This window comes from Vombatus ursinus, unplaced genomic scaffold (genome assembly GCF_900497805.2).
Source record: "Vombatus ursinus unplaced genomic scaffold, bare-nosed wombat genome assembly UNPS02014820.1, whole genome shotgun sequence".
NCBI classification, from domain to species: domain Eukaryota; kingdom Metazoa; phylum Chordata; class Mammalia; order Diprotodontia; family Vombatidae; genus Vombatus; species Vombatus ursinus.
In genome coordinates this window covers 26964352-27036440 of record NW_020954598.1, presented here as the reverse complement: position 1 = coordinate 27036440, position 72089 = coordinate 26964352, and the positions used below count along the sequence as shown (strand labels likewise).

Here is a 72089-nt window from a genome sequence, read left to right as displayed (position 1 = left end):
TGGTGCAGCGCTAACCCCAGACATCCCCTTCCGGTATCTGATCCTACAATCATTCACTGGTAGGCGGGCTGAGGAGGAGGGGCTAGGAAGGTATATAGGGGCGGTAGGGGTCGGAGCTCGCTCTCTTGCTCCTGCTCTCTTGCTCCTGCTCTGGCCTTCCTGCTTGGCTTTGCTGTGATGGCCTCTGAATAAAGCTCAAGTGTTGGCACCTCCTGATCGGCTCGTCTCTGTGTGTTTATCCGGGTGGGCACCGAAGACTGGTAAGTAGTATGACTCTGGCAGCCTGCTCCTTATAGGAGGAGAGTGCACGGCGCGGCCAGCACAAGTGGCGCCCAACGTGGGGAGGAGGAAATAGGCCAGGGGCCCCGCGGATCAGCTGGTCTGGTCGTGGGAAGAGAGACGAGACCCGTAGCCAATAGGGTGAAGGAAGGAAGATGGGACAGATGTTTGTTAAGGTCCCGGATCGGGAGGTGCTAGGGAAAGAAGTATATAAAAGAGTGAAAGAAGCGGAAATCAGTAGTGAGGGAGAATCAGGGAGTGAGGCAGAGGACACTGGAAACAGGGATTGGGAGAATAAGCAAAAGAAAAGAAAGCAAGGCCAGGCAGGAGGGCAGGAGCAGGAGAGTAGGAGCAAGAGAGCAGGAAACCATAGCAAGGAAAGCTACGCGGAGGGGTGGCCCCCTCCCCCAGACTTCCCTTTTGAGGAGAACGGCCCGTCCGCTCCTCTGGCTCCCTCTTATGGGGCCATGGGGGACCCCCCAACCAGGCTAGGACAAATGCTCCAGAAGGCAGTGGCAGAAGGAGATATGGACACCAAGGCATGGCTAGATGCCTGCCCGGTGTTTGAATCCGACGGAGGGAGGACCTGGGCCCCTTTTGAATGGAAGAAATTTAAGGAGTTAAAAGAGGCACTAAGTACAGTGTATGCAGCTGTCTCCCAATGTGCTCAACGGGCTTTTAGTAGGATTCAGGCTTTGGGGAAACAAAGGCCCTCCATGACCAAGATTGAACAAGGTCCTGATAAATGGCCCACCTGCAGGCGGCCGTTTCAAAAGGACTATCAGAACTGCTGAAAACAAAAGAGACTAAATTGTGCTATCTATGCGGCAAAGCCGGTCAGTTCAAGGCGCAATGCCGCCAGAAACCTGGTGGAGCCCGCCCCAAGGTAATTTGTTACAATTGTAACAAATCCGGCCATTATGCTAAGGAATGCCGCAAGAGGAAGCCGGGAAACGGGGCAAGGGGCCCCTCGACAAGCTTACCAGATGGAAGCCCAACCCCCTCAGAATGCGCCCTCGGGGCTGCATCAGGAATATCTCCGACTTCTACCCTGTGGTTCGGACTTCCCCTTTACAGCAAAGGAAATTTCCAAATAGACCCCGGAGATACAACCATAGTGCCAGTGACTGGGCTTAATTCTACCCTCCAAGCAGCCCTCGTGGTGGGCCTTTCACTATATACCCCCGATATTGTCCACACCACAGTTATTGCTCACCAACCCCAGCAACAGATTATAGTAACTAACCCACATGACTCGGCAGCTTACATAGACAAAGGGGAGGTAGTGGCTCAAGCCCTCCCCCTGTTGGATGGCCACAATAATGATATTAATTGGGTACAACATATAGAACACAGTAAGCCATGGGCAACTATCCAAATTAAGGGGCAATCCTTCAAGGGATTATTAGACACAGGTGTGAGGGACTGTCTGATGTTGGCAGCTGCCAGTCGGGTACTGTGGCATGGGTAAGGTAAGATCTGGGTATTTTGGAAGTCGAGGCAGGGACTGTGGTAGGCAGAGTCGTGTGTACTGGGATGGGCTGGATTCGGAGAAGCCATGAGGCAATTGGGCAATGCTATGAGATAAGCTGGGTGCAAGGAAGTAGCCGAGCCTGAACTCCTGAGGCAAGGGGCGGTGCCACGTGGGAGTGGGATGGCAGAGGACTGAGTTCCCTCTGCTTAGTCCCCTCCCTATATGCAACGTCATCCCCAGATGCCTCTTGTGACCTTCCTGACCTTGTGCAGCACTGACCCAGTCCCCTCCTGAGTCTGACTTCCTAGGTCACGTACTCTTGTCTATGCGTCAATCCCAGATGCCTCCTTCCTGTATCCAATCCTGGCCTCCTACGTCACTCCCTCCCCCTTGGTGTGCTAAACTCAGACAGCCCCTTCCGGTATCTGACCCTACAATCATTGGCTAGTAGCGGGCTGGGGAGGAGGGGCTAAGTAGGTACTTAGGAACAAGCGTGGTCAGAACACACGTGCGCTCCCCTGGCTCCTGCCTGTTGCTCTGGCCTTGCTGCTTGGGCTTGCTATGATGGTTTGCTGTGTTGGCCTCTGAATAAAACTCTGGTGTTGGTGCCTTCCGATGGCTTGTCTCTGTGTGGTGATCCGGCTGAGGACCGAAGACCCGGGAATGGGTAAGACTCTGGCGGTGCTCTTCTCTTAGGAGAAGTGGGTACTGGCGCACGACTGGCAGAGGGTCAGCGTGCGGCCCGTATAACAGGAGCTGATCGTTCTGTCATCTCACAACTATTTTGGCCCCCATCTTGGCCAGTCCAAACGGATGCCACAACGATCAATGGGGTCAGAGGGGCGCAACAAGCATGGGTATCAGCAGAGGATCTGCCCTGGCAATTCGCGGATAATCAAGGGACCATCCGACCCCTAGTGGTTGCTGGTTTGAGATACAATTTATGGGGAAGGGATATTTTGAAGGCTTGTGGAGCATCTGTTTATATACCACCCCCACAGGATTTTTAATTGGGGCCGTTGGGCAACAAGAGAAATTTTCTTGTATCAGACCCACTCCTCTAACATGGAGATCTAATAACCCAGTCTGGGTACCCCAATGGCCCCTCCCTGCAGAGAAAGCCCAGGCTTTACGTGATATAGTGCAGCACCAGTTACAGGTGGGGCACATTGAGCCCACGTCCAGCCCCTGGAACAGCCCAGTGTTTGTAATAAAAAAGATATCAGGGAAATTTCGAATGTTAATAGATCTCAGGGCGCTTAACACCACCCTAGAGCCCATGGGAACCCTACAGCCTGGCCTCCCCTCCCCTAATTTAGTGCCTTCTGGATGGCCTGTGACAGTCATAGACATCCAAGATTGTTTTTTCTCTATCCCATTATCTCCAGAAGATAGAAAGAGATTTGCCTTTACCATACCCACTACCAATAATGCAGGACCAGATTTAAGATATCAGTGGAAGGTCCTGCCCCAAGGAATGTGCTGCAGTCCCACCTTATGCCAGGCTTATGTGGGGAGAGTGCTGGACCCTATCAGGGACAAATGGCCTAAAGCCTCAATACTTCATTATATGGATGATATTTTATTAGCCACTAGCACTGATGAGACACTAGCAAGATTGGTAAAAGAAACCGTCTCTGCTCTTGCTCATTATAGTTTGGTGGTGGCCCCTGACAAAGTCCAACAAAATTACCCACTCACATACCTTGGCCTTCGCATGGAGGCTGTTTCTATTAGCAATCAAATTCCTGAACTAGGACTTGATAAGATAACCACCTTGAATCACTTCCAAAAGTTAGTGGGACAGATCCAATGGCTCAGGACCCGCACACCCATTCCTCCTGGTATAATGCAGCCTTTATATGATATATTAAAAGGAAATTCAGATTTGAACTCCCCTCGGGCATGGACTCCTGCTGCTAAGGCAGCAGTGTCCCAAATATTCTCACTTGCTGCCCAGGCCCAGACCGCCAGATGGGACCCCAAAGGTACAATAGAGGTCTCCTTGGTCAATCAACAGAGCCTTTTTTGTGTTATACACCAAGGTCCCAAATTATTAGAATTTGTATATGCAAAAAAGGCTCACAAGGTACTGCCAAATTATTATGAGATGTTAGGGGAACTAGCGTTAGCTGCCGTACAAAGGGCTGTCCACTTGTCTGGGCAGCGACCTTTACTCGCTTTTGAACCTGGAGAGCGAGAAGCCATTATGCAAACCTATTGGTCTTGGGCACATTGTTCCCAATGGGCCGAGGTGAGTCCCCATTCCTCCTGCCTGCTCCTCCCCATGCTAGAGCAAATAACCTTAGTACCCCCCTAAAGAAAGGTTATGGGAGAACCTGTTCAAGGCCCAAATATTTTCACTGATGCTACAAAAAAACCAAAAGGCCTCTATTTATCATGAGGCCTCCAAGGAAATAACAGTATTAGAAACCCCCTATGACTCTACCCAGAAAAATGAGCTGTCATCCTCCATGCTTGCTCCATGTTTATTCTCATCAGTCCACCTCAGGAGGCATTTTTGAGGGCAATGATGTAGCGGATCATGCTTTACAGTGCTCCCTACTGCCAGTCCTCACCCCTCCTGAACAAGCCCATGATTTTTTACACCTACCCGTGAGCTCCCTGAGACGCCTGTATGGTTTAACTCGTGAACAGGCTCGACAAATTGTGAGGCGATGTGTGCACTGTGTTCCTTTTCTCCCCCCTCCACCCAGAAAGGGGATTAACCCACGCAGTCTTTTTCCCAATGACTTGTGGCAAATGGATGTTACTCACCTTGGCCGTGTCGCTATCCATGTCTGCAATGATATCTTTTCCAAATTTATGGTGGCCACTGTATCCAGTAAGGAGAACACCCCATCAGTTATTAAGCATCTGTACCATTGCTTCGCCTCTGTGGGGATCCCTCATGTCATTAAAACTGACAACGGGCCTGCCTATTTATCTATACAAATGACTGCCTTCTTTACATCCTTTGGCATTAAGCATGTTACAGGGATCCCCTATAACCCCACAGGTCAGGCTATTGTTGAGCGAGCCCATCGTACCTTGAAAGCCACCCTTATTAAACAAAAAAGGGGAGTAGGAGGTCGGGGCTCTGGGCAGTGGCCTACCCAAGCAGACATGGATAAAGCTTTATATACATACAATTTTCTCTGTCTAGATAGAGACACGGGCCTATCCCCCAGCATGCTACAGCTAATAACACCACCTACTTGCAATTCAACTGGCCCCTTAAAAACAGCACTACATGCACCATCCCTTAACCAGAAAATCCTCTGGAAGGACGATGAGGGAAACTGGCAAGGCCCATCTGTAGTGTTGTGGAGAGGATCGGGGTATTTATGTCTTACAGATCCTGATGGCCAGAGCCGCTGGGTACCAGAAAGAAGAACAAAACGAGTTGAAGAAGCCCCAGGAGAGACAACAAGTATGGGAGAAGAAACACAGTCAACAGAAAATTCAGAGAGAGCAGAAAGAAAAGACAGTTAGGATGACTAAACTAAGTAAACTGTTTTCACTTTTTGCGCGATCGGGACTTTGCCATGGGTTGCGTCAGCTCCAGTGCCCTGGGCACCCCTGTCCAAGGCCACACTGCAGCAACAGGAGGAGGCGGGAGTGGAGAGATGGATCCTGGTAGAAGGTGCTCAAAGACAAATCCTGACATGGGAAGAGGCTACTCCTGAGATCATCTTACAGGGCAGCTGGACCCTGAACTCCACATTGTCATCCATCTTCGAGGAGTTCCAGATACAGGACTTATATAGCGGACAGCAATTGCTTGCCTCACAAATAGAGGAGCTGGCCAATAAATTCGCCCACGCCCTCCAAGTGCAGGCTGATATTGATCAGCAGCTGGAGGAGCAGATTCAAAAAATAGCATTGGCTACCCAGGACATTGGGAATGAACTTATGTGGCTGGAATTGAAACAGCAGTTGCCATGCGATGGCCGATATCGATCCATTTGTGTAACACCCTTAAACCATAAGGCCACTTGCGACGCCCTTTCACAAAGCATAAATGACACTCTCCCTTTCTTTTCTATTTGGTGTAATGATACACGTACCCTTTCCCAGATCCTACAAATCTTTGCTCTGTACTCCAGGCTTTGCGGGTGTTAATTAGACTGGCACGGAACATATCTGACACTTGGCACCAGCACGAGACTGATGATATTGTTCATCACCTTAGAGATTGGATTAAGCATACCTCTTTCCCCATCCCCTCCCTTATAACCCATTGGGCATTTATAGCTCTTTTTGCATTTATACTGTTATTGTTACTACCCACTATATTAGGGTGTTTCCTTAGGATTTTTAGAGGTTCATTAGAGGCACTCAAAACCGAGGCCCTAATCTTGAGACCCCGTCTCCGCCCCCTTGATTAAACAAAAAGGGAGAATTTTGAGGGATTGACTGATGTTGGCTACGTGCCACATGGGGGTTGTGGCAAGATGGGGCAGGGACAAGATATTAGGAAGTAACCAGAGCTAACTCTCCTGAGGCAGGGGGCTGTACCATGTGGAGTTGTGGTGAACTGGGATAGGAACAGGATACAGGAAGTAGCCGGAGCATGTGCTCCTGAGGCAGGGGGCTGTGCCACATGGGAGCGGGACGGCAGAGAACGAGCTCCCTTTGTCTAGTCCTCTCCCTAGGTGCAGCGCTAACCCCAGACGTCTCCTTCCGGTATCCGGGCCTAGCTTCCTTTGTCACGACCTCTCCCTTTGTGCAGCGCTAACCCCAGACATCCCCTTCCGGTATCTGATCCTACAACCAGTCACTAGTGGGCGGGCTGAGGAGGAGGGGCTAGGAAGGTGTATAAGGGGCGGTAGGGGTCGGAGCTCGCTCTCTTGCTCCTGCTCTCTTGCTCCTGCTCTTGCTTTCCTGCTTGGCCTTGCTGTGATGGCCTCTGAATAAAGTTCGAGTGCTTGCACCTCCTGATCGGTTCGTCTCTATGTTTATCCGGGTGGGCTCCGAAGACTGGTAAGTAGTATGACTCTGGCAGCCTGCTCCTTATAGGAGGAGAGTGCACGGCGTGGCCGGCACACACCACCTACATTCTATCTCTCTCACATGGAAGCATGGCCCACTTGGGTACATCACCCCAATAACTGCCTTTATTTAACTTAGAGACTCTCCCAGTAAATGTGAATTCTTTCAGGAAACTAGAACCCACATGTCTTTAATCCATTATTTCTGGTGGCACCCCAACATTCTTGAGGTGCACCCTGAACCCATCATTAGGACTGTGTTCAAATCCTCCTATCACTTATTTCATACGGAGGATCTTGGGCAAGTGTGGGCTCTAAAATTGTTTAATCTGCAAGAAAAACCACTGAGGCAGAGCTCCAATCCAGTAGCACTTTATTAAAGGGTCCATCATCCCCTCTAATGAAGTGAGCCTCACATCTTTTTCATAATCTGAGATGCCCCCTGGTTGCCATGACCTCATTTTTATAGGGCTTGATACCCAGACACTCAAGAAGGCAAGGTAAAATACAAAATCCCATTGGTTATAGACCTTGTTTTTAGGGGCCAAAAATGATGTATCAGCTCACAAATGGTGTATCAGCAGGAGGGTCACAGGTTGGGCAAAGCTTGGAATATTTCTGTTGACTAAGTGGATATAAGATAGGCAAGACAATAGCTGGACCGGATCTAAAACTGTATTATAAAGCAGCAATCATCAAAACTACTTGGTACTGGCTAAGAAATAGAGTGGTGGATCAGTGAAATTGATTAGGTACACAAGACACAGTCAACGACTATAGTAATCTACTGTTTGATAAACTCAAAGACTCCAGCTTCTTGGATAAGAACTCAGTATTTGACAAAAACTGCTGGGAAAACTGGAAAAAAGTAGGGCAGAAACTAGGCATAGACCAGCATCTTACACCATATACCAAGATAAGTTCAAAATAGGTACAGGATTTAAACATAAAGAGTGAAACTATAAGCAAATTTGGAGAGCAAGGAATAGTTTGCCTGTCAGATCTATGGAGAAGAGAAGAATTAGTGACCAAACAAGAGAAAAAGTACGTTACAAAATGCAAAATGGATGATTTTGATTACATTAAAGTGAAAAGTTTTTGCACAAAGCCAATGCAACCAAGATTAGAAGGGAAACAGAAAGCTGAGAAACAATTTTTACAGCCAATGTCTCTGACAAAGGGCTCATTTCTAAAATACATAGAGAACTGAGTCAAATTTATAAGAATACAAGTCATTCTGCAATTGATAAATGGCCAAAGGATATGAACAGACAGTTTTCAGATAAAAAAATTAAAGCTGTCTATAATCATTTAAAAATGCTCTTAATCACTATTGATTAGAGAAATGCAAATCAAAACAATTCTGAGGTACCACATCACACTTATCAGATTGGCTAACATGACAAAACAGGAAAATGATAAATGTTGGAGACAATGTAGGAAAATTAGAACACTAATGCATTGTTGGTAGAGTTGTGAAATGATCCAGCCATTCTGGAGAGCAATTTGGAACTATGCCCAAAGGGCTATAAAACTGTGTGTACCCTTTGACCCAGCAATAGCACTTCTTAGGGCTGTATTCCAAAGAGATCATAAAAAGGGAAAAAAGAGCGACGTGTACAAAAATATAGCAGCTCTTTTTGTGGTGGCCAAGAATTGGAAATTGAGGGGATGCCCATCAATTGGGAAATGGCTGAACAAGTTGTGGTATATGTATGTAATGGAATTTTATTGTCCCATAAGAAAAGGTGAGCAGAGAGATTTCAGAAACACCTGGAAAGACTTGCACGAACTGCTGCTGAGAGAAGTGAGCATAACCAGGAGAATATAATACATAGTAACAGCCACATTGTGTGATTCTACTTTGTTAGATTTAACTCTTCTCAGCAATACAAGGATCTAAAAAAATTCCAAAAGACTCATGCTATCCACATCCAGGGAAAGAACTATGAAGTCTGAATGCAGATCAAAGCACACTATTATCTCTTTTTTGTTTTTTGTTTTTTCTTTCTTTGTTTTTTACCTTCTGCTCTGATTCTTCTTTCACGACCTGACTAATGTGATTGTACATGTATAGCCTAAGTCAGATTGCATGCTTTCTTAGGGAGGGGGGAAAGTTTAGAACTCAAAATCTCATAAAAGTGAATGTTGAAAACTAAAAATTAATTAATTAAAAAAAAAAGATGGACAAGGCAAGAGTCATCTCCAGTGATTAAGATGGTCCAGTTCTCATGTTGAGCAAAAGAAGGTGGTCCAGAGGTACAAAAACAAATTGGGGAACTTTCCATACCACACTAAGGTTTCCCACCCACGATGTACTTAATCATCAGCATTCTGGTGGTTAGGTAAATAAACTTCATAACTAGTAGTTGACAGCTCTGGGGCCTAATATACGGAACTTATAATCATTATTGCTATGGAATCGTTATCAAACTGATTAATACTGATTGGAATAAAATTGGGGTCTAACTGATCACCTATCACACAAGTCATATAATCTCTGGACCTCCATTTCCTTTTTTTAAAAATGAGGTAGTTAAGCTAGATGACCTCTAAAGTACCTTCCATCACTAAATCTATCATTCTTACACAGAGTAAATTTAAGAGTGAGAGAGAGTACTGGAAAGACTCGTATGGGCTGATGCAAAGTGAAATGTACTGGGTACAAAGTAACAATATTGTAAGATGATCAGCTGTGAATGACTTAGCTATTCTCAGTAATACAATTATCTGAGACAACTCTGAAGGACTTAAGATGAAAAATGCTATCCATCCTCAGAGAAAGAACTGATGGTGTCTGAATACAGATTGAAGCATACTTTTTTATTTTTCTTGAGTTTTTTTTGTCTATGTTTTCTTTATATGTTTTCCATGACTACACATGTGCAACCTATATTGAATTGCTTGCCTTCTCAATGAGGAGGTGGGTAGGGAGGGAGAGAATTTGGCACTTCAAGTTTTAAAAATGAATGTTAAAAATTGTTTTTTCATGTAACTGGGTAAAAATAAAATACTAAATAAAAGCTTAAAAAAAATAAAGTCCTCTATGTGTAGATGCCATCTGAGACACTCTGGGCATACACTATAAGACCTCACTTTATATTATGACTACTGCTACTAGTACATCACATTTCTCTTTCTTTTTTTTTTTTTTTTTTTTTGGCTAGGCAATGGGGTTAAGTGACTTGCTCAGGGTCACACAGCTAGTAAGTGTTATGTGTCTGAGGCCAGATTTGAACTCAGGTCCTCCTGAATCCAGGGCCGGTGCTCTATCCATTGCGCCACCTAGCTGCCCCTATATCACATTTCTCTAGCATAGTAATGTTTGCCAAGCATTTCCTTACAACAACCCTGTTCAGTAGGTAAGTAAGAGGAACATAAATATCCTCTTTTTATACATGGAGAAATTGAGGCTCAGAAAAGCGCATTTAGCTTGAGGCATAGTCAATAAGCTCTGTTACAGTACTACTTGTGTGACGTTGGTCATATCCCATCACCATTCTGGTTCTGTTTCTTCATCTATTAAATAAAAAGCTTGGATTACTAGATGTCAGGATCCAAAGCTTCCCCTCTCTTTTTACTATTAGAAAGCACCCTGTTTTCCAGAGCTGAGGCCCAGCAATCAAGCTGTACCCTGAGCTTGGCATAACAACAATCCTTTACACTCACCTTCTGGATGAACACTGCTGTAACTAAATCACAGAAATGATGGTTCCTGAGCTTGGGCAAGCACCAACAGACCTAGACATGAATTCCTGCTGTGTCTGGACTTTTTGTCACTAGGCAACCTTGCCTCACTGTTGTGTTACGCTTTACCACTGTCGCTACACTACACTGATTCTTTGTCTAGGCTCAAATATATAAATCAAGGTTTAGCCCTACTGCTTTGGGTCTCCCATAGGAGATCCTGAAACATGTCTAATTATTCTCCCTCAAAGGAGCAAAGAAAGTTGTTTTTGTATAACCTCTGTGAGCTCTTTGGTATCTTTGGAGTTAACAGTGGTTGCAAAACCTTCATGACTCTTTGGTTATTTATTACCAGAGTTGACATCAATGATGCCTAAGGTCCCTTCCAGGTTTAAATCTATAATCCTGTGATCAAGAGGTAAAGTTACTCGCCTAGGGTCATATAGCTAGTATATGATGTGAATTCAGGTCTCCTGACTCTAAGTGCAATGAATTTCTTAATGTAGCTATGAACAGAAGTAGATAATGAATGGAATAGCACATTTTGACACGATTATAAGAAAAAAAAACCTCTAAAAATAAATGTTGTCCCAAAGTGCAATGAATGAGCTGTACAGAGGGCTGTGGATCATCGGATATTTGAAAGGGTAGACTAGCTAGGGAGACTGTGCTGTTATTATCATATTTTCCAGCAAAGGCAGCTTATTAGCCCTATGAACTTGTCTCCATGGGAGGCGAGAACTGAGTGTGAAAAGAGAATGTATAAATGAAAAGGCATTTATTTAGTATTTATTATGTGTCAGGCACTGGGGAGAAAGGGACAGGAAGAGACAGAGAGGAAGAGGGGGAGATGGAGAGAGAGAGTCAGTCTAGTAAGGAAAGACAACAGATGGAGGGGAGTGGAGAAGGGAGGTTGTAAAGGGGCCGTTGGTAGATGATGGGGCCAGGCTGGCTGGCAGGACTGTACATGAAACTGAAGTAGGGTCCCAGTCCCCATCCCCGCCCCCAGTCTCTTTCAACAGAGAATTGGGAGCGCAGCACCCGGAACTCCCTCTTGCCCCAGTCTTCAGACACGTGAGAATGAACCATCAAGTCGGACTCTTCCCCAGACTTCCTAGAGAGCACTCTGCTGGTGGATTAGCAACCGGAAGTCCGTGTTCACGTGCTTCCGGTGCGGCCATGGTTCTTTCTGGGGCTCTCGGAGCTCCCCCTCCCTCTCTCTTGGTGAGTCTCGAGCTGGGCTCCGAGGACCGGAAGAGGAGGGGCGGGGCCAGGGATGGGCGGGATGGCCTCCACGCGGGCGTCTCTCGGCCGCTTGGGCTAGGAGACAGAGAGCAAGGGGAGGGCGCCCCGGGGGCTGCTGGGAGGAGCCATTTCTCCCCACCCCCGCCCTCTCTGTACACTCCTCCGGGAATCGCGTAAACAGAGTCCATCAGAGTTCGGAGTGGGAGGTGCCGCTGACATGGACCTTCGGGGTTGTATAGGAGTTAAAGCCCGCACTGACAGGGCCGGAGAGGACGGAGGCCCATGGCGGGACGGGGGCGCCTTGCCGGGGTTTGGAATCAGAGCCAGTGGTGGCCGGTCGGGTTTGGGGAGGAGGAGAGGTAGTGAAGGGAAAAACGGGTCCTTGAATGCCGGGGTCGAGAGGACGTACTTTGTGGATCAAGGGGCGGTTAAGGGTCGGGGTAGGCCTGGAAGGGTGCAGGGGAAGTGACCTGTGAGAGACTGAAGCGTCCAAGGAAGAAGCTCGGCCAGGTGTCCTCTCCCCCCCTGTTTAGGGCCATACTGCCATTGAAGAGAACAGAGAATGAGGAACTGACCAAGGTCCTGGTGATGAATGGAAGAGCAAGAACCGTTTTGATATTGGAGACGTGGGCTGGAGTAATGTGGACGAGTGGGCTGGAACAGGATGAAGTATAAAGTAGGATTTATTCCAGAAAAGGGGAAAGTAACATAGAAACAGGGATACACACACACACACACACACACACACACACACACACACACAGAGGTATCATGAAAGAACAGGACAAGGAATGAGGAAACCTCAGGTTGACTTTTTGTTCTGACATTAACTTTCTGAGAACTTTTATTCTAACATTAACCATGGGCAAGTAACTTCATTTCTCTGAGTTTTAATTTCCTCATCTGTAAAATGATGGGGTTGGACTAGATGATGTCCAAAGTCTCTGGTAGCTCTAATGTCCTAGGATATTACATTACATATAGAATGGAACACAGTAAAAAAAAAAAAAATGCCCCCAGCTAGAGTAGGTATCGAGAAGGAGAGGAAAATAATGATTGAATAAGTAGTAGCATGAATCCAGCTTGTTGCAGTCTTTGAAATCTGAGAGTTTGGACTTGATAACTGCAGGTAAGAAGACTCATTGACACTTCCCCCACAAAAGGAGGGAAATTACAAAATTGCTTTATTCTGGGTAAAAAGGAGCAATAAGAGACTAGAGACAAGGAAGCCAAATGGTAATTTTTTGCAGTAACCAAGTATGTCCTGGTAGTGCAAATATAAAAGGATAGAGGATCCCACAAGTTGAGGATCTAACAACACAGTAATCCAGGAATTAGATATTAAGAGCCTGGATGCCTAGCACTCAGACTTTGCCAGTAGCAGAGCACATACCCTGGATAGCTGCTGGGGAGGAACTTAGATTTCTTGTAAAAATCAAGAATCTCAGGGCTGGAAGGTCTATCATCTAGTCCTAACCCTGCCAAAATCACACATTTCTACAGTGTTCCTGAGAAGAGGTAATATGGTAGGACTGGATAAAGATGGTGAAATATTGGGTTAGAATACCTGGCACATAGTAGGTACTTAATAAATTCATTTTGACTGATTCTGGGGGAAAAAAAATACTGTGTTAGAAATAACTAGCTCTGTGACCCTGGGCAAGTCACTTAATCCTTTGAGTCCCACTTTCCTCATTTACAAAGGGAGAATAATACTGCTTTCACTACCTGCCTCAGAAGGTTGTAAGGAAGATGTTTTGTAAACCATAAAGTACTTTAAAAATGGGAGCTATTGTTTCAGAAGCTTTTCTATCAGAGAAGAGCCCTGACTTTTATTACCATAGATACTTGTTTTCACAGCAGACTACTATGTTAACAGTATTCTTTCGTGTCTCAGTAGATGACACATCCTTCCCAAGCCACTTTGCTGGGGAGAAGCCAGCTGATGTGAGGACATCAGCTCCTAAGTAAGGACAGTAATTACTGAAGTTTCAGCCCTGATTTCTAAAGTCTTGGATGCCCAAGAGCAGGAGGAGAACCAGTCTTGGAGACGGAGATCCAACCTTTGAGGGAATATCCCTACTATTAGTGAGATCTTCCATCAATGACTTTGAGAGTTTCAATATCAGGAGACTTATTATGGGACTCATGAGACCTGGAAACATCTTTAAGAGCTCTATCAAAGGTGGCTGAGATATGACAAGCACAAAAAAGAAGAGGTCCTGGGTTGGCTGATGCTGGAGCAGTTCCTGACCATTCTGCCAGGAGAGATTCAGACCTGGGTGAAAGTGTTATTGTCCACACATTACGGAGGAAACTGGCTTGTCAGATGATTTCCAGAGACAACTTGATGGATCGACAGAAGGTGAAATTGGAGAAGAAAACTATTGATTACTTTGGGAAGTACTCATCACCTGCTGATTACCCATCTCAGCCAAATATACGATGACTTTGAATGTGAAGCAACCTTCCTTCCTTTTCAAACTTCAAAGCTCCAGGGCTCCTTCAGTGTGGGTGCTTCCTCTGCTGACAAAGATCTCAGTCTTCCCCACTTAACTGATGGCATCTTGCAGTATTCTGATTATCTCTTGTAAAGCCTTCCTAAGCTAGATGGATCCTTAACAACCCAGCCACTTTCCAGCCTTTTAAACAAAGTGCCCACTCTTTGACAGATCATTGTGTGAGACACTGAGGGAAATAGAATCAGGTTGGATCCAGTGCCTGCCCTTATGGATCTCACACAGTGCATGGTGCACAACTCTAAGACAAAATAACCAATGAAATGCATTCAAGAGGTTCACAGTAGGGTTTTTTTAAATTAATTTTGAACTTAAATACATAAAGATGAAAAAAACCATTTCCACTTACGCAATACAACATAAAAAGAGGATTCATTATAAAACCATGAATTTACATTTCAGACTTTACTTTTTTTGAAAAACTACATAATAAGTACTACAAATTGTTTTCAAAGCTACTCTGCTTTCTATGCTTCTTTCTAAAATTTCTTTTATTCTCTGCTGTGTACTTTTTATATTTTTTCCCTCCTTCCTCACCCCACCCTAGAGATGGCTACCATTAGACACAAGTATGTGTGTGTGTGTATACATATATGTATATATGTATATATAACCATAATATACATACTTCTATTTATCATTTCTTTCTCTGGAGGCAGATAGCATCTTCCTTCATATGTCTTTTGTAGTTGATTTGAGTATTTATAATACTCAAAATGATTTAGTCACCCACAATTCTTTCAATAATATTGCTCTTACTGTTTACAGTGTTCTCTTGGCTCTGCTCATTTCATTCTTCATTATTTTATGCAAGTCTATGTTCTTCTAAAATCCACAAGCTTATCATTTCTCATAGCACAGTAGTATTCCATCATGATCATGAACCACATCTCATTTAGCTATTCCCCAATTGACGAGCATCCCCCAGATTTCCTGTTCTTTACCATTACAAATAGAAGTACTATCAATACTTTAGAACATATAGGTTCTTTTTCCCTACTCATCTTGAGAAAACAAACCTACTATTGGTGTTGCTGGGTTTGGGCATAATTCCATATTGCTCTCCAAAATGGTTGAATTAGTTCACAGTTCCACCAATAGTGAATTAGTGTCCCAGCTTTTCCACATCCTCTCCAACAATTGTTGCTTTCCCCCTTCTATCATTTTAGCCAATCTGATAGATATAAAATGATATCTCAAGGTTTTAATTTGCATTTTTCTAATCAATAATAATTTAGAGGGGTTTTTTTTGTTATATTTTGTTTTTTGGTGAGGCAGTCAGGGTTAAGTGACTTGCCCAGAGTCACAGCTAGTAAGTGTTATGTGTCTGAGGCCAGGTCCTTCTGACTCTCAGACTGGAGCTCTATCCACTGTACTACCTAGCTGCCCCAATTTGGAGCATTTTTATGTGATTATAAATTCTTTTGATTTCTTCATTGAAAAGCTGCCTTTTTATATCCTTTGACTATTTTATTAATTGGGGAATGACTCGTATTCTTAAAGATTTGACAAAATTCTTTAAATATTTGAGATATGAGACCTTTATCTCAGAAACTGTCTATAAACTTTTCCCCAATTTTCTGCTTTCCTTCTGCTCTTGGCAACACTGGTTTTATTTGTACAAAACCTTTTTATGTAACCAAAATTATCTATTTTACACCTAACTTTGCTATCTCTTGTTTGTTCATAAATTATTTGACTATCTATAAATCTGAGAGGCAATATGTCCTGTGTTCTTCTAATTTTCTTGTAATATATCCTTTTATATCAATACAGTTGTGTTTATTGAGGTCAGGGCAAGGGAAAGACTGCTGCTGACAAATCGTCAGCAAAGGTTTCCTAGAGTAGATGGCATTTGAGGGGGACATTAGAAGCTGGTTCAGGATTAAACAAGTGGCGAGGGGGAGGAAAGACGTTCCAGATACTGGTAACAAACAACACCCTTAAATAGTCCTGGTCTTGAAGTTTGTACTTTTTGGTAGAAGCTGCTTGAATTTTTGCTTTGCTTGCAGAACCTTTGAGCATCTAGGGTTACCTTTGGGTCCATTGAAAGCCAGAAAAACTTTAGTGGTGGAACTTACCGAAGCAGGCAGATCTTTTGAAGTGGGCAAAGAGTACTTAACTTCATGTATCCCTTTGATCTTTGGCCCCTTGTAATTTTGTTTATTCAACAAACGTTTTAGAGACACATACTACATAGAGGCACTTGAATTGATGCTTGGAATTAAAAGGAACAAAATGAAATAATCCCTTGTCTTGCAGAAGCTGATATTTTCCTGGGGGGTGGGGGGTGGTATACATAAATATGTATAATACAAGGTAGGAAAGGAGGTGGGGGAGATTATGAGACAGGAAAATTTGAGGGAGAGTACACTAAAAATGGTGGGTAGGGGGTGATCAGGAAACTTCATGGGAAAAGTGAGACCTGAGCTAGGTCTTGAAGGAAGAGAAAGATTCTGAAGGGCAAAGACAGAGGTAATAATACATGCCAGGCATTGTGTACAGCTTATGTGAGTGCGTGGAAATGAGAGTTGGCATGCCTAATGGGGAGCTAGGAAGGAAGTAGTCTTATTTGGCTGAAACATGGATTGCATATGTGAGAGTAATATGCAATAAGGGTACAAAAGGAGGTAGGGGCCAGATGGTGGATGTTCTTGAGTACTATACGAAGGCACAAAAATCCAGTGAAGAGAGGAATGCTTGAAAAGCAGAATTGGCCAAGTGGATGTGCAAAAATTCACAAAGCAGGGAAGATCATGGACATGATTGTAAGTAGTAGGGTGGGTGCCAGTACTAATAAAACTGAGGTAGAAGAAATTATTGCTAGGACAAGTTCCTAGAAGAGCCTAGTGGGGAGCGATTAAGGCCATGAAGTATTGATAGCTTAAGTCATCTCCTGAATTGGATAATAATAGCATTTATATGGTACTTTAAAGTTTGCAAAGTGCTTTACAATTATCTCATTTTATCTTCACAAAAACCCTAGGAGCTAGGTATTATTATCTACATTTTATAGATGAGGAAACTGAGGCAGACAGGTTAAGTGACTTACCCAAGGTCACATGAGTCAAATATCCTCCCTACCCATCCCTATTCTCCATGGTGTCTCTTCTGAGGTTTAGAGAATAGTTTTCACTAAGATTTGCTTACACTCATCCCATATATTTACATTTCCCATTCCCTTCCCAGGTACAGAAAGTGCTTTTGGCAGTGACAGCCATCCTGGAAACAGTAGAAGAAGCACTTTCTACAGTATCCCTGAGAGGCTGCTCATCAGCTGAAATCTTCCTGGATCCTTGTAATTGTGGGGCTGTGCCTTGGCAAAGCTGTAGTCTATGTGGTACTCTCTGCACCCCTTCCCTGGGCTTTCATTCCCAGACCTCAACTTCACATTTACCTTAGAATCGCACGATACAGAACTTGAAGAAGCCTTGGAGATCATCTCTTCAGCCATCTCATTTCTCCTTTTGTCCTACTGAGTATCTTCTTTTCCATCTGCTCTTCCCATTGGAAGTCACTGGAACTCTGCTCCATTTCTGTACACATTTGGGTGATTTCCTATTCTTTCTGTCCCTTCCTGCAGCTTTCCACTGTCTTTGTCTTAAGTTATTGGGAACATTGCCATAAACATAGGGAATAATTGGGAGACAATTTTGACAAGAGATGGCAATATGGTGGAATGGAAAGAGAGTTGGATTTGGAATCAATGAACCTGATTTTGGATCCTGGCTCAGCCACTTAATACACATGTGACCACGGGCAATTCAATCACTTTAGGTCTCAGTTTCTTCATTTGTAAAATGAGAGAGCTGGACTAGATGACGTCTGTGGTCCTTTCCAACTCTAAATTTATGATACTAAGAATCCTAATTTCATAAGTCAATTTGGTAGTAGGGAGGACCGTTTTCTAGATACTTAGGAATCCACTCTGTGTAAGGAAGACAGTGATCCTCATTTGGGAATTTCAGGTCAGGATTTCCTTACGTTTCTTTCTCCTTCAGCTCTTCCTACTCCCTAGATTCCTATCTTTCCCAAAGAGAAGATCCAAGAAGACCAGGAGAAGGTGGTCATGCCTCTGATGGCCAAGGTCTTGGTGAGTTATGGCTCCCTCTGACCTTCCTAAGGTCCTGTTCCTTGCTCCTAAGTGTGACTGTAGCATATTTCCTCATCTTGAGGTTTCTCAGTCTAATAACAGCCCACTCCATTGTGTGATCCGCATACTAGATATCATCTTTCACATAGGGTGCTTTCTTGATTTCTCCATATAGACAACCCCACCCTCATGATGTTGCTTTTGTACCTCATACAGAAACTGATAGATCGGGTTGTCCCTAGGATAGCAAGAACATGTTTCAGGAGTTGGTGATGTTTGAGGATGTGGCTGTGTACTTCACCCAGAAGGAATGGGCAGATCTGGCCCCAGCTCAGAGGGCTCTATACAGGGACATGATGTTGGAGAATTAGGGGAACCTAGCTTCCCTGGGTAAGGCCTCTCTGCCCCTTTAACTTGGGAACTATATACTGGGGTATCTTTGCTTCAGTCTCTTTAGTACCTGTAGAAACATCTGTGTGTTGGCTTGGGAGTCATAAGGTTAGGGTATGATTGAGTGTGTGTCATGTGGAAGAGAGATTAGACTTGTTCTACTTGTCCTCAAAGGGCAGAATTATGCAGTAAGGGAAAGTTACAGAAAAGCAGATTTCAGCAAGTCATGTGGAAACAATTTCCCAATTATAATTCTCTCTAAAAATGGAATGGGCTGCCACCAGAGATATTGGCTTCCTCATTAACCAGAGCTCTTCAGCCAAAGGATGGATGACTATTTGTCAGAGATGTCATAGAGCTGACACCTGTTTTGGTGTAATTTGAACTTGATGTCCTATGAGACTCCTTCCAGGTTTAAAGTTATGTATGTTATTTAGGTGCATGTCAGAAGGGCTTTTCAGTATAGCTCGTAAGTGAACAATACCAGTAAAGTTGGAAATAGCTCTTCACGTGTGACTGAAGCCTTTCAAATTCTATCGAAAAAATAAACCTTCATCTTAAAAGCATGTGCTGAAGTTTAGTAACAAAAATAGCCCAGGCATTTCCCTGCAGAAAGAATTGTTTCTAGTATTTAGAAAAATGTATCAATATGCAGAGACAGGAAATGAGAACGAGAAAAGACTCAATCAAATAAGATACCGTGTTTTTATTTGGTGAACATATTTTGTATTTTTATAATGCTATAAGGAATTTGGTTGATTTAGAAAAACATGGAAAGATGCTATCCACCTTCAGAGAAACAGATGACAAGTGGAAATAAACATGTTACATATATGTATGAGTATATATATGTATATATGCATGTTTATAGATATCTCTGTATATGTGTGTGTGTGTATATATGTATACGTATATATTTATTTATATATATGTATATATCGCCTTGCTTAATTGTAGCCTTGTACCCTTGTTTGGGTGGGGAGGAGGAAGGGGAAAAAAATAAAATAAAAAGTACACAGCAGAAAGCAAAACAAAATCTACAAGGAAGCAAAGAAAAGTTGGACAGCTATGAGAACAATGTATAGTATTTATTATATCAGTTTTCCTGAAATGGAAATTTATTGTTTTATCTTGAATCCTCTCTTATGTTCTGCTGTGTACATGGCAATGTGTTTTTCTTATTTTGTATTTAAGTTTAAAATAAATTTTAAAACTTACAAAAAAAAAGTTAGTTGAAACAATAAATAATTTAGCAAAGTAAAGAAAAAGAGAGAGAGAGAAAATGAAGGAAGCCATTCTTTTATTTTTTCAACCTCTAGGATTTAGGCAGCATTGCCCAAATACCCCTGACCCTCATGACAAAAGAAATGAAATTCACTTTCTCTTCTTCTTGTTTCCTCTCAGAAATGTATTTGTTGAAAACTGGGGGTAGGAACTGTATTTTTAAGAAAACTGCCATTGCTAGGGAGTAGCAGAATAACCACAAAACAAAATCTTCTCCTTTCTCCTAGTTACCATTCCTAATTCCTTGGTCATGCTTGTTTATTCCTTCCAAGCAGGGACTTCTTTTTTCCTGGACAATATTTGATCCTTTCCCACAATCCTTAATTCTCCTTTTCATTCACCTTAGTATGCTTCCTTCATTTCCACTTTTCATTTTAATTGTCCCACAGTGCTTTTATGTATTTATATAGTTATAGATATATAGATATACACACATGCATATCTATGTATGTATATATCCATGTGTATACATACATATATATACTCAGTATATACTAAGTATGTGTATATATGTATATGTGTATACACACACACACACACACACTCCTCAATTAATCTGGCCTTTCTCCTTTCTTTGAACATATGTCTTCGCACTGTCCTTTATCTTTCCTTCTTTTGATTTCACATTCTGCAAAGTAAAAAAGCTTCAAAATGGCACTTTCCCCACTGCAATAGGCAGTCTTTTCACAGTTTACCATAATTATTAAGCTGTTCTCTAGATTTTGATTAAACTCCCTAATTAAAACTGGAAAAAGGTGACATTTGTATTTTTAATTTTACTTATCAGGATTCAAGACTACAATTGTGAATGATGAAAGAACTCAAAAGCAGGAAATTTCTGAAGAAGTAAAATTCCAGGAAATAACAGCTAAAGGACTCCAAAGAAATATTTTGCTGGTACCTGAATTAGGAATAATCTGTGAGTGGGAGAAAAGATTAAAAGAGCAACAAAGAAATGAACAATGGAAGAAAGCAAGAAAAGAAGAGCGAGATTTCATACATTGCATAGTTAAGGATAAGAAGACTCCAGAGAAGAAAGGGGTCAAAAATGTGAGGAGATTGAGGAAGGCTTTAATTTCATTTCTAATCCTGCTATAAATCAAAGAATTTCTAGATGCCAGAGAGACTATGAGTGTGAAGCATGTGGAACACAGTTCAACCAGAGTCTTCATCTTCTCAGTCATAAGAAAATTCACAGTAGCAAGCGTCCATAAAAGTGTAATGATTGTGGGGCACTCTTCAGTTACTGGCCCCCCCTGCTGGTACATGAGAGAATGCATACTGGGGAGAAACCCTGTGAGTGTAGTGAGTGTGACAAAGCCTTCACTAATAAGAGCAACCTTGTTGATCATCAGAGGATTCACACTGCAGAAAAACTGTATGAATGTGACGATTGTGGGAAGACTTTATTTTTGAGGAAAAGTTTCATTGAGCATCAGAAGGTCCACAACTGGGAGAAAGCATATAAATGTAATGAGTGTGATAAGATCTTTAGTTACAGATCAAAACTTCTGGTACATCAGAGAATCCACACTGGAGAGCAACCCTATGAATGTGATGATTGTGATAAAGCCTTCACTAGTAAGAGAAACCTTCTTGATCATCAAACAATCCATATTGGGGAAAAACCCTATCAGTGTAATGAGTGTGGAAAATTTTTCAAACATAGCTCAGTTCTTATTTGCCATCAGAGGATCCATACAGGGGAAAAGCCTTTTGAATGTAAGGAATGTAACAAAGCCTTTGCTACTAAAAGCAGCCTTGTTGATCATCATAGAATCCACACTGGGGGAGAACCCTATGAATGCTATGATTGTGGGAAATCGTTCATTTTGAAGAAGAGTTTTATTGGCCACCAGAGACTCCATAATAGGGAGAAATCTTATAAATGTAATGAGTGTGAAAAGGCATTCAGTTACAAATCTAGTCTTTTGATATATCAGTGAATTCACACTGGGGAGAAGCCCTATGAATGTAATGAATGTGACAAAATCTTTGCTAATAAGAGCAACTTCATTGATCATCAAAGAATCCACACTGGGGTAAATCCTTACAAATGTAGTAACTGTGGGGTAATGTACATTTTGAGGAAAAGTTTCATTAGACATCAGAGACTACACAATACAGAGAAATCTTATAAATGTAATGAGTGTGAGAAAATATTTAGTTACAGATCCAAACTTCTTGTACGTCAGCGAATTCACACTGGAGAGAGAGCTTTTAAATGTAATAATTGTGACAAAGCCTTTACTCATAAGAACAACCTCGCTGATCACCAGAAAATCCACACTGGGGAGAAACCCTTTAAATGTAATGAGTGTGGGAAGACTTTCAAATGTAGTTCAATTCTTACTTGTCATCAGAGGATCCACACTGGGGAGAAACCCTTTAAATGCAATGAATGTGAAAAAACTTTCAAACGCAACTCAGATCTTACTTGCCATCAGAGGATTCACACTGGAGAGAAACCCTTTAAATGTAGAGAGTGTGGGAAAACATTCAAACGCAGCTCAGATCTTACTTGCTATCAGAGGATCCATACTGGAGAGAAACCTTATATGTGTAATGTGTGTGGAAAAGCCTTTGCTACTAAACCAAATCTTACTGGCCATCAGAGAATTCATACTGCAACAAAACCGTATGAATGTATTAAGTGTGGAAAGGCCTTTAAATATAGCCAAAACCTTGCTGCACATCAGAAAATTCACACAAGGGAGAAAACTTTAAAATATTATGAATAAAGAATACATTCTATTCAGTTCTCAGGTCTCTCCCCTCTCTTATCTGTTCCCCCCCCAATTTTTTTAAATTTAACTTTCATAAGAACAAATGTTCAAACCTGTGACCCAAAATAGAAAAAAAGTGATATGTGTAAATATAAACATCGGTTATTTGTCTGTTCTTAGAGAAAAGTGAGTATATTGACATAACAAAGTTGTAGTAATATCATCCTGCTACTATTTAGATTTAAAATTTTTTCCAAATTTTTTTCAACTAAAAAAGCATTTATTTGCTTTCTCTGCTTCCCTTTCCTTTTGCAAAAAGAAAAAAAATACAAGCCTTGTAAGAAGTAAATGTATTCAAGCAAAACACATTCCCACATTGATATGTAATAAATGTCTCATTCTCCATCTGAAGCCTGTTACCTCTTCATCAGTGATCTGGAATTGTAATTGGTTGTTGGCATTGAACAAGGTTCTTAAGTCTTTCAAAGTTACTTTACAATGTGTTTACAATGTTGTTGTATAAATTGTTCTAGTTCTGCTCATGTGACTTTGTATCAGTTCATATAAGTTCCCAAGTTACTCTGAAACTTACCCTTGTGTCATTTCTTACGGCACTATGATGTTTCACTACATTTGTATAACAAAGTTTGTTTAACCTTAGCCCAATTGATGTCTCTCCCCCATTTATCAATTGGAGAATGGCTTTTATTCTTATAAGTTGTAATCAAGGCCAACATGACAAAACAGGAAAATGATAAATGTTGGAGAAGATGTGGGAAAATTGGAACACTAATGCATTGTTGGAGGAGTTGTGAAATGATCCAACCATTTTGGAGAGCAATTTGGAACTATGCCCAAAGGGATATAAAAATGTGCATATAAGCATGCTGCAAAGATTATTTCCAGTTAACTAGCTCCATTCTTTCCTTAAACTTAATTGATGAAATCCACCTCTTCCTACTATCTTCCCCTTCTTCCTGCCCCCAATTGGAAGAGAAAAAAAAACAAAACCCTTGTAGCAAATATATAGCCTCACACTACATACATCCTGATTCCTTCACCTCTTGGGAGGTAGGTAGCATGTTTCATCATGAGTCATCTGGAATCTTGGTTGGTCATTGTGTTGATAAAAGTTTCCTGCCCTCTCTTTAGGCAGCTAGTTGGCACAGTGGATCATACTGGGCCTGGAGACAGGAAGACCCGAGTTCAAATGTGACTTTAGACATCCACCAGCTATGTGACACTGGGCAAATCATTCAGACACTGCCTCAGTTTTCCCATATACAAAATGGGGACAACAATATCATTGATGTCCCAGGGCCATTGTGAAGATAAAATGAATCATTTGTAAAATTACTTGCAAAGTCCAATATGCTACACCAGTTCTAGCCTTTATTATTTTTAAAATCATTATTAATAAAGAAGAGGATGGTGGAAAAAAATGGAAAGCGCTGAGTACCACTGCCCTAGATTTAAGGCATTTGGCTTCTCCACTGCACTTTTTTGCCTCACCTAGAGCCCAGTGACAGGTTTTTATCTTTTTTTTTCTTTCCTTTTAAAACTCTATGATCTAACCTCAATGGTTAGAATTTGCTTTGCTTCAGACTAATCCCTCTCTTAATCTATTATCTCTTATTACCCTTTCTTCTGTATTTCCTTAAATATATTTAGGGTAATATATTTTTATACCTGTCTCTTTGTGTTCTTTTCTACTTTGACCAGTTATGATGGAAATAAAATGTGTCACTTGCTCTCCCTACTGTTTCCTTAGGCTTCCACTTGTGCATGCAAATTATAAGCTAATTTTCCTTGCTCTTCTTTGACTCTCCCTTGCCTCTCTCCAACCATAGTATTCTATCTCTCTCTTTTTTAAATATCAAAACATAACAAAACCATTCCCAGGTTCTCTGTCTTACTAGACTCCCTCTATGAGCCCTGATGATAGGATTCTTCAGAGACAAATATATCGTCTCTCCATATTAGAATTTAAACAGCTCATCCTTGTTTAGTCCCTTATGATTGCTTGTTTATGTTTCCCTTGATTCCTGGGTTTGTATTTCAGAGTTTCACAGCTTTGATGTTTTTATCAGGAATATTTGGAAATTTTTTTATGTCCATTTTTTCTCTTGTAGGATTAGACTTTTTCTGAGTAAGTAAAAGCCTATATCTTTTGCTTTCTGGAATATTTCAATCCCACCTTGTCTTTGTAGTGGTGGTTGCTAAATCTTGTGTAATCCTGATTATGGCTCCTTGGTGCTTGAATTCTTCCTTTCTGACTGTTTGCAGTATTTTGTGGTTTGTTTGTTTGTTTTTTTGTTTTACTTGGAAGCTTTAGATTTTGGCTATAATGTTCCTGGCAGTTTTTATTTTGGAGTTTCTTTCTGGAGATGACTGTTGAGTTCTTTCCGTTTCCTATACATTGTACATGATGTTCTGTTCTATGTTTTTATACTAATATACATAAATATATATATATATATGCTAACAGGATTTTTGTGAATATACATATATATGTTGTTAACAGGATTTTTACTGAGCCGGTCTTTAACTTGAGAATGCTCGGAGCCACACAATGCAGGCCTAAAGATGGGAATGCCAGTAATCAAGCAGTTTAATTAATCAGTTTCAGAGTGAGTAATGTTCCCTTTGCTAAGTAAAAGCACAGGTTATATACTTAAATCACAACTGGGGAAGGAGGAGGGAAGGTGGATCGCAAACAATTGTTTGCATAAGTCCCACAATACAACAATTCTGGAGTCAAGTCTTTGGGGGTTGTGACCACTTCCCCTAAAGTACAGAACCAATCTTTGATTCCATTCATTTAAGGTCCTGTGATTGTGAGCATTGTCAGAGTTTTTTTGATTTTTGATTTTTTGATTAATCAGTTTAAGCTGCATTGTAAGCTGACTCCCAAGCAGCTCCTGAGAAAACTAAAATATTAGTATATTCATTACACATATCATATTGATTATTATAAAAATTTTAAGTTCCCTTCTCAATGTATACACACATATACTTAGTTTGATTTCTTTTTAAAATTAAATTATATAATGGTTTATCAATTTGGTCTTTTAAAAACAGCTGTTTTATTACTTTTTTTTGGCTTTCAATTGCTTAGTCTACCACTGATTTTTAAAAAATGTTTTAAAAAGTGATGCTCTCTTAAATTTTTTTTTGTATCCCTGTCACTTCCCATTGACTTTTCCATCTCCCTCCATAGAACCCTCTCTTGTAACAAATAAGTACAGTCAAGGGAAACATGTCTGAAATATGTGCCTCGTTCCTGCACTTATTGTCTACCATCCTTGTGTTGAAGGGCAAGAGGCTTAGTTCACCATCACTTCCTCTGAAGTAATGATTCATCATTGCATTTCTCGGAATTCTGAAGTCTTTCATTGTTGATTTCTTTCACATCATTGTAGTCACTGTGTAGTAAATTTGTGTAGTAAAGTTCTCTTGATCTTGATTACTTCCTCTGCCTCTTACGAGTCTTTATTATTTTTTTTTTGCTTTTAAGTGACTTGCCCAAGGTCACACAGCTAGTAAGTGTCAAGTATCTGAGGCCAGATTTGAATTCAGGTACTCCTGACTCCAAGGCTGGAGCTCTATCCACTGCACCACCTAGTTGCCCCCCTCTTGCAAATCTTTTCAGATTTCTTTGTTCCCTTTTATGTGTCACTTCTTAGAGTGCAATATGGCACAATCAAGAGAGGAATTTGCACAGTCACCACAATAATATAAGGAGAAACAACTTACCGTTCTTAGCATAGGTGGTGTTTGTTTTCATTTGCAGAGGTATGAACTAGAGTTGCACAATGGAACATATACTTTCATATGGTCAATGTGTTGATTTTTTTTTTTTTTTGCTTGACTACATTTGTTTCATTTGTTACAAGGGATAGTTTGTATGAAGGGCATGAGTGTGTGGGTAGTAACAGGGTGCAAGGGAAAAAAAAACCAGTAAAACCTTAAAAAATACATAGAAAAGAAGGACTAGTTTAGAAGGGGACACAAGCAGGGCATTGTTACCATTGTGTTGAATTTGTTTTTTATAAAACAAACAATTTCATAGTTTCATATACAAATCTTTTTTGTGTACTGAAAAGTTAATGTTGATTATCTAACGTTCATAATAATTAAAAAGTGGATCAATGAACTAAGCATGCATTTTGAAACTAAAAAATCAACAAGTTAACCTCAACATGTACCCAAAAGAACTCCTGACAATTGGAGGTTACAGATAAAATGGAAAGTTGAAAGTTTAATTGACAAAACAGTTGTTTTTTTCTTTAAAAAATAGATAAAACATTAGCTTATGATTTTTTTAAAAGAGGAAAATTAAGTTGCCAAAATAAAAAATTAGCAAGGTGAATTCAGAATAGGGAGAAAATAATTATCAGAAATTACACAATTACATGACAGCCAAACTGAAAATTTAAAAGAAATGGATGCTTAGCTGCTAAAATACAAAATACCAAATTAGTAAAACAAGCAATAGAACTATTACCTCCATCTCAGAAAAATCAAGCAATCCATAATGAAGTACTAGAAACACACACACACACACACACACACACACACACACACACACACACACACCCGATGGATTTATAAGATAATTCAATCAAATTATCTTATAATCGAGCAATGAATATCTGACCCATCAAGGCACTCAAGATTTCTTTTATGACCTTAGGACTAGCTTCTTGGAGTCTCTGCCAGCACAATTAAAAGCTTTGTATGGTCCTATCAAATTGCAAGGACTTTAAACATGGATCCTGTGATGACCTCTAGGTTTCTTGTCCAAGCACTACTAGTCTACCTAAGTTCTGAGAAACTCATCACAAAAAATTCCCCTCAGATCAATGATCATGTCCAACCCTCAAAAACCATCTACTAAGTTGCAAAGGGCTTGTAGTTTGAGTTTTAAGGAGTATCCACACTGACAGAACTAGGGATTCTCAAAGAATAAACATTTTCTAACTTGTACGACAGTTGAATGTGAACTCCCTGAAAGCAGAGACTAGTGTCTCACTTGTGTATTTACGTCCCCTCCCACCCTGCATAGTGCGTGCCACAGCATAGGCACTTATTAATACTTAATTGATAATGTATATGCATGACTCCTTCAGCTAGTCAGTAAACTCGCTGAGAACATAAACTGTCATATTCACTCCTTTATCCCTTCTTTAGCACTGTGCCTTTTTCAAAGTCGTGACTTTATACTTTAATTGTTTGAAATTCAAAAGAAATTCAATGAAATTGAAATGTTTGTTGAATTGAACCAAAGAGAAAGGGAATGGAAAGAGAAAATGAATTTTTGATAATAGAAAAAAAAATTAAACTTAAAAAAGGCATTAAAAACCTAACCAGTTCATATCGTAGATGAACTAAAAGCCTTAGTCTTGAGCCTGTGTTTATGACACTATCGACAACAGCAAAAGAGGAGGAGCTGGGTCCGAATGGGAGCAAGGGGAAAGGAGCCATTCTTAAATTAGAGACATGCAAACACTTGTCTTGTTATAGGTGGGCACAGTCAAGTTTGGACTATTTATGAGAAAAGGGACGACTCTCTCACTTTTGGTGAAAACCGTTTTTATAACTTGGCTTTAAAAGGTTTGGTTTAGCATCTGGTCCTATCCCCTCGTATGTCAAAGACGAGGAAACTGAGGTTCGGGGGAGAGAGCCGTAGCTTAGAAAGGGGCAGGTAGGTCCAAACCCCGATCCTCTGACGCGCGGCCATCCCTAGGCTGCTTCCCCCTTGGGTTGCCCCTTTCCTTCCTTCCCGTTTCCCACCCAAAAAGCAAACGAGACGCCGACACCTCCAGGGCTCCTAGAGCGCAGCCGGAAGCTGCTGTAGAGCCAGGCGATGACCGGCACCTACTTCCGGTCAGCCATTGTTCTTTTTATCCTTCCGTGAATGGCGGAGGTCTTCGTCTTCTGCCCTGCCCTTTCCTCTCCCTCCCCGTCGGGACCCTGGAGGTCGCTCAGTCGCTGTTCCCTGTAAGTGTGGGCCCGGGTCTCAGGGAACGGGGCAGGCTACAGTGAAGGGGAGTCTTCGGCCTGTGCGGCTTCCATCCTGGCCTTCAGGGGGCGGGTCGAACCACTCCCTCCTCCTACCGCCCCCTCCCCCACTGGAGTGGGGTGGGGAGGAACTGAAGGAGGGCGGGGGAGGAGCCACCGCAGGGGCTGCTGGGAGGAGCCACGCTCTAGCTCCTGCCCCACCCCCGCCCCTCTCCCTCTCCCTCTTTGGGGACCCTAGGTGGAGGCTGCCTTGGGCTGGGTGCGGAGGGGTCGACTTTCCCCGTTCTCACGTGTTCACCCCCGGGGACCCCAGAAACCGACGTTGCCCTTCCCGCTGCCTCCGGCCCTTTGTGCGGATCGGAGGGGATCTGTGTAGTGTGTTTTGTAAGGCTTGAAGTCGATTTTACGTAGACGTCAGCTGTCATCATTGTTAACCTGGCCAAAGTAGCTTTACAGAAGTCAATCAGAGACGGGCAAAAAACTGCATTCAAGGAGCTCACGGTCTAACGTAAGAGACAAAATGCGGACAACTGCACAAACGAGCATTATATACGGGATGAATTGGAGATAATCAGCAGAGGGAAGGAGATTAGGATGGGATTTTGGCTGGGACTTTAGGGAAACCAGTGTGGAGATGAGCAGGAAGAATAGGGGAACAGCCATTGAAAACGCCTGGAGATTCTCAGTGAATGGGGGAGGAGCAGGAGAGAGGGAGAGAATTCAGAACTCAAATTTTCCCCGAAATGAATGTTAAAAATAAATAAATAATGAATTTATTTTGAAAAGAAAATGCCTGGAGTCTGGAGTTGACTTGGAACAGCAAGGAGACCAGTGTCACTAGAGGCAGAGTACTTGGAAAGGAGTGGGGTAGAAGAAGACTGGAAAGGTTAGGAGGGGGCCAGGTTGTGAAGGACTTTGAATGCCAAACAGGATTTTATATTTGATTCTGGAGTTGATAGGAAGCCACTGGAGTTTTTTGAGCACAAGGGTGACATGAGCAGGTTATCATCCTTTTAATATCGGCCCCTCCTTTTCTTGACTTCTCTGTTTCAATTCCTGGTATCTCCAGCCTCCTTACACTTTGGGAAGATTAATTTGACAACTGAGTGGAGGATGGATTGGAGTGGGGAGAGATTTGAAGCATTTTCTAAAGTTTGTACTAGAGAGGACCGTTTAATAGATTTCTTGGGCTGTAGAGCCAGAAGGATGTGTTTCTGAGATCACCAAGCTTTAACCCTCTGTGGCAGTGTGCAAGCTAAAGCAATTTTTAAATAATTAAAAACAAACAAAAAAAGACAAACGTGACAGAGTATGGGATCTGGACAACTCCCCCCTTGGATTTTCCCACCAATTTCAGGAGCCCAGCCTCAGATCCTTGGCAGTTTGTCTGAGGCATCAGACTCATCCCAGTATAATCCTTTCAGCTATCCTTTCATTGTGGCCCCTGACCCCAGCCCAACCCTTCATTCTGTTACCTTTGACCCAGTTCCTGAATTTTTCCGTATATTTCAGTCACTGGTGCCTCCACCCAAGACATCTAGCCTACCCCAACCTATCTTGCTTACTTAATTAGCTTACTTGACACTTCTTATTCCCATCTAAATCTTCCCACAATCTTTTTCCCTATAAAAATATCAGTCTTGTCCCTATCAAATTCAAAGAATCACTGGGAATCTCTCCCACTTCAACCTGTGTTTTAAAAAACTTACTACTTGGACTAAAAGAAGGCTTGAGTGGTTGAATTCTTTCAAGGCAGACTCGAGCCCTTTACCCTTGCATTTCAGGGCTCCCAAGAGTCTTACACCTCAACAAATGCATCAGATAAATAACATTTTCTAGTAAGATCAAACTGACAAGGAAGATAAATTGAGAGAAAGGTTTTGAATTTTAATACTGGGTATTTTTGGGTTCCCTGAACCTGGATTCCCCAAATATTTCAGACTGCCTAAGGGAACTCAATTCAGTAGATATTTGTTGAGTGCTACTACTACATGCAAGTAACTGATAGGCTGTGATGAATAAGAAGAGGAAGAGGAGATGACAGGTCTCTGCTTCAAAGAACTTAAATTTCAAAAACAGAAACAAAAAACAAAAACAATACTTGGGGCAGCTAGGTGGCGAAGTGGATAGAGCTCCAGCCTTAGAATCAGGAGGATCTGAGTTCAAATCTGGCCTCAGACACTTGACACTTACTAGCTGTGTGACCCTGGGCAAGTCACTTAACCACCCCCCCCCACCCATTGTCTCACCAAAAAGCAAAAAAACAAAAACAAAGAACTTAAATTTTCTGGGGGACTTATACTTTGTACACAAATAAATGTATAAGGACAGAATATAATAACTATAGGAAACTATAAGGTATAATGAAAATCTAAAAGTAGTAGAGATAATTTTCTGTTGTGGTGAACCTGAGAAATCCTGAGGGAAGAAGTAGCATTTGAGTTTCAATTTGTTTTAATATTTTTAAAATTTATTTACTTTTAGTTTTCAACATTCACTTCCACAAGATTTTGAGTTCCAGATTTTCTCCCCATCTCATTCCTCCCTCCACCCCAAGATGGCATGTATTCTGTATACCCTTCCTCTAATCTACCCTCCCTTCTATCTTCAGCTTCAGTTTGAAGAGTAGTGCTGGGCTTGGCTTGTGGGGGCCTGGGAATGGAGTGAAAAATATTTAGTTAACTCTTATTCTGTGCTAAGCACTAGAAATACAAATAGAAAATTGAGACAGTCCTTACTCTGGAGGACCTTACATTCTAATTCCAGGGGACAGCACCTCAAGGATGCCCAAACTTTCTGTTCAGTTCCTGGCAGATGGAATAGCCAGATGGTACTTATGTTCTGAGATAAAGGATCAGGGCCGTAACTGGGGAAGAGAGTTGGGAATAAGTAGTAAAGGACATGTCAAGAAAATAGACCTTTGAGCAAAGGCAGGGAGGTGAGAATATACATGGTGTACTCAGGTTAATGTCAAATTATGAAGGGCCTTGACTGCCAGACAAGGAATTTGATCTTTTATATTGCAGGTAGTATGGAGTCATGGAAGGTTTTTGAGCAGGGGATCAAATTAATCAGAGCAGATTGGACTTTTTGGAAGAATGTTGAGATTGACAGGTTGAATGTTAGAATGCTAAAGTCTTGGCAGAGGTAAATTCAACAGGAATTGTTAACTGATTGGATGTGGAAGATGAGAATAATTAGTTTAAGATGTGTGAAGTTTGTAGTGATTGGGAGGATAGAGATACTAGTAACTGAAACAGAGAAGTCAAGAGCAAGAGGAGTTGATTTTCAAAGGATGATCTAGATTTTTGTTTTGGATGTATTGGTCAGAGAATTTCCCAGGCCAAGGAAGCAGGTAACTGTAGGATGTGAGGGACAGTGTCTTCTAGAACCTTGGTGTGTGAATATCTACTACACATTATTTTTAGAAGCATAGCACTTTAAATCAATAGCATCTTGTTATGGAAGGAGCACAAGATTTAGAAGAACTGAGTTTGAGTCCCGCTTTAACACGTAGCTATGTTAAACTGCTTAACTTCTCAGTTCATTTTCTCATTTTTAAAGTGGGGATCTACTTCACAAAGCCATGAGGAAAGCATTTTTTATGAGCTGTTTAGCACCATGTAAATGTGAAACATGATTTCTGGTATGATATCTTGTATATGTATAGTACTTTACACTTTCACATGCATTTGTTTCATCTTAGCTTCAGGAAATCCCAGGAGATAGCAAGGACTTCTCTCAGTTACTAACTCCATTTTAGAAATGGGGAAACAAAGTCAGAAAAGTCAAGTAATTTATTCAAAATCCTATACCAGATAATCTGGGAATGGAACCTAGCAGGGTTCTTACCATACTATCTTTTGTGGTAACCCATCTGTCTTTAGAAGTGGCCTCTTAAAGTATCATATAAAAAGTGTGTCAGATAACTTTACCTGAGTATTCTGGGGAAAAATAAAATCATTCCCATCAAGTTTGGAATACTTACTAGAAATAATATATTTTTGTTTGTTTGTTTTTTGTTTTTTTCCCAAGGGGGATATTGCTCAGGAGCTTCCTGCCCTTCTCTAGAAGCCCAGCCTTCTGAACTCTTGAACTTGGCAATCTCCAAGACTGCTGTTGCCCAAAGAATCTCCCTTTTCTGTCTAAAAGGCCAGATTCTAGAGTAATGCTGCCTAGGAAACTGAAATCCTTTCTCCCTCACACCAAATGGTGGGGTCCGAGAACGTCGCACATGAAATCTCTTGAGCAGAGTGAGCAAGCACAAGTCTGTTTCTATGGGAAATAGCATTTCTGCTGCTCCATAGTTTAGACAGGGAAAGTCCATGCTCTAAAATTCTAATGTTCAGCCAAGTAAATAGTGGGGGAAACACATGCATTGCCTTTGTACTTCTGCCCCAAGTCAGCTCTTGTGAGTTTCTGGGGGGGAGGTTAGGGAGAGGAGGAGAGTAGATACAGGCCTTCACACCCCCCACACCCCCCCAGCTCCCCAAGAAAACAAGTGTGTCATGTACAGTCATCCAAGATGTTAGGGATCTCTCCCAGTGTTGAGATAGCTAATTTTGATTTGCAAAGCAGAGGAAAATACCATCCATGCCTTTATCCAACCTGTTGGCTTAAAATGTAATACTGTACAGAACCAGGTGTAAGTCCCTGGGGCAATTCTCTGTAGACCTACCTAGTTGACACTGGAGAGCCATCAGCCATTCAACTCTGTCAAAATTAATCTGATTGTACTGCCATCTAGCCTACATCCCTCCCATCTTTTGCTTAAGCACAGTATGAGATACTTTAACAAAAGCTTTGTTAGCATTTAGGTAAATTATATGTACTTTCAGTGTTCCCCCAATCTACTAGGTCAGTAACCCTGTCAAAAAAGATAATGAAGTCTGGGGCTGATCTGTCCTTGATGAAGCCAACAATGAAGTGTTCTAGAATTTTTTCCAGGAATTAAAATCACATTCACTGGCCTGTGGTTTACAATCTGTTCTTTTCCCTTTGTTGAAAATTCGGGCATTTATCCTTCTCCAGTTCTGTTATCTCTCTCATCCTCTATCATCTTTCAGTGATTCAGTGACCCAGCAGTCACATTGACTAAGTTTTTTTTTTTAAGTCTTCTAATTTTGTATTTTTCAATAAACAAAGCTATCTTCTCCCCACCCCCACTGGAAAAAAAAAAGTATGTATAGTCAAGCAAAGACATCTCCTAGTTCTTCCAGTGCCTGATGGTGTAATTCATGAAATTAGGTATCTTGAATCCATCAAAAGCAGGTATGTGCTTTCTTATCTTGGGTATCAGTTCCTCATTAGCTGTTTTTCCTTTTTTTATTTCTAGTATAAAAGATTCTCCTTGACAAAGAAAACAGAAGTAAAATTATAGTTGAGTAACTCTGCCTTCCCTCTGTTGTCAGTTATCCTGATCTCATCCACTTGAAGTGGTTGTCCTAACCCTTCTTTGATCTTTATTCCCCCTGAATACCTAAGCAAAAACTTTTTCTGTTCTCCTTACTTTTCTGCATAGATGTCATCACTTTGTTATCAGACCTTGCCACACTTTTATATTTGCCCTTTTACTTGTCCTTGCTTTCATCTTCTCCATTTATCTTCTAAAAGTATAAGTTGGATGGTCCAATGACTAACTTTGATAGACTTAGCTGTTCTCAACAGTACAGTGATGTAAGACAATTCCAAAAGATTCATGACAGAAAAAGCTATCCACATCCAGAAAAAGAACTATGGAGTCTGTATGCAGATTGAAGCAGACTATTTTATCCCTCTCTTTTTTCTTTCTTTTTCATGGTTGTTCCTTTTTTTCTGATTCTTCTTTTACAACATCATTAATGTGGAAATATGTTTAATATGATTGTTGCTGCTGTTTGTCCTTCTCAAAGAGGACCATGACCTCAAGGAAGTGATGCCGTGACATTCAGGTGAATTGGATTAAGTGAGGGAGGGCTGTGCAAAATCACCAACTTCACTTTCTCCTCCAGAGCCATTTGAGTCCAGTGGTGAGATATCAATCAGAACAACTGGAGATGGCCCAGGATGTGGTGGGGTACCTTGGCATTTTAAGCTAAGGTCTTTAATGGGTCTCAGTTTGACTGAGGCAGCACCCATTCAGTGTTTAATGCATAATAACAAGAAATGAGGCAAAGAATGGCCTCTTAAAAAATTTGATCTGGAAGGAGAAGACCCTCAGGATTTCTGGCCAAAACAGAAACAATTGTTATGTACATTAGTTCTGAGCCAATCAGGGCCCAAACAGTGACCGAGTAGGGTTTGGCCTGGTACCTATTATTAGCCAATCAGTGAGAGCCAGAGTGATTTTGTTTTGTTTTTTTTTAAATCTTAAAGACCAGCCTTAATATGAATGTACATGTATAGCCTATATCCCATTGCTTGCCATCTTGGGGAGGGGGGCAGGGAGGAAAGGAGAGAGAAAAAAATTTGGAACTCAAAATCTCATAAAAGTGAATGTTGAAAACTATCTTTACCTGCAATTGGAAAAAATAAAATACTGTTAAGTGGGGGAAAATATAAAAAAAAATAATCTTAAGTTGTACCTGTATAACCACATTGATCTGTTTTTTTTTTTTAGGCAGTTGTGGTTAAGTGACTTGCCCAGGGTCACACAACTAGTAAGTGTTAAGTGTTTGGTCTGAGTCTGGATTTGAACTCAGGTCCTCCTGACTTCAGGGCTGGTGCTCTATCCACTGCACCACCTAGCTGCCCCCTCCTGTTTTTCTTCTTTAAAGTTATTTCTTATGTATTCAAATTTGTATTCTCAAGAATTTTGCATTCCTTCTGAGAAGATTTCTGTAGAATTTTAATCCCTGAAATTTTACCTATTCTTCTTCTAAACCCTTTGAAATCTCTTTTCTCCTAGTTTTGGGGTCATGCTGTGCCGGACTTTTCTTTCCTCTATCACAAACTCTGAGGGAGTCAAACCCAATCAGGAGCTGTTGTCTGTCCTCTTAACAAGTTACCACTGGACATGCTTGTGCTCTAAGGAAATAGATAGACTTATCAAATTGAACTCCCTTGATTAATTACCCTACCCCATATGTAGTATATTGTGGAAGAATCAATTAGATGGTTCTGTAATAATTAAGTGAACACAGTTGAGATGTTGTGAATAATGTAGAAAGATGTGCTTTTGCAAGACAAGTGGATTACCCATCGGCAGAGGCTGGATGGCAGGACTGTCCTTTTGTTTTCTAATTTTGCATTCTTTTGGGTTTGTTTTACAGTGTCTTGATTTCTCATAAAGTCACTAGCTTCCAATTGCTCTATTCTAATTTTTAAGGAAATATTGTCTTCAGTAATCTTTTGGACTTCCTTTTCCATTTGGCCAATTTTGCTTTTTAGAGCATTCTTCTCCTCATTGGCTTTTTGAACTTCTTTTGCCATTTGGGTTAGGCTATTTTTAAAGGTGTTATTTTCTTCAGTATTTTTCTGGGTCTCCTTTAGCAAGCTGCTGACTTGTTTGTCATGATTTTCTTGCATTACTCTCAGTTTTTCCTCTACTTCTCTTACTTGCTCCTCAAAATTCCTTTTGAGCTCTTCCAAGGCCTGGGACTGATTCATATTTTTCTTGGAGGCTTTGGATGTAGGAGCTTTGACTTTGTTGTCTTCTTCTGTTTGTATGTTTTGATCTTCTTTGTCACCAAAGTAAGATAATATCTTACTTTTTGCGCTGCTTACTCATGATCCCGGCCAATTACTTGAGTTTTAAACTCTTTGTTAAGGTAAGAGTCTGCTTCCAATGTGGAGAATGTACTGTCCCATGCTTTGGGGGTTTATCCAGCTGTTTTCAGAGATACTTCTAGGGACCTCTAAATTTTCATAAGGGGTGAGGTGTTTCCTCTCCACCACCGCCACAACAAGCTCCACCACCCCAGTACTCTTCCTTGCCCCAGGACCACCCCTCAGAACTGTGACCCAGATCCAAGTACGAGCAAAGCAAGAGATTCCTGCCTCAGCACTGGCAAAGAGATCCTTGCAATCCCCCTCTGATCAGCCACTCGATTCCCCCTCAGTCTGTGGGCTGGAAGCTCAGGAGGCAGCCGCAGCCTGGGGGCAGCTGAGACCTAGCTTCTACCTCTCACTGAAGTCACAGACTTTTCCCACTGACCTTCTAAGTTGTCTTTGGCTTTCATGGGTTGAGAAGTCCGGAAACCACCACAGCTGCCTGTGATTCAGTCCTCCGAGGCCTGCTCCAGTTTCGCTGCCACCTGCGTGCTCTCACACCGCACCGCGCTCCTCTTCCCGCCCGGCACGATATACCTTTCCAATCAACCATCCAGGTTGTCTTGGGCTGGAAATTTGTTTCACTCTATCTTTTTGTGGATTCTGCTGCTTTAGAATTTGTTTAGAGCCATTTTTTTACAGGTATTTGGAGGGGTTTGGGGAAGAGCTCAAGCAAGTCACTGCTTTCACTCCGCCATCTTGGCTTTGCCCCCCATCACTCATGACTGTCCTTTTATAAGGAATGAGCATTGTGAGAGCCAGCATGGCTGAGTGGATAGAGAACTAACTGGTCTTGGAGCCAAGAAGACTGGGGTCATATCCTGTCTCAGACCCTTCCTGCCATTATAAGGGCTCACCACATAATCTCTCTGCACCTCAGTTTTCTCATCTGTAAAATGGGGGAGTTAGACTAACTAGTGTTGTACGGTTTCTTCCAATTCTAGATCCCTGATCTTATGGGAAATATTGTTTTTCCTTCCAGTGAAGATAACTTTGTTAGCCTGGACCTGAACTCTCTGTCACTTGATTATTTCTCAATGTTAACTGTGATTTCTGATATCTCTGTAGGTGAAGTCATCCTGAGCCTGAGATATTCAAGACAGAATTCTGAGACTAGAAGTAGAGGCAGGGACTCTGGTGAGAGGCTGTGATGACTGCAGAGGTGAGGAAAGCCAGGTGTCTGGCCCCTAAGCTCTTGGGCATCCAGAAGAAGAGGGACAAATCCCGGGGACCAGGATCGAGCCTGCAGCAGGACAGCCAGATCAGCTGTGAAGTCTTTCGGCAACACTTTCGGCAGCTGTGTTACCATGACACCTCTGGGCCCCAGGAGGCCCTGAGCCAACTGCGTGACCTTTGTGGACGCTGGTTGAGGCCAGACATGAACACAAAGATGCAGATCCTGGAGCTGCTGGTGCTGGAGCAGTTCATCACCATCCTGCCTGGGGAGATGCGCACCTGGGTGCAGCTGCACCGTCCAGAAAGTGGAGAGGAAGCAGTGGCCATGGTGGAGGACTTCCAGAGACACCTTAATGGACTAGGACAGAAGGTGAGAAGGAGAACCATTCATGGCAGAGTTAGGGTGTAGTCCAGAAATGAGACTACCTTAAAAATGGGAGCCCTTAGTAACCATGGCTTGAAGACATTTTGCCTTCAGGTTTTCTAGAGCAGCTGCATGCCTTAGTCATAAAACCTCTATTTGGGTCCCAGCTCTGTCACTTAGCTGTGTATCCTTGAGCAAGCTACAGCTCATTTTCCTCTCATTCATCTATCTATTTGTGTTGTATTGTATTTTTATTTGTTTTGTTAAACATTTCCTAATTACATTTGTAAACATTTAATTGTTAATTTTTTTTTAATTTTTTTTTGGTTTTTTTTTTTTTTTTGTTTTTGGTTGGGCAATGGGGGTTAAGGGACTTGCCCCGGGTCACACAGCTAGTAAGTGTTATGTGTCTGAGGCTGGATTTGAACTCAGGTCCTTCTGAATCCAGGGCCGGTGCTCTATCCACTGCACCACCTAGCTGCCCCTTAATTGTTCATTTTTTTTAAACTTTTTTTTCAGTTCCAAATTTTCTCCCTCCCTCCATCCTTCCTTCCCACCCCCCACATTGAGAAGGCAAGAAATATGATACCCATTCTACATATGAAGTCATGCAAAACATATTTCCACATTAGCCATTTCCTCTCATTTTTAAAATGAGAGTAGTACTTTTTGTACTATTGAGGTAAGATCAAAGTGGTAAGTGCCTAAAACTCTTCATAATATAAGCAGTAGTTATTATTATGCATAGGAAATGGTTCTTGTAGTAGCTGACATTTCTAGACTCATAGCTACAGAAGCATCATACAGCCAATTTAGCTTAGATATGGTAATTTCCAAAGTAGGAGATTTCACAATCTGTCTGGAAATGGATGTCTGCCTTTATCCAACACAGGTCTGGATGACAAGAGATAGTGCCACCACCATACATTTGGATGGGAATTTATTTTCACTGAAGATAATGTGTTGTTTTGAAAAGAATTGTGATATTAATTAAAAACATTTGGGTTCTTGTCTGTGCTATTAACAGTTACTAGCTGTGTAACCTTTAATAAGTCACTTAATGACTCTGAGTCTCCATTTTTTTTTAAATCTGTAAAATGGCAGTAATCTTAGGACCTCTCAGGACTTATAGCTAGGAGGAATTTTAAGAATTATCTATTCCAAGGGGCAGCTAGGTGGCACAGTGTATAGAGCACCGGCCCTGGAGTCCAGAGGACCTGAGTTCAAATCCGACCTCAGACCAAACACTTGACACTTACTAGCTGTGTGACCCTGGGCAAGTCACTTAACCCCAATTGCCTAAAAAAAAAAAAAAGTTATCTATTCCAAGTCTTTCATGCTATAGATGAGGAAACCAAAGCTCAGAAAGATTATGAGTCATGAGGATAGTGACTGGTAAGGCTTGAAGTACTACAAAAATACTACCTATTTGCAATCTTATTTTGTTCTCACCAAAACACTGTGAGGTGGACAGGAGTAATATATTACCTCTATTTTGTAGAAGTAACTGGGAGTCAGGTCCCAAGACTCATTAGTGGCTAAAACTAGGGACTGATGTTAACATCTGACCTTTATATAGCGCTTTAAAGTTTGGAAAGTGCTTTATAAACATTAGCTCATTTGAGATTCAGTTTTAATTTATATGGGGGGAAAAGGATCAAAGAAGGGACAGGATATATGTTTGGGGTGGACTGATAGTAGGCAGACACATCGCCTCATCTTTCTTATTCCACTTGTTTTCTCTGTGAAGGAGAATGATCTTTGCACTAGACATGACAAAACAAAAATGGTTGGCAAAGAGTTGATGCCCAAGATAAGTAAGGACACAGTAAGAAATCATCCATTTGCCCTTGATGAATTCTAACCTTGCTGAATTCAAGCTGAACAGTGTCCTTGGACACTGAAAGAACTGGCAGATGTGATTGCTAAGCCACTGTCAGTAATATTTGAAAGATTATGGACAATGGGAGACACACCACAAGGTTGGAGAAGGGAAAGTGTCCTCATTTTTCAAAAGGGAAGCAAACAGACTTCGTAGTATAGGTCAGTGAGCTTGACTTTGACTCCTGGGAAAATTCTAGAATGAATCATTAAGTCCTGATCATTGGCAGACATCTATAAAGAAGGGTGGTCATTTCAGAGAGCTAACTGGCATGATTTTATCCAGAACTGGTTGTTCTAGACTCATCTCATTTCCTTTTTTGACCAAATTACAAAACTAGTAGATGAGGATATGCTGTGCATGTCTGAGCTGGATTTTATTCAGGCTTTTGATAACTATCTCATCCTGTTCTTGTGGAGGGGCCAGTTAGTATGAATAATGAATCCCCTGAAGTGTTCACATGGATTCTGATTTGCACTATGATGTTATGATTATGTAAAATATGGTATTTGGTTCTAGCCCAATGGAAGTATGCAGTGTGAATTTGAGTGATGCCGTCACTTCAAGGGGTTCATTATTCCTGCTAAACACAGCACCTAGCAGTAGTAGATGATGATGCAATTTGATCATTTCAGAGCTGGTTGGATGGCTGGCCTCAGACTAGTTTGTTATAGTTAATTGTCATCATGGCAGGAGGTCTTCACTGAAATACCCCAGCACATGACCCTGTGCTCTTTGACATTTTAATTAATGACTTGGATACAGCCATAGGAGGCTTATCAAGTTTGCTGATGATGCAAAAGCTAAGAAAGATAGATGACACCAAGTGGCAGAGTTAGGATCCAGAAAGATCGTGACAGGCTAGAACACTGGGCTGAATCTCATGGGAATTCAGTGAGGATATTGTGAAGTCTTGCGTGTGAATACAGATGTTAAATTTCACAAATACTCGGTTGAGGAGACATAGTTAGAAGTTATTCTGAAAAAAGATCTATGGATTTGAGTGGACTTGAAGCTGTGGCAGCCAGAATTCTGGACTTGGTTAAATGAGGCCTAGCCTCCAGGAAAAGAGAGCTGGCAGTCCACTGGATTCTGACCTCCATCAGACTTCATCTCCTTTCTTGGGTTCAGGTTTGGATCTGTTGATATTCTAGGGAGTTTCCAGAGAAGAGCAGTGAGCCCAGAGGAGCAGAGGGCCACTAGGAGGGCCTCCCCAGGAGGGGTGAATTGGTTCAGGGCCAACGCATGTCCTAGGAGAATCAGTTGGAGGCAATGGAGATGATTAGCCTGGGGAAGAGAAGACTCAAGATTACATGGCATGCTGGACTTAGAGCCAGGAGGACCTGGTTTAAAATCCTGCCTCTGATACTAGCTGCATGACCATGAGCAGGGCACTTTAACATTTTAATCTTGGTTTCCTCATCTGTAAACTTAGGGGCAGATAGGAAGAGCAGTGGCTAGAGCACCAGGCCTGGAGTCAGAACTCCTGAGTGTGAAGCTGACCGTAGACACTTCTTAGCTGTGTGACCCTGGGCAAGTCACTTCACTTCTGTTTACCTCAGTTTCCTGGTCTGTAAAATGGAGGTAATCATAGCACCTACCTCCCAGGGTTGTCATGAGGATCAAATGAGATGATAATTGTAAAGTGCTTAGTATCTGGCACATAGTAAGTGCTATATAAGTGTTAGCCATTGTTATTATCATTATATGGTGTCTCTTCCATCCCCAGATCTGTGATCTTTGGACAGTGTAGCCATCTTCAGGTATTTGAAAAGATGTCATAGAGAAGGCATCAGACTTTTTCTGTCTAGCCCCAGAGGGTAGAACCAGGGACCATGGGGGGAAGTTTGGTGCCAGAAGAAATCTCCTGACAATTAGCTGTCCAAAAATGGAACAGAGGCAGAGGCTGGGTGACTGCTTGTTGGGTGTGCTCTCGTTGGGATTCCTTTCATGGATGTGTTGAGCTTGATTTCTGCTGAGGTCCCTTTGAGTTCTTAGATTCGATGTGGCGTGAGTAATTCTGTGAAGAGAGTTACTAAGGAATTGTCGCTATTTTGCAGACCAAGAAACTGAGGTCCAAAGAAATTAAGTGAATGTCAGGGGGGAAATGTGGGAGTAGGTCTTCCTGACTCTAAAGACCAGTGCTCACTGGGCCACATTATTGCTAGAAACTAGAGTTTCTGACTCCCACACGAGATATTTTTCCATTCTAGAAAACCAATATGTGATATATTCTTAACTCACCAATTCAAAGATTTGTTAAAACATTAAAACAATTTTTTGAAATATTGCCTAGTTGTTCAAATAGAGTTAGTTTAGTTTAGAAGGATGGATATGTCCCTTCCTTCCTCCCATTTTTTGTCAGCAACAAGCACTCTCTTTTGTTATTTGCAAAAAGTTTTCCCAAACATGTTTCTTCTTGTTCATTTGTTTCCAGTCATTCTGAGTCTTCGTGACCCCATTTAGGGTTTTCTTGGCAGAGAAACTAGAGTGGTTTGCTTTTCATTCTCTAGCTTATTTTAAAGATGAGGAATGGAGGCAAACAGGGTTAAGTGACTTGCCCAGGGTCACACAACCAGTAAGTGTCCGAGGAAGTGTTTGAACTCAGGTCTTTCTGACCCCAGGCCTGGTGCTCTTTCCACTGTACCACCAAACATATACAGTGATGTGATTGGAGCAAAGCTCCAGGGAGCAACTAGATCCAGAGAATAGAGTAAGAAGATAGAACAAAGTGTTTAGTTTTTTTTGTATCTGATTATACAGTAAATATGTGGTAGAGAAGAGATCAGATAGACAAGCACCCACACATGTACATGTAATAATGAAATTTGATCAGTTCGGACTGGTTTGATGGCTGGCCTCAGAGTAGTTGGTCATGGTTTGGTGTCATCATGGCACTTTGACTTGCCTGCCCACAAATGGCCCATTCAGGCATCTGTCAGGAGTCCAGTTGCCTTCTCTGAATGCCTGGACCCCTCTTGTTAAATAACTCTACATGACGCTGATCTTCTCCTGTGTATTATCTCTTCCACAACCACTTAGAATGTCCACCAGCAGATGTGCCCCACACCCCCTCCCTCCTTCCTGGTGATGTAGGACATTAGCAAGGAGTTGAGCCCTGAAATAATACTTAGAGCATCAAGAACTTACTGTTTCAGGAATTGGTGACATTTGAGGATGTGTCAGTGGACTTTGCCAAGAAGGAATGGAAGAGTTCAGCGCCTGCTCAGAGGGCCTTCTTTCGAGATTTGATGCTGGAGAATTATCGGGATGTAGTATCACTGGGTAATGATTCTATTGGCTCACTTTAAAATCTTTATTTTGGGGCTTTTTCTTGCTTCATGCCTGTTGCTAAATAAAGAGGTTCTGTCAATGCTACTAAGGGTTAATAGGAATCAGACAGTTCTAAACCTCTATTTCCAAGGTTTTTCAGGTCTATAGGGAAATAATATCCCAGGAAATTATTTCTTAAAGCTTTCTGTATGTGAAAGTTTATTGATCCTTTGGCAGCTTTACTTTATACATCAGTGGTTTGACATTCTCTGCCCTCATCCCTTGCTAAAGACCTCATTAGGGTACCCTTTCTCAGCTTTTCTAAGCTAAGTATTTGCCCCTAGAATAGTTTGCTATTGATTTTTTCCTACCTAACTAGGAAGGAGAGAATAAAATAAGCCAATTTTGAATCTGTTTTTGAATCACTGGATTCTGCCTCAGTCTTCTTGGTTTCCAAGTCCCCTGTCTGAGGGTCATCCACTTCCCTCTTGTTTTCTCTGGGCATTTAATTGCCTTCGCTATATGTTCTTTCCAGACATAGGGCTTAAATGGATATCTATGACTCGACTCATTATTCAGTCACATTTTCTTCTGCACAAGCAGGATTTCCGTTTTCAAAACCTACAGGGATCTCCCGGAGAGAGGAAGAACCATGGGGCCTAAGTCGTCAGGGACCTCTGGACTTGGAAGGTGGCAAAAGCACCTGTACAGGTAAGTGAGGGAGGACTCTCCTATTCTTACTCCTTTATATCTTCAGATTTACTTAGTTATTGAATTTTTTATTTTTCTGGATCAGATGTGCTTTCATTAGCATAAAGAACTCCCATTTAGGAAACTCTCTACTAATCCTAGTTAATACCTTCTTTGCTCAGAGTCTTTGAGAGTTGCCTGTGGCGCTGAGAGATTGTGGTTTGTTCGCTCCCACATGGTCAGTAGGTGTCAGAAGTAAGACTTGGAGCCAGATGTTATTGACTCAGAAACCAGCTGTGTGCATCCACAGTGCTTGGCTGCCTCTTATAAACTTAACCAGCAACAAAGACAGATAAATAAATAAGTGTGTGTGTAAAATTAGGCATAAAACTGTTTATGCGACCCTCTGCACTTGACAAAGTAGATTTGAATTAACAATCAAAAATGAGTCTGGTGTCTTTTTGAAAGTCAATCTCAAATTCAGGTATTTTTTGGTGCAGTGAGTGTGCCCACGTGAGACACACACACATAATGATACCTTTGCCTAGCAGATAGAGCTGACTTTGGAGTTAGAAAAGGAAGCCTTGGCTCAGACTGTGCCTAGGGTTAGGCTGAGTATAAGGCCATCAGGGATGGAGAGCCTGCTTCAGAGTCATGAGGACCTGAGTTCAAGGCACGTACTCTTTGGACACATACTGACTGTGGCCTTGTCAAGACTTTTAACCATTATCTAATATCTAAATTATTCATTATCTATTATCTAAATATCTCTATAGAGATAGATATGGGAATTCAGAACTACTCTAATGATTTTGCTTTTTTTGCTTTGCATCCCTTAATATAGATCTGTGTTTCCTTTTCTGCTTCATATGTATCATTTTTATGACACTTTAATATTCTGTTATATTAATGCACCATAACTTATTCAGCCATTACCCATTTAGTACATTTAAGTTGTTTCTAAGTTTTTACTATTACACGTAAGGAAGTTGTAAATATTTTTTTACAGATAGATCCTTTCTATGCTGTCTCTTCCCCTTTTGCTGCACCACATAGAATTTTATGATTTTTTTCTGTTTTCTGCTGTAATGGCTGCTGTCTTCATTTGTTAAAATGTTGAAAATACATTATTGAGAAATGTCATAACCCATAAAATCTTAGAATCTGTCAACTGGGAGATAGTTTGGCCAAGTGGGATGAGTAGCTAACTTGGAGTTAGACCTGATTTCAGCTGTGTTTCTTTTTTTTTTCTTTTTTTTATCAATTTATTATCTTTTTTTAATCAATTTATTTTGATTTATCAGTAATCACTTCCATGTGTTTTTGAGTTTAAAATTTTTCTCCCCCTTCCTCCCCAACACCCTCCCCAAGACGGTGCACAATCTGATATAGGCTATACATTTATATTCATATTAAACATATTTTCACATTAGTGATATTGTAAGTAAAAATTAAAACCAATAGGAGGAACCATCAGAAAGGGGAAACAAAACTCAACAGAAGAGAAAAAAAAATAGCAATTCAACTTCCATAGTTCTTTCTTTGGATGTGGAGAGCATTTTCCATCACAAGGCCTCTGGAAATGTCTCAGATCCTTGTATTGCCAGGAAGGGTCAAGTTTATCAATATTAGTCATCACACAACGTGGCTGTTATTGTATACAACGTTCTCTTGGTTCTGCTCACTTCACTCAGCATCAGACCATACAAGTCTTTCCAGGTTTTTCTGAAGTCAGCCTGTTCATCATTTCTTATAGCACAATAGTATTCCATCACATTCATATACCACAACTTGCTCAGCCATTCCCCAATTGATGGGCATCCTTTCATTCTTTGCCAACACGAAAAGAGCTGCTATGAATATTTTTGTACTTGTAGGTCTTTTTCCTGTTTGTATGATCTCTTTGGGATATAGCCCTAGAAGTGCTATTGCTGGGTCAAAGGGTATGCACATTTTGATAGCCCTTTGGGCATAGTTCCAAATTGCTCTCCAAAATGGTTGGATCATTTCACAACTCCACCAGCAATGCATTAGTGTTCCAATTTTCCCACATCTCCGACATTCATCATTTTCCTGTTTTGCCATGTTGGCCAATCTGATAGGTGTGATGTGGTACCTCAGAGTTGTTTTGATTTGTATTTCTCTAACCAAGAGTGATTTAGAGCATTTTTTCATATGACTGTAGATGGCTTTAATTTCTTCATCTGAGAACTATCTGTTCATATCCTTTGACCATTTATCAATTGGGGAATGGCTTGTATTCTTATAAATTTGACTTAATTCTCTATATATTTTAGAAATGAGGCCTTTATCAGAGAGATTGGCTGTAAAAATTCTTTCCCAATTTTCTACCTTCCTTCTAATCTTAGTTGCATTGGCTTTGTTTGTACAAAAACTTTTCAATTTAATGTAATCAGAATTATCCCATTTTGCTTTTCGTAATGTTCTGTATCTCCTGTTTGGTTATGAATTCTTCTGTTCTCCATAAATCTGATAGGTAAACTATTCCTTGCTCTCCCAATTTGCTTATAGTATCAGCCTTTATATCTAAATCATGAACCCATTTTGACTTTATTTTGGTAAATAGTGTGAGATTTTGGTCTATGCCTAGTTTCTGCCATACTCTTTTCCAGTTTTCCCAGTAGTTTTTTTCAAAGAGTGGGTTCTTAATCCCAGAAGCTGGGGTCTTTGGGTTTATCAAATAATAAATTACTATAGTCATTGACTACTATGTCTTGCATATTTAACCTCTTCCACTGATCCACCACTCTATTTCTTAGCCAGTACCAAGCAGTTTTGATGATTGCTGCTTTATAATACAATTTAAGATCTGAAATGTCTAGGCTACCTTCCCCTGCATTTCTTTTCATTAGTTCCCTTGATATTCTGGACCTTTTGTTCTTCCAAATGAATCTTGGTATTATTTTTTCTAACTCTATAAAATAATTTTTTTGGTAGTTTGATTGGTATGGCACTGAATAAGTACATTAGCTTAGGTAGAATTGTCATTTTTATTATATTAGCTAGGCCTACCCATGAGCAACTGATGTTTTTCCAATTATTTAGATCTGACTTTGTGTGAAGAGTGTTTTGTAATTGTTCATAGAGTTCCTGGGTTTGTTTCGGGAGGTAGACTCCTAAATATTTTATAATGTCTTCTGTAAGTTTAAATGGAATTTCTCTTTCTATCTCTTGCTGTTGGCCAGCTGTGTTTCTTAGGCAAGCTAATCTCCGTAGGCCTCAGGCTGCCCATCTGTAAAATGAAGGTAGAGGAGTATATGATTTCTAAGGTCTCTTCTGCCTCTAAATCCTATGGCCCTCCCTTTTATATTTCCCAAATAGTCTCTATTTGAACACCCTTAGTGAAGGGCATTTCATTACCTGTTAAGGGAGCTCATTCCATAAAGCCCTCAGGTGAGAGGTGGATGTGAGAGTCAAATGAGATAATATTTGTAAAATGCTTAACATAGTGCCTGGCACATAGTAGGCACTATATCATTGCTAGCTATTAATATTATTTTTACTATTATTATTATCAACACCATCATTATGTGAACACGATATTTAATGGAAATATCCCCACACCTCCTACCCTAGTGTTGACCATCTTTTCTTATTATTCTAGTCTAGTTGCATTGAGTTTGTTTGTGGACAAAGTTTTTGATTCTAATTCTTTTCTGTTACATCACACTCTGTTGCATCATGCTCTGTATCTAATCCCTGTAGCTTCCTCTGCCCCACCATTGTTAACTGTCTACACCTGTTGCTGGCAGTACTGTCCATTTGTGAACAAATTGCAGCTCTATTTTGCATTGTTTCTGCTGGGTCATCTCATTCTCTACCCACATCATCGATATAAATCCTCTTTTCAGATCTATGGAATTCATGAGTTCCTAGAGCACTTCAGTATTATATGATATGATTCTGTTCCTGTTGCCAGAATGTAAATGGTGACAGTTGCATTTTCTATTTTTCAGAAGGTGGTAATGTTACTGAGAATGAGGAGACCACTTCAAAGCAAGAAATTTTTGGTGAATCACAATCACATAGTAGTTCATCAGAAGGTCTCCAGACAGATGTTTTCCAGGCATCTAAAGCTGGAGAAGCCTGTGAAAGGGAAAGCATTTTAGAGCAGCAACAAAGAGCACTCCCAGAGGAAGAAGTTAGGAGAATTGATGGTGATTTTATGGAAGTGATAGTGCAGAATAAGAAAATCCCTGTTGAAGAGAGAGATGAGAAATGTAAAGACTTCTGGAAAAGTTTTAGTCTTGTCTCAAGCACTGTTACACAGGAGAAAATTCCAAGGGGACAGAAATCTTATCAGTGTAATGAATGTGGCAAATACTTCAATAGGAGCTCACACCTTATTGGACATCAGAGAATTCATACTGGAGAGAAACCTTATGAATGTAATGAATGTGGGAAAAGCTTCAGACAGACTTCTCAGCTTATTGTACATCTGAGAATCCACACAGGTGAGAAACCCTATGAATGTAATGAGTGTGGAAAAGCTTACCGTCACAGCTCACATCTTATTCATCACCAGAGACTCCACAATGGTGAAAAACCTTATAAATGTAATGAATGTGTGAAAGCCTTCACTCAGAGCTCTCAACTTATTGATCATCAGAGAATCCATACTGGTGAGAAACCGTATGAGTGTAACATGTGTGGTGAAGCCTTTAGTCGGAGTAAAAGCCTTATTCGACATCAGATCCTTCACACTGGGGAGAAACCTTATAAGTGTAATGAATGTGGGAAAGCCTTCTGTTCTAATAGGAATCTTATTGATCATCAGAGAACTCACACTGGGGAGAAACCTTATCAGTGTAATGAGTGTGGCAAGGCCTTTAGCAGGAGCAAATGCCTTATTAGACATCAGAGCCTCCATACTGGGGAAAAACCTTACAAATGCAATGAGTGTGGGAAGACCTTCAGTCAAGGTTCTCAACTTATTGACCATGAGAGAATTCACACTGGAGAGAAACCTTTTGCATGTAGTGAGTGTGGCAAGGCATTTAGCCTGAGCAAGAGCCTTATTCGACATCAGAGACTTCATACTGGAGAGAGACCTTATAAATGCAATGATTGTGGAAAATCCTTCAATCAGAACTCACACCTTATTATACATCAGAGAATTCATACTGGAGAGAAACCCTATGAATGTAATGAATGTGGGAAGGTCTTCAGTTATAGCTCAAGTCTTTTGGTACATAAGAGAACTCACACTGGTGAGAAGCCTTATGAATGTCATGATTGTGGAAAAGCTTTTAGTGACAGCTCACAACTAATTGTACATCAGAGAATCCACACTGGGGAGAAACCCTATGAATGTAAGGAATGTGGGAAAGCCTTCAGTCAGCGTTCAACTTTTAACCATCATCAGAGAATTCACTCTGGAGAGAAACACTCACCTTTAATCCACTCAGTCTTTTAGATTGTGATACTAATAATGGAGAACAACAGAAAATTTCATTTTTATAAGAAAAAACCTCACCTTTGTTTTCAGATGAAAACCCTCATCCTATTTTATCCAAAATCTTAAATATGTTTGCTTTAGTTTCACTGAGAGATCAGGTGTGAGAATGTGGATGTTTTGGTCACACTAGTAGAAAATGGACAACACTTTAACTTTATCACTCATGATTTGCTATGTAAATATCTCAAATCCATTCTTTGTTTCTGTTTTATCTCCCCAAGCACATTTTAAGCTCTGCAAGGCAAATCTCCCTTTATTCAGATTGCTGTCTTTTACTGCCTACATTCAACCACTTGTTTGATTTACTTTGCTGTGTCTCTTGGCTACATGTCTGTTTCTTTCCATTTCTCCACTATTCTAGGCCAAACACTTAGTATATTTAATTAAACTTTATTAGAGTGGGTGGTCCCTCCAGGTGGGCCTATATCCTGTATCGGACAGGGAGCTGCCCATGTTTTGGGATGGTATCTCCTTTCCTTCCTTCCCTCAAATACTTACTTTTCCTCTTTTTATTCCATGCTGTTCAGGTTCTATAAAATGGAGCCCCAAACCTATATTCTGGTAGAAACATTCTCCATTTCCTTTCTCAGACTGATTGGTTTTCAGTTTTTTTAAGAGTGTGCTTCATTTTTGTGTTACTACGTCAAAGATCTCTGATTTTGTCTGTGACGCCCACAGATTGCAACTTAACCTGAAATTTAATAGATATCTTAGAGAATTTTGCAATGATCAGAGAGATTAAGTGACTTGCCCAAGAACACACAGTGTCAAGAGGCAGGATTTGAATCAGGATTTACTGACCCCAAGTCCAGCACTACCATGCTTGTCATTTGACTCGACAAATGTTGATAATTTGCCATGTAATTAATTATATTTTTTACCCCAGATGGAGTGTAGGTTTTTCGATGGCAGGGACTACCCCTTTCCCACCATATTTAAGCAACAACTGACGATAAAGGTCCTCAATAAATATTTTAATATTAATATATGATATAACTAATAGTGTGATTATCCACTGGTGGGCTCCACATCTGCATTAGACTGGGAGCTTTCTGAGGGTGAATGATGTTTCCTCTTTTCTCTCCAAGGATGTGTTCATGTGTGGAGTGGTCACAAGTGATAGACTGGCCTTTATGGTAAAGAAACTTATCTTATTTTTTTATTCTTACTATTATTTTTTAAAATTTATTTACCTTATTTTATAGAGCACTTTGGATATTCTGTGTCATTGTTTCATTTTTCTAATCTCAGGCACTTAATAATGATAGTTGAATTGATTAGATAAAACATGGGCCTTCTTTTCATGGAGCTTATAGATTTGTAGAGGGATAAGAGACATAGAACTAAATAACCAATACTCCATGAATAGTGCTCTAGAGAATGGGACAGAATTGTTTTAGCCAGAGGGGTCAGACTGACCAGCCAGGCCTGCGAAATTCCCAGGTGCTTCAGAATCAAATTAAAATATATTTAGGAAGGGTTTAAGACAACAAATAAAAATACACCCTAATGGTAACAAGTGGCTTTCTAAGTGAGTATGTGGCTCACAGACGGGGATCCAGTTCCATTTAGCTTTGACACCACTGCTTTAGACAGTAGCAAAGTCAATTAAATTTACCTTTACAGGTAATTAAGCTTAAAGATCTTTATCTTGTGGATAACTAGTATTTTTCAGATATTCTGTCTTCTGTTTTTGTCAATGACTCCTGTTACAAGCTAAGCAGATGCTGATCCTGGTTTTACTTTCTCCTCTTCTTCATTATTCTGTATTTCTTCACATAGATTTTCTTCTCGCTCAGGGAAATAGGTGGTATTTTTCTGCTGTTCCCATGGCAATGTTTTCTGCTCATGTGGTTCTGTGGGCTTGTCTGTCTGCCTAGTTGGATACAGATAACATTTATGAACAGATCAAGTTAGAGCAGAGACAAAACCCTTTGTCTTCATCATTTCTGTGCAGTTGTTGCCACTCTGAAAGGCTTAAGGAGAACAGTTATTTTGCATATTGAGACTTTATATTGCCAATGTGAGAATTTGTTGTGCTTGACTTATACCTGTTTGTATTGGGATCTATTTTTCTTGCTTTCTCGATGTAGGGAGAGGGGGAAGGTGAGGAGAGAATATGTTGTTTCATAACCACTGCTGAGTGCTTTTAGTTTCTGCCTTACTGTGATGGCTGAGAGTATGGATGGACAGATATCAAACAGGTCTGGACTCAATAGAACATAAGAGCGAAGCTTTCACCAAATGGTGGTACCCCTTGATTGGCAGTCATACCACTTTTTATCCATGGCATTTGTTGCCAAAATAGAATACACACTAAAACCTTCTCTTCCTTAAAGTTTATTTCATTTTACCCTAGAAAGCAAAACAAAGCAGTGGGTAAATGTTGCAAAGTGTCAGATTTTGGATCAGAATTGATGTCAGGAAAAGCTTCCTAACAAAGTTATCCTAAAGTGTAATTAGAAGGAGGTTCTCCCCTTTTGGAGATATTCAAATGGAGACTGGAAACCCATTTGTTGAGTATGTTGTAGTAGTTCATTTGCAACGAAATCAAAAGGTTGTTTTTGTCCTACCTTCCTCCCTCTATCCTAACTGCCCCCCCCATGGCCTTATCTAAGTTACATCATTATGGTTAGTGACCCATATTTTCTGAACCTAAAATGAGGTCCATCACCTGTGTCTGCAGTAAATTTGGAAGTCATGTTAGCTCAATATTTTTGGAATCATTGCCACCTCCAAGCATCAACATACATATCTCTGGATGTAGAGACTAGTACACCCACATTTTTGTGAGGAATTTGTTGTCCAGTCTGTGACTCTACTTACTTTGTGACTCTATCTTAATGTCTGCCTTAAATCAGAACTCAGAAAAAACCAGTATCAACGCCTGCTATGTCCATTTACTTCTATACTTCTATATAAGGTATTTCATTTGTAGAATGTTACAGGCTCACTCCCACATGGATACAAAATGATGCCCAGTCCTCCTGCAGCAGTAGTAAGGGCCCCAAAAGGGAGCAGAAGGTCATACAACAGATTCTTGGGAGTTGCTGCTCTTTAACCCATTACTCCTGATCCTGCCTTTCTGGGGAACGTTCTCTACACGGTAGCTTTGCTAACTGTATGAAGACTGCTAGTGTCGCAAAGGCTTATAGATTTTGAGCTTCACATCACCCCCCCAAGCCCCTTTTATTTTTACCACTTTATCTTGCTTCTCACTGAGTGATATCATCATTAAGACTCAATTGCAACAAACGTAATCCCAGAATATATTTGGGTCCCAGAAACACATTTATTCAGCTGTCTGAATTTGGGTTAATCTGGGTGTCTACAAGGCAATTTCATTATTTAAAGAACTTGATTTTTTTTTCCTCTCTGCCTTTATAAAACTGAATCAGAAGTAATCAAGTATCCTTTTAATTAACCTGAAGTAGTATTGTATATTCAAGAGGATCAAAAAAAAAAATCAGGTTCAAGTGTCAACTGTGCACTTGCACCCTTCTAAGATAAAATGTTTTATCTTAGAATGAACAAGTTCTATTCCCAACCTTTAATAAGGACTTCTTCCAAGTATAAAGATAAAGTCATTCCATTTTTATAATAAATTATTTTATTTTGGGTAATTCACATTCAAGCAACAGACAATTTATAAACTATTTTATTTTGGGTAATTCACATTCAACTAACAGACAATTTATAAACTATCAGGCCAAATGCCTGATGGCTATCAAAATACCCCATTTCTATTACAAGATACCTGTAAGTCCAGGCCAATAGCCTAAAATAAATTTTTGATCTTTTAATACCTTTTAAGGACTGCCAATTTAAAATATGCTCTGTAAATAATCTCCTAAGGCTTCTGGGCCAATTATTCTGTGTATTAAGTTCCTAAAATGTACCAGCTCTAATCAGGGATACCAACAGAAAAGCTCAACAATCTCCAATAGATGGTGCATTCCCCTCAAAAGTACTGCTACTTTATAATTCAGTAATGCCTTAATAGGTTATTGCTGTAACACAAGGCTTGTAGAGATTTTTAACTCCTAGTTGTTAGCTAATTACAGATTTTATGTCATCTATATTGGTTCTCTCATTTTCTCCAAATTTGACAAGTTATACTGGTTAAAATTGTTTTCATGGGGCAAGTGAAACACCCTTAACCACTATTATCCCTGTAAAGTCCATTTTAGGGGAATAAGATCTGGCTTAGAAAACAGCAAAACACTCCAGTAGCCAGTAACTTAAGGCAAAACTCAACAGATGTAAAACAAATCTCACCTAAAAAACAAAAAGCATATGGTTCAGTATATCTTGCTCCCTTTTAATATACGAGAATAGCTAAGCCAATTACTTCAAATTAGTTGTTTTCCACATGTTTTGTCTCCAGTCATTGTACAAAGACTATTGACAGTGCCCAGTTTACCAACACCATGGAATAGGATTCTATGTTATAGGTCAGAACCCTCCACTCCTTTATGCCACACACAGCTAGGAGAATCATCTACCCAGGGTATCAAATTGGATTACTGATGTTAAAAGGTGGTATCGATGACACAGCATCAAAGTAATACACAGTCTGACACAGGGTATGCAAGATAGATAAAACCACCTAATAATGTGAAACAACTCCAAGGCTTCAAATTGCTACCATATCTCCATCGGAAGTGCTTTTATAGACTGCTATGCCATGTTCATACCTTTTTAGGTCCTGACAAAAGCCCATTCAAGGGTAAGATGGAAAGAACATGTCATCTTCCACAAACCCACAGGTGGAAAGCTCCCAAACCAACACCTCTTAAGAGGGTTAACACTTGTGAATCTGCAAGAGAAAAAATGCCTGTTACCACACCTGAAGTGGTTCCTAGACTTGTTTCTGGAAGTGAAAACTAAAGAGCAAGAGGAAAACCAATAAACTAACAAAAAATAAAGGTGAAAAAGTGGTCTGGAGACATTAGACATTATTACTGCCCAGTAAAAGTATTGTTTCCTGTATGGCTTGTCTCCTAGAGGTTTAGAATGAACAGATGCAGACAGAAAGTCTGGTTTGCTCTCCAGCATTATGGAATGGGACTGTCCATCACAGGGCAGAGCCCTGTGCTCCCTCGGACCACTCAGACAGAACCGGCAGAGTCAACTACCCGAGCATCTACTTGAGTGATACCGTGATCTGACGAAAGGTACGGACAGGGTGGACTGGCCTGAGTGCTGGCCTGGCGTCGGGAAGACCCTCTGGTTTCTACACTACCTCTAAGATCAAATCCCCCAACTTCACTTTAAAGCCTTTCCCAAACCAGCTCCAAATCCCTCCTTTTTCACATCTCCACTCCACTGTTCATTCCATCACCCTGCTCCTTTGCACAGGTTGCTTCCTCATGCCTGAAAAAAACCAAGTTCTCAGATTCCACGTTAAGAATCCCAGAACTGGACGCACTCCTAAAGTGCACCGCAAGGGCTTAATAAATGCTTGTTCCTTTTCCCCTGCCTTCTCTTCCCCCTCCAGCTCTAAACCTTCCACGTATGCCTAGTTTTTAAAAGTGAAGTAAGCCCCTGCAGGGCAGTAAGTTTCCCCCTAGCCACTGTACCCCACTCCCTGCCCTTCCCTCCGCCCTGCACCCCCGACTCTGCAGAGTCCTGCACACTGTGAGTGCTTAATACAGGCTTGTTACATTTTAGTCACAGACTGCTACAGGGTCTGGTTACCGAAGGGCGTTGGCGCCCTCTGGTGGCAGCCTGGGTGCGCGGAGGCCGGAGGAGGCCCCTCAGGATGGTCCAGGTCTGGCATGGGCTGGGCCAGGTGTTACCTTAAACCACGTTTGCCAGGAAGGAGGAAAAAGCAGGGCATGCCGGGAATCGAGGGAATGAAGCCAACGCGGTTATTCAGCCTTAGCTAAAATATAGCTCTAAGGCTAGGCTAACTGTGGGGAGAAGAGGACTACTAATCTAAACATTTATATTTACACGGGGTGGGGAGAAAGGGAGGAAGGGAAGGGGCTTCGGGAAAGACTTTCTTCTGCGCAGGTGCACGTCTTGGTGGTGGGAGAGGAGGCTTCCGCGCAGGTGCACATCTTGGGGGAGGGGAGGGGAGGCTTCTGCGCAACTGCACATCTTGGCCGCGGGGAGAGGCGGCTTCTGCGCAGGTGCACATCTTCGGACCTCATTGGCTTCGAAGGCGGTTCTTGAGGTCCGGGTTATGGGTGTGTGGGTGTTGAGAGATTTTACTGTGCCCACTTGTCTGAGAGCTAGAGTGGTCCAAGCGAGCGTCGGGAGTGTGTTCCCTGTTGATAGACAGGTGAATTGAGGGAAACAAAGTTATACGTTCCTTTAGTCTGGTATCAGTCTGTACCAGAGCACTGACATTCAGTTCAATTCAGTAAGCGTTTATTAAGTGCCTACTGTATGCCAATCACTGTGCTGATCTCTGGGAATGTGAAGAGAAAAATGAGAACAGCTGTCCTCAAGGAGCCCATTCAGAGTAGTCTTAAGCTTTGGCGCAGGACAAAGATGCCCTTCTTATTTACAGAGGAAGAAGAGAGAACAAGTTCTTGACTCTGAGACACACAGGGAGTGAGCATTGGGGCAAAGATGTTCAGACCCAGGACCCCCTGACCCCCAACTTCAGCGCTTCACCCACGGGGAGGAGCTGCATCCACTGACCAGTCAGACTGAAGGAGAAGCAAGTCTGGGTCACACAGACCCTGGAGCCTTGTCCATGGTCCCTTCTGGACCAGAGGACTGAATGCTGCCATGTCTCCCCTTTAGAGACACAGGAGGAGCAGGCAGAAGTGACTTAGTCCTAGCACTCTACCCTTTCAAACCCCCCTCCCCCATTACCTTCCATCTACTCCATCTTGGGTACTTACTTACATGTTGTCAGATCAGGACCACTCTCCCATCAGAAAGTGAGCTCCTTAAGAACTAGGGACTATTTTTGTTTTTTGTTGTTTTTTAATCTCTAGCATTTAGCACAATTCCTAGTTCATATTAAGTGTGTAATGAATGCTTGTTGACAGTGATAGTATATTGCTAATGCAATGTGCCTGCCTGAATTTACTTTGGGTTCAGATAGCACTTGTAATAATGCACACTCACACAACAAATAAGGATTATAGAATAAAGATTATATTTTATTGCTTATAAGTGTAGATAAAAGTTTATATACATACATCACCAAATCAGGTAGAGCACCAACATCTGGATCATGCCGCTGGGGAGTCCCTTGGGGTTCAGCCTCCAGAGTCCCAATTGGGAAATACCCGGGCAGAGCATCCACTCTACGGGTGAGACTCCAAAGTCTGAATGAAAGAGCCCAGCTTTAAGTTCTCCTTCAAACAAAGAAGGCACTGTGCCAATTATGAGGCATTGTCCCATAGGAAACACATCTTCGTTATCTCAGGATGTTTGGTCACTGGGAGAGTGGCCAGCTCATCCCAGGAAGCAAAACCGAGGACAAAGCATGTGATTAGGCACTTAGCACATCTGGTATCTAGCCATATATAAGGACTCATAGAACAGGGTTAAATATTGGTCATGAAGCCTACTTGCTAGACCTAGGGCACTGAATAGGGATGAACTTATATTTATATATTATTCTTATTTCAGATAGATTGGCTAATAGCTTTTCTATTCATCTGTCACCTACTGCTATGTCTAAGCCTAACAATATCCCACCACCTGTTTCTCTTCCTTTCCCTCTATTATTAATCAATTACTGTGGTGGAATAGGAGCCAATTATCCCCAATTTCTGTCTTTAATCCCTAACCATAATCACAGCTCTCTTCATATCCTCTTCCCCAACTTTTGAGAGTTGACCAAGGTTTTGCTGGAGTGGCTGTCTCTTTTCTCTCTACATTCTCTCTTTTGATAACCTCATCATAACGTCTGCTTGGCAGCTGATGCTGGCCATGTGGCATAAACCTTTTTCTTGTATCTTTCGGAGTAAGAGGAAAAAGCGATTTCTCCTCGTTATATTTGTAAAGATGTGAAGTTTTTGAGAGTAGAAGAATTTATGGAAGCAAGCCTATGCAAGAGAGGTCCCAGACTATAGAACATGCTGAATAGCATTATACTTTGTGGTTCACAACAAGAGTAGCAGTGTTTGGGATCTGCGGACATATCTCTTTTGCTTGAAGAAAGATCTTTTTTCCATTAGAATCATGATGGCAATGGAAGTGCAGCAGCAGCCACAGAAGAATAATTTTTACTTGGAATTACCCAAAGTGGAACTTAATGCCCACTTGAATGGATCTATTAGTTCTGCTAGTATGATAACCTCATCAGCTCTTATGGGCTTAATTATCATCTCTATGCAGATGAATCACAGATTTGTATATCCACCCTTTCTGTCACCTGACATCACCAATTTTCTATTGGAATTTCCAGCTGCATATGTCCAAAAAAGAACTCATTATCTTTCCTCCAAAAGCCACCTTGGTTATAAATAGAGGATTTGCTACATATAGATAGGGATACAAATACAAGCAAATAAGGTACTTCCTTCCCTCAAGGAACTTAGATTCTAACTGGAGAAGACAACACAAAAAGAGGTGTGGAGGGGCAGTTAAGGTGTAAAGATGGCCTGGAAATGTTTTGGAGACCTGGTTCTGGGCAAGATGAAGCAAGAGCGCACCCATTAGAACCCTTCTCACCTTGGCCCTGCATATCCAGTCAGTTGCCAACTCTTGCTGTTTCTGTCTCTACAGAACCTCTCATATTTTCTCTCTACTCAGTGTCTCCTCACTCCATCAGCAGTGGCAAAGTGATTTTTTAAATGCATAGATCCAACCGTGTGTTCTCTACTCAGCTGCCACCGCCACCACAGTCATGCAACTCCAATGGCTTCCTGTTCCCTCTAGGATAAAATATAAATTCCTGTTAACTTTTAATGTCTTTCATAACTTGGCCTCAAACTGTACCTCTAATTTCATTGTACATTACTTCCACCACCCCAAATCCTGTCCAGTTTCTCTCTCTTCCTCACACAGAGCACCCTGTCTATCTTCTCTTTGCTTTTGCCTTGGTCATTTCCATGCTTAAAATGTACTTCCTCCTTATTTCTGCCTCACAGAATCCCTCTCTTCTTTGAAGATACAGCTCAAGTCTTATCTTTTGCATGAAGCCTTTCTTGATCCCTCTGCTATTGTCTGATCTTTAAAATTATGTTTTATTTGTTTTGTATTTATTCTCCTTATATTTATACCATGTGTATTTTATTCTCTGTGTGTGTGCATGTGTGTGTGTGTACATGCACACACCTGTATCTCCTCCATAGAATGGAAGCTACCTGAGAGCAGAGATTGTTTCATTCTTTATATTTTATATTTGTACGCCTAGCACCTAGCACAGTGTCTGTCAACTATCATTTATTAAGCACTTAGTACTATGTATGTGCCAGAGCTGTGCTAAACTCTAGGGACCAAAAGAAAAGTAAAACTATAGTTTCTGCCTTCAAGGAGGTTACTTTCTAATGGAATGTAGGTAATAGGTTCTTAAGCTGACTGGCTGATTTATATTAGAGCTTTGTACTCTCTTCAGTTCATTTTAAAAAGTTATTTATCTAGGGCTTTGAATTATGAGCAAAGCAAAAGGGATTGTTAACCAAATGTCGTGACTCCACAAGACATGGGTAGTAACTTGATTTATTACAAGAGAAAGGCATACCAAGGAGCCAGCCCTACTGACTGAGCCTTGGGTATTTATGGATTACAGCAAAAAGGGGAGATCCCATGGAAGGAGTGGAGGACAATCCTCTCAAAAAGGGGAGTAGCGTGGGAGGAGGATGGAAGGAGGCAGGAGAGGGAGCAGAAGGGCCAGTAAGTGTCAGAGACACTGAATCCAGGCCTTCGTTGGCTATTGTTGTTTGTCGTTCATTTTTGAAGAAGACCAATGATGTCTTGACTTTCAAGTGAATTGGATTTAAGTGAGGCAAGGCTGGGCAAAGTCATTGGAGTCCAGTGGCAAAACATATATCAAGGTGACTGGCCATGGCCCAGGATGCAGTGGGAGACAGCCTTTTTAAGTTAAGGTCTTTCCCATGTCTCAATTTGTCTGAGGCAACTGAGAGAAAAGATGACCTAGTTTGCCATCACAAAAGAATCAGTCTGGGAGAAGGCCAGAACAGAAAACAATTGCTATTTATACTCACTCTGAATCATCAAAACCCAAACAATGAGGAAGAAAAGCTTGGGCTGGTAACTATTACTGACCAATCAGTGAAAGCCAGAGTGATTTGGGTTTAAAGTCATAGTCAAGGAGTTCCATTGGATTCCCCAATTGATAAATGGTCAAAGAATATGAACAGGCAGTTTTCAGAGGAAGAAACTAAAGCTATATATAGTGATATAAAAAATCCCCTAAATAAAATGTTCTAAATCACTATTGATTAGAGAAATGCAAATCAAAATGAGTCTGAGGTACCACATCACACCTAGCAGATTGGCTAACATGACAAAACAGGACAATGAAAAATGTTGGAGAAGAAATGGGAAAATTGGAACACTAATGCATTGTTGGTGGAGTTGTGAACTGATCCAACCATTTTGGAGAGCAATTTGGAACTATGCCCAAAGGGCATATTGTGCAAACCTTTTGTCCCAGCAATACTACTTCTAGGTCTGTATCCCAAAGAGATCATAAAAATGGGAAAAGGACCCACAGGTACAAAAATATTTATAGCAGTTCTCTTTGTGGTGGCAAAGAATTGGAAATGGAGGGGATGCCCATCAATTGGGGAATGGCTGAGCAAGTTGTGGTATATGAATGTAATGGAATACTATTGTGCTATAAAAAATGATGAACAGGCAAACTTCAAAAAAACCTGGAAAGACTTACATGAACTGATGCAGAGTGAAATGAGCAGAACCAAGAGAACATTGTACACAGTAACAACCACATTGTGCGATGACTGACTTTGATAGACTTAGCTCTTCTCAGAAATGCAAGGATCTAAGACAACTCCAAAAGACTCATGATGGAAAATGCTATCTACATCCAGAGAAAGAATGATGGAGTCTGAATGCAGATGGAAGCATACTATTTGCTCTCCGTTTCCTTTGTTGTTTTGTTTTATTGCTTCATTCTTGTGGTTCCTCCCATTAGTTTTCATTGTTCTTTACATCATGACTAATGGGAAAATAATATATGTATATGAATACGAATGTATATGTAGATCCTATATCAGATTGCATACTGTCTTGGATGTGGGGAGAGGAGTGGGAGAGGGAGAAAATTTAAAACTCAAAATCTTATGGAAGTGAATGTTGAAAACTAAAAATAAATAAATCAAATATAAAAAAGGAAGCTCCAATGGAATCACAATGGGCTTTTTCAAAGCCAGTTTTTTTTCAGAGCTACATTTTAAGAAATCATAAATGAAAAGCACATGAGACAAAGAATTACTTGTTCTGGTTTTTTGAGAAAATAATGATAAAACAAATAAATGAGGGGGGGAAATCTAGCCCCCAAACCCCAAGATATCTTGTGAAGTACAAGGTATCAAAAATTAAAATGCTTGGGGAGATAAAACTCTTCTCTGCTCATTTGCAGTTATACAACATATCTGGAGCCTCTCTGGGCCTTTACATTACCCATCCTTCAGTTATTATCTTCCTTCAGAAGAGTCCCTCAAAGGCCAGGACGATTCACACAAGCATGTAGAAAGAACCACGTTTGAGAGTTCAGGACTGGGAAGCGACAAGAGACCTGGAAATCTAAACTGAAGGTTATCAGGAACCCCAAAGCTACAAAGAAGAGCAAAGCCAGGAAACGTCCAAGGGCAACGTCTGAGTGATAGAGGAGGAGCTTTACCTAAGGAGAACACATGCCTATAAAGCGCCAGCATCATCGCCACGTACGAGGCCCTCTGAAATGGGCCCAGATCAGGGCCGCTAGGTGGCTCAGTGGATAGAGCACCGGCCCTGAAGTCAGGAGGACCTGAGTTCAAATCCGGCCTCAGACCAAACACTTGACACGTACTGGCTGTGTGACCCTGGGCAAGTCACTTAACCCCAACTGCCTCACTAAAAAAAAAAAAAAAATGGGCCCAGATCCTCCCATCTATTCTGGGTGAAGTTCATGGTTACATCCTCAAACATCACCGAATCTTGAAATAACCTTCCTGTTGCTCAAGGGACAATCCACCATTCTGACTTCACTAGAGGTGAAGGGAGAAGGTACAGTTCTCAATGAATATGAGAGCTGGGTAACAAACGAAGAGGGTGATGAAATACCTTATGAGTCCCATATCCAGTAGGAAGATTTGGGCTCCTGAGGAGGGAACTGAGGCTTAGGTCCCTCTCAAAGAGAAATTACTGGACTGAAAACCCAAGATAGGGAGAAGGAGTTACAGCTACACTCGGGCATCAGGAGCAATTTCAGAAAAGAAAAAGGATCCACAACTTACCTGGAACCTGTCTGGTCTCTTGCACTTGCTCTTTCGAGGGGAAGGATAAACATATGGGGACTTGAGGAAAGAGAAAAAGCCAAGCATGGGGTAAGCCCCACCCTGCAGGTCTACACTCCCTTCCTGCCCAGTGGATCCCAGAAGATCAAGAAAGAGCATATCACTTCCCTTCCTGTGGCTGTCATGGTTCTCAATTCAGTAGTGAAACTCCCTTCAGCTGTAGTCTGTTCCTCCAGATTAAACAGTCTGATTTCATGGTTGCTGCATCTTCTCCTTGTGGTTTCTCCACCGGATTGATCAGTCACCTAATGAGAGATTGGTCATTGTTAGTGTGGCAAAGTGGTCATGTCCACTGAGGGCGTTTAGGCTTGTAACCAAGGAGACAGGTCACAGTACAACATTCACAGGACTAGGTGCTTGAAGCATAGTTCAAGGAAGAAAAAGGCCATAATAATCATTCAGAAAAAATGATACCCCCAAAGACACAGGTCCCTCAAAATATACATGCCTAGAAGGTAAACTTCTTGAGGACAAAGACTACATATTTTATCTGTGTATTCCTGTCACCTAGCACAGGGCCTGACACATAGAAGGGGCTTACTGAATTGAAACACTTATAGCACTACTTCTATTCACTTAGGCTAATTTACTTGATGCTCCATCAACCAGACGTTCTGTTAACAATAATTTTCTTCTATCTAAAAATTTTAAGTCAAGGAGCATTTATTAAGCTCCTACAATGTTCCAGGCACTGTGCCAAGTGCTGGGGATACAAAGAAAGGTAAAAAGCAGCCCCTGCTCTCAAGTAGCTCACAATCTAATGGGAGAGATGACATGAAAATAACTATGTACAGACAAGATCTAAACAGAATAAACATAAGCCTCAGTTTGCCCTCTGAGTCCATTCCTTCTCTATCTGGAGGTGGGGTGCACGTCTCATTATGAGTCCACTGGTACTGTGGTTGGTTATTGTGTTGATTAGAGTTCCTAAGTCTTTCAAAGTTGTTTGGGATGCTATCTTATTTAAACTTTATACCTCTTCTCAGCATCTAACAGTGGGCATTTAATGTACTGAAATGAAATAAATGGTAGAAAATGAGACTTTTCATAGGATTACAGGGCTTAGAATTGGAATGGATTTTAGAGACCTAGTCCAATCACCTCAGTTTAACAGAAAAGGAAACTGAAGACAAAGAAATTCATATTCCACTTTACAAGGTTCTGGAGCATGGCAACAATATAGTAATCCTACTTGTATTTTAAGTCTACAAACCCCAGTGGATTATGGAAATTTCTATTAATTCAATGTGGTTTTAAAGATATTTTAAAAAACCATCTCTGAAAATTGATGAAGGTCTTGAAGACAACAATACCTTATATTAGGTGGTTTTAGTACCCAGGGAATCTTCAGGAAAGAGAAAGGAAGATGCTTCAAGTCCAGACTGGAGTTATTCCAGTCCATGTGTTAGACCCTACTGTGAGAACACTGTGCTGGGTGTAGAGAGAGATACAAAAATTAAATCAGTGTTAATCCTTTCTCTCATGAAACTTACAGTCCAGTAGGGGAATAAAACTCAATAATTGATCATTAAAGTGTACAGCACTATAGAATAAATGCATTAGAGAGGGGATAAAATAAAGTGCCAATGGGAATTCCACAAGCGACAATCAAAACAGAGGGGGATAAAGGAAGATCTCCTAGAAAAGGTGGTATTTGGGTTGGACCTTAAAGGATGAGTAGGAATTCAGAACGCATTTAGGAGAAAGCTATGGTCAACTTAGGAGGGTGTTCTTATGGATACCCACATTAATTACACTTTGGTGTTTCCTGATCAACACTTCTGTATTCCACAGAAAGTTTTCTTCTGGGGATAATTTAGGACAGAGAAGTAGAATCATTACATGCATCTCTTACCCCACAGGACTGCCCAGAACAACTGTCTCTCCTCACTCTGTCTCCTTTTACTCATGACAGCCTCTCTAATAATATAATTTATTTTTCCTATGTAGGAATAGTCTCAGATGTCACATCCTGGAGCTAAGGCAATGAGCTCACAGGCTCATGGATTTATAATGCGCTTATTTTACAGAGAAGGAAAGTGAAGCCCAGAAAGGGACAGGACTTGCCTGAGGTCAAAGGAGTGAAACAGGGCTCACACTCTGGTGCTCAGAACTCAAATCCAGTGCATTTGTACTATACCATGCTGCTTCGACGTTGGGAAAGATACAGCCTCTGCAGCATAAAGGATACAGTGTATCTTCCAAGATTATACATAGAATTTTCTGGGGGAAAGGACTTTAGAGATAGAGATACATCTGTGTATCAACGTGCATGCTATGCTTTACTTGTGAATACTGTCACACCTGTGAATTACTGGTTTTCTTATCAGATAAGCTAAAGTCATCATAATAAGAATTTAGCTAAATCTTGCCATAGACTCCAACTACCTTGGGCAAGTCACATAATCTCTCTCTCTCTTAAGGATCAAATGACATATTTGTATAGAGCTTTGCAAACCTTAAAGCACAATGTAAATATTATTATAGCTGACACTTACATAGGGCTTTCAGTTTGACAAAGCTCCTTACATACACGTCAACAAGCATTTATTAAGTGCCTCCTATGTGCCGGGCATTGTGCTAGACCCTAGGGATACAAAGAAAGGAAAATAAATAGTCCCTGCCCCCAAAGAGCTTACACTATAACGATTAGCTCCTTGGAACCTCACAACCAGCCTGCGAGGTAGCCCCGATAGGTGTTACCATCCCCATTTTACAGATGAGGAAGCTGCTGGTGCTTTACACCGAGTGTCAGGAGGAATTCGAACTCCTGTCCTGACTCCATCCACTAGGCTAACTTCATATAATTATTTTAAGACGACTCCCACTTTATCCTGTACACATTTGTTTGCATGCTGTCTCCTCCCTCAGACTGTGAGCTCCTTGAGGGCAGGCACTGTCTTTTACTTTTTTTTTTTTGTAACCCCAGTCTTTGCACGGTACCCAGCATACAGCAAGTACTTGATAAATGCTTCTTGACTTGATTTGTCTTGAAGGGTTGACGTGGGTGATATTTAGGATGTCCCCCCTTTAGTTCTGTATCCCACGATCCTAAATGTGTGGTCTTTCAGACGTGAGCCTCTCTGAGGGCGCCCTCCCCACGTGGGGATGGAAAGGGATAGAGGGGATGGAGGGGATGGGCAGTGGGTCGCGAGAGGATAGCGCATGCATGGGCGCTAGGGAGCCCTTGCCCACTTACCCGGCGCTCCAGCAGGTGGCGCAAAGCCCGCGTACAGGCTGCCAGGTTCCGGGAGGGCGGGGTAGAGAGGGGCCCTTCCCGACAGCGCCCGCGACAGCTATCAGCGTTCCCTCCGGAAAGAAGGTATGACGTCGCCTCTACCTAGAGTGAGAGCCACGTCGGGGCGGAGGTGCCGAGGCTGGCGCCGACCCTTTGGGAGTGGGCGGGGCTTCCTGTACAGGACACAGAACCAGAGTTACCTCACCCGGGAATCCCAGGGCAGAACCGGAAATAAAAGGGAGGCGGGAAACATCCATTCGGCGTCCTTTTCTTACCTGGTTCTGTCTAGGAATTTGGGAGGGTTTTTTCATCTCAGTGGTTCCTGTTTTCTTTTCACTGGTGCAGGACTTTATCGTTTAGGGATGTGACCCAGATCAAGTCACTTTCTCCCAGCCTCAGCGTCCTTATCTGTAAAATAGGGATCAGGAAACCTGTAGTATCAGGGTTGTTGTTGGGGTGACACATTCTCCTCCCCTCTCCACATAAGGGACCCTGGCTCAGGACTCATTGTGGGGGAGGTCCAGCCCCAAAGAAGGGGTGCAGGTTTCCTTTTCTCTGGCTTGCTGCTCACACTGCAAAGTGAAACAATGGGGAAACCCCTGGAACAAAGCTTAGGTATCGTCTCCCTATAAGGTGGATGTGCTAGCACCCTAAGTCTCCTTTCTTCTTCAGGGAACAGTGTGTCTCCTGAGGAAGGACTGCTCAGGGCCAGGCTGGGCATCTTGCCTCTCCCCCAAAGCAGCCGCTTCCATCTTCTGCCCCACCTCCCTAATGGGGAGCAGAGAATGTCCAGGGCAAAGAAGAGTGACTCTCTCTCTTCCGCTTCAGCCCTCCGGGTCTCCTCCTGCACCTCTCCTTCAAGTGTGGAAGACTGGTACCTTCCACTGAGTGATGGACCTTCTCACACCTGGTCACACCCTTGACATCCCGGTGACTGAACTCCTATAGACCCATTCCACAGCCCCTACCACCAATTCCTCATTCCCAACCCTCTCAACCCTCCTACTCCAAGGTTTCATTCTAATTCCATCCATCCATCCATCCACAGCGCTTCCACTGTGCCTTCTGGAATGCCTGTTCCATAGGCAAGAAACTTTTCTTTATCTTAAATTTTTTCCTGTTCTACTCCCTCCATCTACTTCAGTCATTTTAGTCATGTTGTACTCTTTGTGACCCCCTTTGTGGTTTTCTTGGCAATGATATTGAAGTGGTTTGCCATTTCCTTCTTCACCTTATTTGACAGATAAGGAAACTGAGGCAAACAGGGTTAAGTGATTTGCCCAGGGTCTTTCTTGTAAGTGTCTGAGGCAGGATTTGAACTCAGGTCTTCCTGATTCCAGGCCAGGCACTCTTATCCACTACACCACCTATCTTCTCTTCCATCTATAACTCTTCCTGAAACCTAGCTTCTAATGACCCAGCCTACCTGGCCATCCTTTCCAAGTACTTGCCACACCTTTGCTCATTCTCCATAGCCTACTGACAGAGGCGAGGGAGTTGGAATGCTCTTTGCTTCCCATTGCCACTTCCAGGCTCTCCACCTTTCTCCTTCATTCAGTAACTTCTCTTCCTTTGAGGTTTGTGCTATTCATACCTACCACTCAATCAAAATCTTGGTAGTGGTTGTCTACAGACCCCCAGGTAACTCCTTTTCCTTACTCAAGAAGTTTGATACAACTTTTGATTTGATACAATTTGATACAATTTTTATCTCTTCCCCAACTCTTACCCTAATACTAGGGGACTTCAATATACATATTAATTCTTCCTCAATACCCTAACCATTCAATTTCTTAACGAACTCACTTCCCATGAGCTACTCCTTCATCCCACCTCAGCTACACATATGGTCACACCCTCAATATTGCTATCACCCACAAATGTACCACCTCCCTATTCAAGAACTTAAGAATTCTGAAATCCCCTTATCTAACCATAATCTTTTTGCTTTTTACCTCTTCTGTCTTCCCTTACATAATCCTACTCTTCACCTGCACCATGGCCTTGAATCCCTTGACTTACCAGTTCTGTCCCAGGTCACCCTCTTAGCTGAAAACCTTTGTTTTACAGAAAAAAAAAATTACGCCATTCACCATGGACTTTCTCTTCTACCACCTTCCTCATTTCCTGTCGTTTAGATGCTTTCTGCCACTTTCTTCTCCTTCGCCTTGATGAAGTGGCCTTACTCCTTACCAAAGCTGACCTTTTTACCTATCCAAGTGATCCCATTCCATCCCTTCTCCTCCTTGATCCTTCCATTCCCACTCTCATCCTATATCTCTTCTGCCCATTGTAGTTAAACTCTTCGAAAAGGTTGTTTACAACAGGTGCCTCCACTTTTTCTCTCCTTTTTCTTAACCCCTTATAATCTGCCTTCTCACATTATAATTCCACACAAAAAAAAATCCTCCTCTTTTTAAAGATACTAATGATCTCAGTTGCCCAATCCAGTGGCCTTTTCTGTTAATTATTTCCTCTTTTGTTCTGTCTTTAGTTTGCTTTGTATATATTTGTTTTCTGGTTGTCTCCTCCATTAGACTGTAAGCTCCTTGAGGGCAGGGACTGTCTTTTGCCTCTTTTTTCTATAACCAGTGCTTAGCACAGTGATTGCCACATGGTAGGTGTTTACTAAATGTTGACTGATTGATAGCAAGGTCTTTTCTAGAAAAGGTACTTGGTGTATAATCTGGCCATTACCCTTGACCTTGCCAGCAAGATGGCAAAGTGTACAGAGTGCCAATGTGGGAGCTGGACTTCCATCAGACTTATTAGCTTTGTGATCATGGGCAAATCACAATCTCTCTCAGCCTCAGTTTCTTCATCTGTAAAATAGTGATGATAATAGCACCTACTTCATAGAGCTATTGTAAGGATTAAATGAGATAATATATGTAAAGCATTTTGCAAACCTTAAAGTGCTATTAGAAAGTCTTAGTACTGCCAGTACTCCTATAAGTATTCCACTTCCACAATCAAGACCTCTGAAATTCTTTTATCTGATCATAATTCTGCTATCATTCAATCTCTCCCTATGCCTTATTCCTCCTATAGCTAATCTCCAACCTCATCATGACCTCTGATTCTCAAACATCTCAATACCAGAACATCTCATCTGCTCTGACTACACTCTCCTCCTTCCTAATCTCAATCTTTAGTTAACCAGTTCAACTCTACACTGGCCACTAGTCTCAAATCCCTGGTCTTACTTCTTCTCATGCCTCACTAAATCTCAATCCTGTATTACTCTCAGCAGCTACCTCTTTCATTCCTATTCACATGCTGCTGAATTGTGCTGGAGGAATTCAGGCAATCATGCTGACCGACTCCACTCCAAATTTATATTCTCTAATCTCAACAGTACATACTGCAGCAAGAAAATCCTTTCACTCATCCTTATTTTCTATCCTAGTCATTACAGCAGTTATTCCAAATCTTTCCTTAAGTTACCCACAACATGCCTTCCCCAACCTTTCAATGGAGAAACATACCTCATTCTTTCCCCTAATATTAACCCTAATCCTAATTCCAAGCTCCTGCTTTCCTCCTTCTCTTCATGACAACCCTTTAACATTATCCCCCACTGTCTCCTGCTTTATTCCAGTATCCCCACAGGAAACTCTCTGCATTTACCCTCTAGCAGGCTACCCTTCCTATCAGACTTTCTTTCATCTAGAATTTCTTCTAATCTATTGGTTTAATTTCCTGCAGGACACAAACACACCATCAGGCTCCTCCTTCCTTAAAAAATCCTCAGTAAACTTTACTGCCCCATAGGAAGTTAGGTGGCACAGTAGATGGAGTGCACAGCTTGGAGTCAGGAAGACTCATCTTCCTGAATTCAAATCTGGCTTCAGACATTTACTAGCTGTGTGATCCTGAGCAAGTCACTTAAATCTGTTTGCCTCAGTTTCCCCATCTGCAAAATGAGCTGGAGAAGGAAATGGCAAACCACTCCAGTATCTTTGCCAAGAAAACCCCAAACGACTGAACAACGAAGACTTTACTGTCCTGGCAAGCTATTGTCCTGTAACTCTCCTCCCTTTCTCAGCCAACATCTTTCAAAGAATTGTCTACACTAGTTACCTCTGCATCATTTCCTCTCATACTCTTCTAAATCCTCACAAACTCACTTCCAATTTCATTATTCAACTGAGACTATTTGCTTCAAAATTACTACTGATCTTTTAATTGTAAAATTTAACACTTTTTCTCAATCCCCATCCTACTTGATACAACAGTTATCAAGTGCTACAAAAAGCATGCTTTTTTTGATCCAATCATTTTGGAGAGCAATTTGGAACTATGCCCAAAGGGCTATAAAAACGTGCATACCCTTTGACCCAGCAATAGCAGTTCTAGGGCTATATCCCAAAGAGATCATACAAATGGGAAAAGGACCCACATGTACAAACATATTCATAGCAGCTCTTTTTGTGGTGGCAAAGAATAGGAAATTAAGGGGATGCCCATCAGTTGGGGAATGGCTGAACAAATTGTGGTATATAATTTTAATGGAATACTACTGTGCTATAAGAAATGATGAGCAGGCTGACTTCAGAAAAACCTGGAAAGACTTGTATGGTCTGATGCTGAGTGAAGTGAGCAGAACCAAGAGAACGTTGTGCACAATAACAGTCATGTTGTGTGATGACTAATATTGATAAACTTAACCCTTCACAGCAATACAAGGATCTAAGACATCTCCAAAGGCCTTGTGATGGAAAATGCTATCCACAAAGAAGAAAGAACTATGGAAGTTAAATTGCTATTTTTTTCTGTTCTGTTGAATTTTGTTTCCTCTTTCTAATGGTTCCTCCTATTGGTTTTAATTTTTACTTACATCACTAATGTGAAAATATGTTTAATATGAATGTAAATGTATAGCCTATATCAGATTGTGGGCCATCTTGGGAAGGGTGGTGGGGAGGAAGGGGGAGAAAAATTTTAAATTCAAAAGCATATGGAAGTGATTATTGATAAATCAAAACAAATTAATAACAAAACACTTAAAAAATAAAAAAAAATTTTAAAAAGCATGCTTTTTTGTAGCACTGATGCTGTCAACCATCCTCTCTTCCTTTGGGTACTCTCTTGCTTAGGTTTCCTTAACACTTCTCTCTTGGATCTCCTCTAACCTAACAGCTACTTAGTCTTTCCTGGAATATCCATGTCCTTAACTGTCAGTGTGCTCAAAAGCTCTAGTTTGGGGTTTCTTTTCTCTCTGCCACACTGTCTTATTGACTTCCTATGGGTTCCATTATCATCCCCATGCAGATGAGTCACACATCTATAAATCCAGCTCTAATCTCTCTCCTGAGCTCTAGTCCTTCAACACCAACTGTACCAATTCAAAGTCCAACCAAAAATGCATTAGTATGCCTGTCTTTCTGCAACCCCTTCAACATTAACTATCCCCATCTTTTGTCATCTTTGCTACTTTATCGTGTAAGGTGAAATTTCAAAGTTGTTTTGATTTGCATTTCTCTTAATATTAGTGATTTGGAATATCCTTTCACAGAGTTGTTAATAGCCTATGACTCTTTTTCATGACTGCTTGTTCATGTCTTTCAACCACTTCTCTATTGGACTATAGCTTTTAATCTTATGTTTGTTTCTCTATCTTGTATATCAAATCTTTGTCAGAGATGTTTGATATTTCCCCAGTTGACTGCTTCTCTTCTTAAATTAGATGTCAATTTTGTGCAAAGTTTTTTTCATTTCATACTACCAAAATTATCTTTCATAATTGCCTCTCTTTGGTTAAGAATTCATATCTCTACCCCAACTGTGAAAGGTATGTGATGTTTCTTTTTTGAAAATGGCATACTTTGATATTCAGGTAATATATCCAGTTTTAATTGTGGGAATTTAGTACAAGATGTTGGTCCAAGTCTAATTCTGCTTTCCAGTTTTCCCAGTTCTTATGAAATAGGGAGTTTTTTCCTACGTAATTTACAATTTTAGGTGTCAAACACTAGATAACTGTTTCCTTATTTCTGATTCATTGTCTAGTCTATGCTACTTTTCTACTTTTTTAACTAGCATCAAATGATTTTGATGGTTCTGATTTACAATTCATTTTGAGCTCTAGAAGCACTTCCTATCTTTTTTCAGTATTTTCCTTAATATTGTAGATCTTTCATTCCTCCAAATGAATTTTATGGCTTTTTTTCTAGCTCTGTAAAGTATTTTTTCTGGTAGTCTTATTCTTAACATAGTTAATAATTTTCACAGCTGGAATCTGAATCTTTGTCTCCTGATCCTGAGTTCAGAGTTTTTTTTTCAAGAGTATACTGCATTTTTTCTAAACTGTGTGATCCAGGCATAGGCTCAATCATAGGGACCAGTTTTTAACAACTGGGGCTTTTTATCTGTGCTCTATTCCAGCCTATACTGTTTACAAAAAAAAAAAAAAAAAAAAAAAAGCAGTCTATCAGTGGACACTATTCCTCGGTGTCTCCCTTTCCCATCAACTGCTCTGCTTGGTTTCCACTCCATGAAGATCATAACTCCCCAAGGATAAGCTCATCACCTATAATCTCATCATAATGGAGACTGATCCTCAACACCTTCTCAGCACCTTCAGCTGCCTTTCCCCTCTGAATGGAGGGCTAGAGGATGAAGGTATAAACTGCTCCCAAAGCCTTCTTTTAGAGAGGGCTTGGAACTTTCCAGCAAGCCTTCATTCTACATCAGCAACTCTGCTTGGTTTCTATTCCACTAATATCATGCCTCAGGCCAGGTATCCTCTGCCAGCAGCCCTCCTACACCTTTTCACCTTCTTTTTTGTGTTCCATCTAGTCTTCTCCCATTAGATTTTAAGCTTTTCAAAGGTAGGAATTATTTTTTTTCCCTCATTTATATATTTAGCACAGTACCTGGCACACAGGTGCTTAATGTTTATTGACTGTTCGGTGATACTTCAGGCATCTTAATTTATGATGATCATTCCACATAGAAAATGACATATTAGCAATGGTTTAGTGCACAGCATCAACCTAGTTCCAGAATGAGCAGACTGATCTTAGACTGGATCAGAAGAGGAGTTACTTGGTTACCGGTGGC

The 72089-nt window shown here is 41.2% G+C and overlaps 2 protein-coding genes and 1 non-coding gene across 6 annotated transcripts; 2 read left to right on the top strand and 1 right to left on the bottom strand.

Moving 5' to 3' along the window:
* The first annotated feature begins 18027 nt into the window (after nt 1-18027).
* LOC114024070 (zinc finger protein 883-like) lies at nt 18028-22706 on the top strand. Its single transcript, XM_027836905.1, has 3 exons — nt 18028-18291; nt 20753-21704; nt 22293-22706. The coding sequence occupies exons 2-3, from the start codon at nt 21240-21242 to the stop codon at nt 22704-22706; spliced, it is 879 nt and encodes a 292-aa protein (XP_027692706.1). The 5' UTR covers nt 18028-18291; nt 20753-21239.
* A 5614-nt stretch (nt 22707-28320) lies between these two features.
* On the top strand, nt 28321-52694 carry LOC114024095 (zinc finger protein 852-like). Of its 4 annotated transcripts, none has more exons than XM_027836951.1 (5): nt 28321-28694; nt 37533-38010; nt 43045-43171; nt 43760-43870; nt 47827-52694. In XM_027836951.1, the coding sequence occupies exons 2-5, from the start codon at nt 37615-37617 to the stop codon at nt 49284-49286; spliced, it is 2094 nt and encodes a 697-aa protein (XP_027692752.1). In that variant the 5' UTR covers nt 28321-28694; nt 37533-37614; the 3' UTR covers nt 49287-52694. The 4 variants fall into 4 exon arrangements, with proteins under 4 accessions (XP_027692752.1, XP_027692755.1, XP_027692754.1 ...); XM_027836954.1 differs by having other exon boundaries at nt 28322-28694; nt 43787-43870; XM_027836953.1 differs by having other exon boundaries at nt 28322-28694; nt 43763-43870.
* A 1612-nt stretch (nt 52695-54306) lies between these two features.
* Nucleotides 54307-54482, bottom strand: LOC114024299. Its single transcript, XR_003566891.1, has one exon. It is a non-coding gene; the product is annotated as a small nucleolar RNA SNORA73 family (small nucleolar RNA).
* Between the last annotated feature and the right edge of the window lie 17607 nt (nt 54483-72089).

Coding starts and splice junctions, on each gene's coding strand:
- LOC114024095 (XM_027836951.1), top strand. CDS start 37,615: ATGACTGCAGAGGTGAGGAAAGCCAGGTGTCTGGCCCCTAAGCTCTTG. Junction 38,011..43,044: donor TTAATGGACTAGGACAGAAG/GTGAGAAGGAGA, acceptor TTACTGTTTCAG/GAATTGGTGACATTTGAGGA. Junction 43,871..47,826: donor TGGCAAAAGCACCTGTACAG/GTAAGTGAGGGA, acceptor TCTATTTTTCAG/AAGGTGGTAATGTTACTGAG.
- LOC114024070 (XM_027836905.1), top strand. CDS start 21,240: ATGCATACTGGGGAGAAACCCTGTGAGTGTAGTGAGTGTGACAAAGCC. Junction 21,705..22,292: donor AATGTAAGGAATGTAACAAA/GCCTTTGCTACT, acceptor GAGTGTGGGAAG/ACTTTCAAATGTAGTTCAAT.